The sequence below is a fragment of the Malus domestica genome, chromosome 10 (genome assembly GCF_042453785.1).
Source record: "Malus domestica chromosome 10, GDT2T_hap1".
Lineage (NCBI taxonomy): Eukaryota > Viridiplantae > Streptophyta > Magnoliopsida > Rosales > Rosaceae > Malus > Malus domestica.
The window spans coordinates 18137133-18209040 of NC_091670.1; the positions used below are offsets into that span (position 1 = coordinate 18137133).

The 71908-nt window shown below is 39.3% G+C and overlaps 3 protein-coding genes, 1 long non-coding RNA gene and 1 pseudogene across 16 annotated transcripts; 3 read left to right on the forward strand and 2 right to left on the reverse strand.

The window, feature by feature from the left end:
• Positions 1-6408: 6408 nt before the first annotated feature.
• Positions 6409-7842, reverse strand: LOC103401309 (uncharacterized). Of its 3 annotated transcripts, none has more exons than XR_011572239.1 (3): positions 7531-7817; positions 6927-6985; positions 6409-6584 (listed from the first exon to the last, which is right to left on the reverse strand). It is a non-coding gene; the product is annotated as an uncharacterized lncRNA (long non-coding RNA). The 3 variants fall into 3 exon arrangements; XR_011572238.1 differs by having other exon boundaries at positions 6834-6985; positions 7531-7811; XR_011572237.1 differs by lacking the exon at positions 6927-6985 and having other exon boundaries at positions 7531-7842.
• A 5640-nt stretch (positions 7843-13482) lies between these two features.
• Positions 13483-14303, forward strand: LOC108169463 (uncharacterized). The gene is made up of 2 exons (XM_017322885.1): positions 13483-13563; positions 13695-14303. Exons 1-2 carry the CDS (start codon positions 13483-13485, stop codon positions 14301-14303), a joined length of 690 nt encoding a protein of 229 aa, XP_017178374.1.
• A 9391-nt stretch (positions 14304-23694) lies between these two features.
• LOC103401310 (alpha-L-fucosidase 2) lies at positions 23695-37915 on the forward strand. The gene is made up of 10 exons (XM_008340019.4): positions 23695-24246; positions 25246-25391; positions 25770-26659; positions 26873-27005; positions 27099-27257; positions 27381-27605; positions 27691-27792; positions 27919-28054; positions 36915-37110; positions 37277-37915. The coding sequence occupies exons 1-10, from the start codon at positions 24027-24029 to the stop codon at positions 37578-37580; spliced, it is 2511 nt and encodes an 836-aa protein (XP_008338241.1). The 5' UTR covers positions 23695-24026; the 3' UTR covers positions 37581-37915.
• A 2319-nt stretch (positions 37916-40234) lies between these two features.
• LOC103401311 (protein NONRESPONDING TO OXYLIPINS 2, mitochondrial) lies at positions 40235-51134 on the forward strand. Of its 11 annotated transcripts, none has more exons than XM_070806775.1 (5): positions 40235-40542; positions 44262-44422; positions 44662-44732; positions 46164-46418; positions 50992-51134. In XM_070806775.1, exons 1-2 carry the CDS (start codon positions 40403-40405, stop codon positions 44410-44412), a joined length of 291 nt encoding a protein of 96 aa, XP_070662876.1. In that variant the 5' UTR covers positions 40235-40402; the 3' UTR covers positions 44413-44422; positions 44662-44732; positions 46164-46418; positions 50992-51134. The 11 variants fall into 11 exon arrangements, with proteins under 11 accessions (XP_070662876.1, XP_070662875.1, XP_070662880.1 ...); XM_070806780.1 differs by having other exon boundaries at positions 40325-40542; positions 44262-44380; XM_070806774.1 differs by having other exon boundaries at positions 46164-51134.
• A 7566-nt stretch (positions 51135-58700) lies between these two features.
• Positions 58701-58925, reverse strand: LOC114819379 (small nucleolar RNA U3; annotated as a pseudogene).
• Between the last annotated feature and the right edge of the window lie 12983 nt (positions 58926-71908).

A 71908-nucleotide genomic window follows, 5' to 3' on the forward strand; every position in this document is an offset into this window, starting at 1 on the left:
AAGTCTATAGCTGATTAGGAAATAAGCTGTGTATCAATTTGTGCATTCACTTGAGTTAAAATACCAAGTGTGCATCTCTATTGTTGTAAGACAAATAATGACAGTTGTAATTATCTTAGCAACTACCTAGCTATAAGGCTGAGATTGTTTTGTAAGTAGAGAGAATCCACCTTGGATTCTAACGATTATGTAAGCATCGAGTGTGTGAGTTGTAGAGAGGGAGATGAAATGAAAATGCTCAACTAGATTTTGCAGAGAGTGAAAACCCTTCGAAGATTCTTCCATTGTTATCCCTCTTATTTTGTTCTTCAATTGTTCATATCATAACCAGACTTTAAAACCCAAATCACAACACAACCAAGCTACTAGTTTTGGGTGACAAAAGGCACAGGGAGCATAGGCCCAGCACGGGGCTAGCCTGGTATAGGTGCGAGGGAAGCCCAACCAAAGGCTGGCTTCGTTTAGGCCGATTATAGGCGAGCCCAGCCATTTAGGCTGACTTTGGTAATCACGGGCCAAGACAGATGGCAAGCCCAACAAGTAAAGCTTGCTGCAAGAAGGCGAGGTCCATGAGGGCAAAGCCTAGCAAGCTTAAGCTTGCTGCAGGCGTGGTGGGCCGAGGCAGGGTAAAGCCCATCAAAACTTTGAGGGCCTGCTGGTAGAGTTATGGCTTCAAGCCCATTTGGAGACCAACCCAGGTCGATGCCTGGTGCTGTGCAAGGCATCGAAATCTAGGGTTAATAACCCTACTTTCTTCTAAATTAATTTTGATACTTTGACTCACAAATTCCACATAGCATAATTGCGTATTGCAGAAACAAATATGTTGACAAAATATATGAAATATATATAATTAAAAGGGACATATAAATACAAAGGGTTCATGCATCATGGGAAATGTTTTCATGCTTCACGGTCGTTTCAAATATCTTAATTTATTTTAAAAGAACTTGATTGGCAGAAAACAACTGAGCCTTTGAATTTATAGAAGATCCTTCTCGGAAAGTTTTGCATCTCCAATATGTTGTATCACATCCAACAAAGAAAAATTAAATTGAATCAATAGCATGTACATCAATTCAATAAAATAATAAATTAATCATAAAAAGAATGATTAAACATAATACTCCCTTGATTGAAGAACAAACTCTATGTAGCGCAGTATCAAGAGCGTGCTGATAATATGTTGTAAGCCTAATTTACTGAATTATATAAAGGATAGAGAGGGGGTGGGGCAGAGTAGAGAGAAATAGAGCGATGTGGAATTGTGAAGTTTATGTTATATCACCTCATTGTGCCTTTATTTATAGTACTAGGGAAGGTTAATTCATTACCCTAATAGGATTACAACTCTAATAGGATAATATCTAACCCTAGAGAATCTTCTAAAGATATCCCAAATATACTAGGATTACACAATCACATTCCTAATCTAATAGAACTACAAGAGTTAAAATTATATATGGAATCCAAATTTTAATAATTTTCCCAAATTTTCCCTGCGTTTCCCCTATTCCTTCATTAAAAGATAAACAAAAAAATATTTGTTAGGACTCTTGCTATGAAGGTGGGGGAGCACCAATTGTTGTTTATTATCAAAAGGCATCTCAATAGTTGATTTGGTTTTGACTGGTTTGACAATCTGCTTTATAGTGTTGGCAATTCAAATCTAATTATCATGGGCACAAATATTGTTTGCCGATGGGGCTTTCTTGCAGAGACGGCTATGCCAACAACTAATAAGTCCCCCATCCAACCAATTCTGAAAGCAAAGACTTTTTCTTTTGTGGTTTCACACCAATTGAAGATGTTCATCTTAGCCAAAACATATCTAAAAATTAGCAAGAAGTTATACCAAGAACGGCTGAAGATGTTTCAAAATAATCTTCTTGGTCGTTTGCTCCTCAAAAAAGGTTCTACCTCTACGCTAATGAAGACCAGTACTTTAAAATCTTGTTTAGAAGATGCATGTCGGCCTACAGCACCATGGAACCTTGTTCCTATAGGTTAAAGTTTTTTTTATATTCAGTTCAATATGGAAGATGATATGCAACGGGCATGGAGTGGTGGTATGTGTAATATTGCTACCAGTTTATTCAGGCTATTGAAATGAACGCCATATTTTCCACCACGTGATGTTCTCCCTCAAACTCATGCTCAGGTATAGATTTAAATATTCAATTTGAGTCAAGAATATTGGCATCCTAGACACTTGATGGAAATTGCGAGGGGTTGGCACTCCCTTACAACTAGATAAAGCTACAAGGGAAAGACAATATGGTTATTATGCACGTATATTAGTTGATGTTAATCTTGCAGATGATTTACCTACATCTCTTATGGTTGAAAAAGAAAGTCATGGCTTCCCAGTTCAAGTGGTTTATGAAAACTTACCATGTAAATGTTGTCACTGTGATTTGATTGGGCATTTGGTTAATAGTTGTAGACAACATAAACAGGTATCCAAAGGTCATTCTTGTAGCCGGACTCGAACGAGGTATGGTGGTAACATGGGGGACAATAAAATAAGAAATCATTCTCGGTGTTAACTGGAATATCATTCTAAAAAGGATATGGCAATACCAGTTAATGTTTTGAGTGGGTCACATGTTTCTGAACCTCTTCAACATGTTGATTAATTGTTACTGTTAGAATTCCTTTATCCCACATCGGTCAGAAGGCTTGAGAACAAGCCATTTATATATAATTACCCCACTCTAACTGACACCGAGGCCTTTTGTATTAAAACCCCACACCTAACGGATTAAGCAGGTGGCCAAGTAGGGACAGTGTCAGTGTCATTGGAGTGGGCCCATGGCCCGTCTACCTGAAATTTAACATGGTATCAGAGCCAAATGACGGGTCCGTACATCCACGGGAACGGGTGGGTCCCTTTTGGCCCCGCGCAAATGGGTGAGCCCCGACTTGGCTCCACATAGGCCAAGAGATGCCACGTGCATTGGCTCCATGTGGTTGTCGATGTGTGGAACTCCACGTGTGACCCATAAATAGGGTCTCACGTGAGGGGGAGTGTTAGAATTCCTTTGTCCCACATCGACTAGAAGGCTTGAGAACAAGCCATTTATATAGAATTACCCCACTCTAACTAACACCGAGGCCTTTTGTATTAAAACCCCACACCTGACGGATTGAGCAGGTGGCCAAGTGGGGACAGTATCGGTGTCGTTGGAGTGGGCCCATGGCCCGTCTACCTGAAATTTAAGATGGTATCAGAGCCAGGGGATAGGCTCATACATCCACGTGAACGAGTGGGTCCCCTTTAGCCCCGCGCAAATGGGTGAGCCCCGACTTGGCTCCACGTAGGTCAAGAGATGCCACGTGCATTGGCCCAGCGCGAAAGGGTAAGCCCTGACTTGGCTCCACATGGTTGTCAATGTGTGGAACTCTGCGTGTGACCCATAAAATGGGGTCTCACATGCGGGGGAGTGTTAGAATTCCTTTGTCTCACATCGGCCAGAAGGCTTAAGAACAAGCCATTTATATAGAATTACCCCACTCTAACTAACACCGAGGCCTTTTGTATTAAAAACCCACACCTGAAGGATTGAGCAAGTGGCCAAGTGAAGACAGTATCGGTGTCGTTGGAGTGGGCCCATGGCCCGTCTACCTGAAATTTAAGATGGTATCAGAGCCAGGGGACGGGTCCGTACATACATGTGAACGGGTGGGTCCCCTTTGGCCCCGCGTAAATGGGTGAGCCCCGACTAGGCTCCACGTAGGCCAAGAGATCACGTGCATTGGCTCAGTGCGAATGGGTAAGCCCCGACTTAACTCCACGTGGTTGCTGATATGTGGAACTCCAAGTGTGAGCCATAAAATAGGGTCTCACGGGCGGGGGAGTGTTAGAATTCCTTTGTCCCACATCAGCCAGAAGGCTTGAGAACAAGCCATTTATATATAATTACCCCACTTTAACTGACGCCGAGGCCTTTTGTATTAAAACCCCACACCTAACAGATTGAGAAGGTTGTCAAGTGGGGACAGTATTGGTGTCGTTGGAGTGGGCCCATGGCCCATCTACCTGAAATTTAAGAGTTACTGCCTTCAATACTAACGATGATGGGGCAATGGTTGATGATAATGATGAGCCTATTCTTCAGTCTCTGCTTGGTGGCGCCAATTGTCTCTAGTAAGGATAATAATGTCATTTTAGCTCATGATAAGGCTAATACTCTCATAAATCAAGTTCTTGAACAGGTGGTTGATGAGGCTTTAGGGAACATTGTTCAAGCTGTAATTAATTTTGAAAACGAAAAACATGGTGTCCAATCCCATGGGATATCTCATGTTAGCAATTCTATGACTGGATCATTGTTCTCAGATGGATTATATTCTCAAAATGGTAAGCATTTGGGCAACACTGATGTCCTAAATAATATTGGTCCAAGGGATCTTCATGACGACTCTAGTAGTCCTTATGGGTTTTGACATGTTGCGACATTGGCTAAGGATGTCATTGATATTGTTAATCATATAGACGGCTGTGATAAGGATGGTTTTACTCTTTTGTTGTCTAAGTCTTGATAAAAAAAAAAAACAAAAGCAGGTTGTCAAGCTCAATCAGCGTTCTAATAAACCCCATTCGAGTAGGGTCTATGAAATATCAGCTCGTTGTAAATGGAGATTCTTTTCCGAAATATATATGGCATTGGTAATGATGACTCTCAAACTGAACCATCTAACATATGTTGGTTGCATCACCCGGATTTGATTTGCATTGCAAATCCCATGGTGGCTTTTAATTCTATTTTAGCTGCTTTTGGGATACATTAAATTTATCTGCTTTTACTTTTAATTCTAGATGAACTCTTTCTCCTAATCTTTGGTTGCTAACATCTTCGACTTGTGCAAATTTTTTAGTTATTTCTATATCTGATCAATAGGTTACTGTTCGCTATACTTTTGATCATATCCTAAGTCAGTTCACCTTTGTTTATGCAAACATTTCATCTATTAAAAGAAGAGATTTATGGGCTGATCTTATTACTCTACGCTCACAGAAACAACTTCCATGGATGGCTATTGGTGATTTCAATGCTATATTTGGTGCCCACGAGCAGATGGGAGAAGGTAGACCGTCGCAGACTTCCTGCGCTGAGTTTAGTACCATGTCTGATTCTTGTAATTTTACTCACTTGAATACTTCTAGGGCAACTTTTACATGGCCTAATGGTTGGAAGTTTCATGGTCGCACAGAAAGAAGGCTAGATCGTTCTTTGTGTGATATAAGTTGGTTTGATTCTTGGCCTCACTCTAAATGCTTAGTGTTGCCAAATGTAGTCTCAGATCATAATCCTCTTTTTTTTTTTTTTCTGCTTCAAGAGTTTTGAGTAGTGGTTAATAGGGATTTTTACCACCTGCAAAAGTAGAGATAAAAATATTTAAAAATACTTGCAAGAGAACAAGGTAGTTGTAGCATAAACGGCTCAAGCAAGGTCATTTCCGCAGGGATTGAATGAATAATATGTATTTATACTAATTCTTAGCTAATTATTTGAAAACCAAGATTGGAAAAGGTTGATTTTGAATTTAAATGTAATAAAAATGTATTTAATAAAAGTAATTTAGGAAAAACAATTAGTAACCAATTAAGAATAAATCAAATAAAAAAGAAAAGGTTTTGAGAAATACATATGGAAAAGCACTAGGATTCTGCTATCCCCTTAACAATCTTATGTAGTTTTACCAATTACTTATGAATTATACATGCAACTTTGAATGTTAGGTTTTCCTAATGCATATTCTACTTGTGGTATTCAAGCTAGAACATATTTCAAACATGCAATCTGTTCATGGTAACTAGATCAAATATAAACATGCATGACTCATTATGCTTTGTGAAAACCCTTTGAAAAACCATGTAACCCCTAAGATGTGGTATTCGCCCTAGGTGAAATAACTACTATCAACCACAAGAAGCAATACTCAATCCACCGGTGGTATTCTGACCGAATTGCATCTGATTACTTGTCTAAACATCCGAATGGTACCTAAGCATTAAGGTATCGTTTGGTACGCAGACGGGACGGGACAGAATAGAGGTTCCATGTTATGTTTGGTACGCGCAAGATGGAATGGGACGAGTGTTCCGTTCTGCGTTTGGTACGCACTGGACAGAACGAAACCAAAAGATTGAATGACTAACTTACCCCTATTCCATTTGTTGTTTGGTACATTGTTTATGCGTGGGACGGGACGAGACAAACTTTTTTTTTTTTTAACTTGTTCATATTTGAACACATACATGCTTATCTATGATATATTTTTTACAGTAGCACATGGCTAAAGATATGTTATGCCATGATATATTTTATGCCATTTCTTGACTGAAGACATGGCAAAAGAAGCAAAACGAAAAACAATGGCAGAGAATTTAGAGAGAGAAAGTGAATGACTAAAGATTGTATTCCTTGAACAATGAATGAATTACATAGAGGTGTTTGTTATTTGTACAAGTTTCTCCAGAGCTCTTCACAGAAGAGACTTCTTCTTGCACAACCACTTGCGCTCCATCTACAGTTCGATTCTCCAACTCCCCAACTAGCACATCACAATGTGTTCATCTACAACACACAATTACAATTTTACAGAGTCATCAAAAACCCACCTCGAATCCTCTTCAAAGTTGCATGAAACAGAAGATGAAAGCCTTAAATAGTTAGCCAACAACGAAATCCTTAAAGACTGTTGCTGCACAACTATAACTCCAACTAATACAGCAAAGCCTTTCAAATTCAGGAAGCAAATTCTTTCCACCAAATCTAAAGCATTTAAGCAAAAAAATAAAGACTTGGCTTATCGCATTCTCTCACCTTTGCTTCAAATCCACTTCAAAAAACATCTAACCCAAAATATTATCACACTATATAAGAATCAAAACAAAATGGATCTGCAAACTCGCTCACTCTAAAGACTCGACGATTTGCAGCTCTAGTAGCATCACATCCAACTCAATCAATTGCTTCTGAAATAGTGAAAAAACCATGACAATGTGCAATCACTAAATACCCAATTCTCGAAATCACAAAAGAAGAACAACCCAATTGATAAATTGATGAAATTTTGCAGAATAACCAGTTTCAGAAGCCAAAATTGCATGAATGTAACAGTTCTTGCATCATAAAATAAAGGGAAAAAAAACCAAAATATCTAACACAAAAGCTCCAATTTAAGAGCAACCCAGAAACTCAAACTCAAAAAATTATCAAAAATTTTGAAGTACTAAAATTCAACCTAGAAAGAATAAAAGGAGGAAGACCCAGATTAAAGAACCAGCTTTTTCCATCATACAAAGCCAAGCTCGCAACCGAACCCACTAAATCGCACAGCTCGGAACCAGATCCAATTCTTTACAAACCAGAATCGTAATAAACCTTAAAAATCAGACTTTGTTCGTTTTCCCAAGCACAAGTTAAACTAGAGAAACCAAGAAAACTAACTTATTTTCTCATAATCATCCTATTTTGCCAGAACATTGAAATTTTCCATGGAAAAATCAAGAAAACGAACCTGGAGAAGCAGCGGCTATGAGAGAAGATCAAGATCGAACCTGGAGATGCAGCTGCTACGGGAGAGGATGAGGAGGAAGGCTACGGGAAAATGCAGCAGCACGCATAGAAGATGGAACGAAGAAGATAGAATTTTATTAACACGAATATGAACTTAAATTAAATTTGAATGATTTTGCTTTATAATATTTAATTTAATTGTTCCTTTTTCATGCTCAACTGGGGTTTCTTAATCCCCAAATTACTCAACTAAATGCGGCTTGCAATCTGGATCAGGTCGCTGAAGGAGCAAGAGCCAGAGGAGAATCTAAAATTATTGGTGTTGACATTAACCCTGATAAATTCATCAAAGGTTCTAGTTTATATTTAATCCAACAGAACCCAATCCAACAGAGGAAAATCCAAAACATAATCCAATCTAACAGAACTCAAAGACATCAGATTTGTAGATTTCAGCACATAAAAATCGAAACTTGAACACTGAAAAAAATGAATCCAGATAGAGAGATACCTCTAAATGTAGATCAAACCTGGAATGGAGATGCAGAGCTGAAGTTCATGGAGAGGCACACAAAGAGGATGAAGAGGAAGGTTGCGAAGGGGAGATGCAAGGATGAAGAACTTCAGCGGCAGAGAAGAGGAAGAGGAAGGATAGGGTTTGTTGTATGATTTAGAAGGTGTAAATATTGGAAAAGCTAAGGGGTATTTTTGTCTTAAAATTTATCATTTATGTGTTCCACAGGATGGAAAAACCCATTCCAGGGGGGAGGGAGAACCAAAATTTAATCCATTTCGGTTCCGTGGGACACACGTTCCACATAATTTTAGTGCACCAAACGTGGGATGGAATGCGTTCGTCCCACTCTGTTTCGTCCCATCCCACGTACCAAACGCACCATAAGATATATAGACAATTTAAAGTACAGTGATTAATAATTCAAAGCATGCATGCATAATATCATAAGCAATTAAATAAAAATTACATATTCATGCTAAGTCTCAAGGCATCGCCCTAGCAAAAGAAAATTAGTTACAAACAACCATGAAACAAAAGGAATTTTATTGAAATAGAAAAATGATAGAAAACACCTTGAAAATAAACTTCAAAAACTCTCTAAAGTAGTGTGTGCGTTCCCCCCTAGGGCTAGCCAAAAAAGGCTTATTTTTACTACTCTAAATAAAATCCTCCTAATAAAAGGTCTTAGAATAAAACTAGGAAACTTAATAAATTGAAATAAAATAGGAAACATGATCCTAAATTAACTTGGTAAATTCGCCCAAAAATCTGCACAGCTACGTTTTGAACCCAAATCAGCTCCAAAACTGGCCCAAAATAGCTGGATTTAAAGCTTGGACTATTCTAAACACTTCTCCATAAGGCCACAAACCTATATGAGGTCATCTTGGGCTCCAAAAACGCAGTTTAAGCCCAGAAATGTCACTTTCCAGCAACACGCACTACTCCTTTATTAAATCGCCAGAAAATAACCACTTTGTAGAAAAATTCCAAATTGTGATACAAACAAGCCAAGAGACACACGGACGTCCTCCAATTTGAATAACTCAAAAATTCATCCATTTGATTACGTTTTGCTCCAGAGGAAGTCGAATGTCTTATATTAAAAATATAAAGCAAAGCATCAAAATTCTACCAAAATAATTACCAAATTATACTAAAAATAGGGTAAAATATATAATATAATATTGACTCATTAGTGGCCCTCGTCCTTTTCGTTTTCAATCAATGTGGGTTCAACATTCATCTTTTCGAGAAAATGTAACTCAGTGGTGGATGAGTACAGTTGCCTATGGTTGTCCTATGCTCGTAGTAAATCCTCTAGCTCTCATATCAATTGTGTTCATAATGGAAATAATCTTCTTATTGATCCGCAGGCAATTGAGAACCATATTGTTAATTTTTATCTGATTTTGTTAGATTCTTCTTTCACTCTTTCAGGTGTTGATGAGGTTTGTGAGGTTATTCAGCTAATGGTTACTGATTTTAAAAATAATCTTTTACATGCATTACCTATTGATGAGGAAATTAAGGAGGCAGTTTTCTCTTTAAGTGCTTTTAATGCGCCCAAGCCAGATGGTTTTCCAGGTTTTTTCTATCACTACTGTTAGGATATTGTTGGCTTTGATGTTATTCAATTTGTGTAGCAATTCTTTCAATTAAATTGGTTCTACCCTCATGCTAATAGTAATTTCTTGGTTCTGGTATTGAAGGTAGAAGATGTTATTTCCATTACTCAATTTAGACCTATTGCCTTAGTAAATTTTCTTTTCAAGATGATTCCCAAAATTTTGGCAGCTAGTCTTTCTCATATTGTTCAACGCATTATTTCTCCACAACAAGCTGCTTTTATACCTGGGCGACGTATCATAGACTGTATTGGCCTTTGTTTTCATAATGTTTCAATGTGCTTGACAAAAAATCTCGTGGTGGTAACATGGGAGTTAAAGTTGATATAGCTAAGGCTTTTGATACTTTAGATTGGTCCTTTCTATTGCGGGTGCTTACTAACTTTGGGTTTTCCACTTGTTTTATGGACTGGGTTTCTACTATCTTAAGATCTGCTAAGTTATCCAGCTTAATCAATGCTACCCGCGTCGTTTTTTCTCTTGTTGTTGAGGAGTCCTCCCTCTCTGTTGCTTTTCTATCTAGCTGAGGAGGCTTTATCAAAGGATCTGAGTCGATTTCAACTTGATGAGCTTACTAAGCCAATTTTTACTCCAAGAGGTTGTATTTATCCTTCTCATGTTCTTTATGCAGATGACTTATTCATTTTCTATAGAAGTGATGGTGTCACACTATGTAATTTGCAAGGTTTCTTCAATAGATATAGTAGGGTCTCTGGTCAATTCATCAATAAGGATAAAAGTACTTTCTAGTTGGGCTTACTTCAAGGCATCGCAAAGTTGTGGTCGAGAGCTACTTGGGATTCAAAGAAGGTAAAGTACCGTTTGTCTATTTAGGAGTTCCAATTTTTTGTGGCAAGCCTAAGAGGTGTCATCTCCAACCCTTGGCAGATAAAGCTAAAGCTAAGTTAATAGGTTGGAAGGGAAGACTTTTATCTACGGCTAAAAGAGTTCAACTCATTCAATTAATTTTTCAAAGTATTCTTTTGCATAGTTTTTCTGTTTATCAGTGGCCTTCTTCCTTGCTAAGGTCTCTTTCACGATGTGCTTGCAATTTTATATGGTCTGGCGAGGTGACCTCAAAGAAGATTTGTTACCATTTATAGGTCTCAGATATGTGCACTGAAAAATGAGGATGGGTTAGGATTGCGTGATCTTTGCTCTCTAAATATTATAGCTCTCTTAAACCTTGGAGGGTTATTATTACTTCTGATTCTCCCTGGAGTGTTTATTTTCAATAACGATTTTAGCTACATGGTCGTTTATATTCTTCTTGTTACAAGCGATCTTCTATATGGCATGGTATTAAATCCATCCTTCATATCTTGTTTTAGAATTGTCATTGGGTGATTGTGAATGGTTCTAGTACTTCTCTTTGGGTTGATAAATGGTTGGATATTGTAGACACTGTTGGTGCTACTGAGCTTGCTCCTTCTCTATCTCATACTAAGGTCTCAAATATTATTCGTATGGCAAAATGGGTTATTCTTTTTATTTTTTTCTTCTACTTTTCCAGACTTGGCTAAAGAGAGTTTAGAGATGCCTCTTCCAATTGATGAGGACAAGGACGTGTTAATTTAGGAAGCTTCTACATTTGGAGTCTTTTCGTTTTATGATGGCTATGAAATTGTTCGGCATCAATTTCCGGTAAAAGTTGGGCTTCTATTATTTAGCGTCATTTCACGCCACCTTACTACTCTATTTTAGCTTGGAAGATTCTTTTCAAAAAGCTCCCAATAGAGGATCAACTTCAACGACAAGGCATTCCGCTAGTTCCAATATGCCAACTATGTTACAAGAATTTTGAATCTATTAAGCACTTATTTTTTTAGCTGTGAATTTGTACAACGTGCTTGGTGTTGGCTAGCAACCCAATTTGGGACTATTCATCCATTTACGGGTTCCTTCTCAGACTTATGGCTTGCTTTTGTGTCAAAGTGGTCTTCTCTACAACTTCACCATGTCTAGCTAGCTTCAAGGTTTTTCTTGCTAATGGCTATTTGGCAAATGCATAATAAAATGAAGTTTGAAAGTAAGCCCTCTTCCTTTTCATTGGACATTTTGGATAAGTAACTTTTATTCTCTCTTGGAATCTTAGTTGAGTCTTGTAAAGCTCCTTCTATAGTCCCTGTTCTTTGGCATCCCCCTCTATTTTCTTGGGTCAAAGTGAATATTGATGGTCTTTCTAAACGTAGCCCGGGTCATGTAGCTTGTGGTGGGGTTTCTGAGATTTTACAGGTTAGTTTCTTGGTATTTTCTCCTTAAGCTTGTGGCATCGTACTTCTTTTTATGTTGAGCTTCATATTGTCATCCTTGTTGTGGAGTTGGCTCACGCGCGAGGTTGGCAAAATTTATGTCTTGGAAGTGACTCTTCTAGCGTGATATGTTGTTTTGCTTCTGGATCTTTCTCTCCTCCTTGGTTGCTCCAGACATGTTAGAAAATTTGTATTTTCCAATTGCAAGGCAGGGTATTCCATTTCACACATTTCGAGAAGGGAATGCAATTGCTGACAAATTAGCCAATTTAGGGCTTCTTTCGCTCCACTTGTTTGGCATGCCCCTCCTCCTATAGAGATTTTTCCTTTTTTGCACTCAGATTTCTTGACCTGCCAGCCTACAGGTTTGCCTCCCCTTCTTAACGTGTGATTTTTTTTACCTAATCTTTTTGGATTTTCCTTTTCGTTTTGCAACTTGTCTTGCAGGTTCTTACCTTTCAGGTTTATAAAGGGGTCTGAGCCTATGTCCACCCAATCTTTTTCAAGAGAGGTAAGGTCTATGCCCCCCTCTTTTTCTTGTATTTTCTTTTTCAAAAAGAGTAAGGTGTATCTCCTTCGCTCTTTTCTTGTATTTTGTTTTTCTTGCTCTATGAGAGGCAAGATTTATGTCCCCCCTGACTAGGTTTAACACTTTTTTCATATCAATAAAATTCTCAAGTTTTCAAAACAAAAAAAATTAAAAAAAAAAAAAGGAAAAACACCCTTGCAATACAAAGTAGTGATTGCCAAAACTCTCTAGCCGAATTTTCCAATTCAAAACTTCCAACTCCTAGGGTTACAAAGCTCAACTAAAATATGCTAAGTTAAGCATTAAAATCCTACCTAAAATAGGATTCCCAAAATCTGGAAATACAATTAAATAAAGGGAACTTTAATGAAAAGGGTTTGGACAAAGTTTATTTTAACAAAAAACCATGCTATAAACTTTATTTAATGAAAAAGAATTAAATTTTAATGAAAAACACTTAAATTTTAATAAAAAAAGGACAAAAAAAACTTAATTTTTAATGAAAATGACACAATTTAAAAAAAAAAAACAAAAAACTTGACGCGCGCATAGTACATGTACACTGTTTATGAAACTAAACACTGTTTATAAAACTGAACACTATTTATGAAACTGCACTATTTATGAAACTGAACGGTACTATACTATTTATTAGTTCAATTTCATAAATAGTGTCTAGTTTTGTGTCCACTTTCATAAAATGATGTCTAGTTCTTGATCATGTTTCATAAATAATGTCTAGTTATTGGGTCCAGTTTCATAAATAATGTAGAGTAATTGGTACAATTTCATTAATAGTGTCTCTTTCTTGGTCCGGTTTCATAAATAATTCATAAATATTGTCTAATTCTTACTCCAGTTTCATAAATAAGTGTTTAATTCTTAGTTCAGTTTCATAAGGTTTGAAACTTAGACCCTTATTGGTGAAGTTTTATAAATAGTGTTTAATTCTCAATAATTATATTTAAAAAGCTGTTTGTGGATTGCTTATGATTTGTGGGCGATACTTTGGGATTTTGAGTTAGTAATGGAGCGGTCAAGCATGCAGACCATGGAAGGCCTTACATTGAAGTTTGGTATGGGTTTATCCTTATCTGAGAAGGAAAAGGTGGGGTTAAGATTGGCAAGAAGGAAGTTAAGGGTGTTTTGCTGGGTTTCCAATACAGTGTGGTTGCACAAGTGTTTACAAGGAATGAGGTTAATGACAATGGTTTCATTGACCAGTTTACTAATCTATAGAGAGGACGGGAGGGGGTGTCAATTAGGGCTTTGGGTGGGGCGCAGTTCATGGCTAGATTTGTTAGTCGGTGGGACATGTGCCGTGTATTGGAGGCAGAGAAGCCGTGGCTGTTTCGGGAGGATCTGGTGCTAGTTGTCGATGGGGCTCGTCATAATCAGAGGGCAGAACCCTTACACTTGGTATCTATATGGGTGCAACTGCATAACGTTCCTCCTTTCAATATGACAGAGGCGGTTGCTTTGACTATTGGAGGATTGGTTGGTAAGGTGCTAAGGGTGGATAAGGATGATGGAAGAGATTGTATTGGACGATTTTTGCAGGTGAAGATTTCCTTTGATGTCTGTGAACCACTCATAAGGGGTGCTAATGTAGAATTCCCTGATGATGGGAGTATGTGGGTGGACTTCCGCTATGAGGGTTTGCTTAGCTATTGCCTTATCTGTGGCAAGATGGGGTATGTTACGCGACGGTGTGGGGATGGCAATATTGGTGGTGAAGGGGTTTTAGATGACGCTTTGGAAACTTTATGTGCATTTAAAAGATTAGATGCGGAGTTTGACTTGAGGGGGAATCCTTTTGTGAAGCGTGGTGATCTGCAAAGAGGATAGAGGGGGACAACGAGTGCGTCTTCTTCGTCAAACTGGCGGAGACAAGGGGGCTCTACAGAAGGTATGGAACAAGAGAGGCAGCGGAGGACAAGAGAGCAAGCTTTCGATATAGGTCTTATTGGTCCGGGAGGTGTCATTGCTGAGGGTGCTGGGATGGTAGTGTTAAATAATCCGCCAGATTAGGATGTCGGGCAAGTAGTGAGGTGGTGCAACCAGGGCATGATTTTGATCTTAATATTCCTATTGCGGTTAGCCAATGAGGTAATCAGGACGAGGGTCCTGTAAGGGTTGTGATGGATGGCGAGATGGTATGTGATTTATTGTCTCAAGATTCAGACCCTTTCAACCTTCTTCCAATAATTGAAGTTGTGTCCCGTGGTGGGGTTAAACGAGGCCATGAAGGTGATAGTGAAGGGCTGGAACCATTTGACATGTCCTACCGTGTGACAAAACATCATAGGTCTAAGTTGGACCAAGCGGAGACTACCTGCGAAGAGTCTCCGCGATCACAATGAAAATTATATGCTGGAACTGTCAGGGTATTAGGGGGACATGGCAGTTGACGATCTGTTGGAGCAGAATGGGCTCCACTCCCCTGAGGTGGTAGTGTTATTAGAGACAAAAAATCATAGTTGAAGGTACCGTTATTTAAAGCGAAGGCTTGGAATGGCATGTATGCATGCAATCGAGCCTAGGGGAATTGCAGGAGGAATGTGTGTATTTTGGAAGGATGCCAAGGATGTGGTATTGGTTAAGTATGGTGACTTCTTTGTAGAAGTGTTAGTTGAGGATAGGATGAGGCAATGTCGATGGAGGCTTGTTGTTGTGTATGCAAGCACTGATGACCGTAAAAGAGCGCACCAATTTGATGTGTTAATGAACTAAATCAATGGGTATTCGAAACCATGTCTCATGATGGGAGACTTTAATGATTTATTGTGTGAGTTGGAGAAAGAGGGAGGCAATATTTGAACAGTTGCTAGTATGAGAAACTTCAGGAATTTTGTTACACAAACACGGTTGTTAGACTTGGGCTTCGAAGGGTACCTGTATACCTAGAGGAATAGGCGTACTGAGGGGTTCATTCAAGAACGGATTGATCGTGCTCTTGCTACAAGTGAATGGGTGCAAAGTTATTAGCAGGCGATTGTAAAGCATGTGGTACTTGAAGGATCGGATCATGCAATGCTTGTGTTGTTCACGGAGGTGGACCAACCCAAGAGGAAAAAGAGATTTATGTATGGCCCTCGATGGAATTAGGAGGATCAATGTGCTAAGGTGGTCGGAACATGTTGGGGCAATGGGCAAGGGGATGTATCGAGCCATAATTTGTTGGCAAAATTACACCAAGTGCGACATGGTTTAGTAGGGTGGTGGAAGAAAACAGGTCGTAATGAGCAAAAAGAAATTTGTCGATTGAAGAAGATCATTCGGGAGGAGTATCAGAAGACAGTGTTTAATGAACAACGAATTCGACAGTTAGAGGTTGAGCTTACATGGGCGGTGAGAATGGAAGAGCTCTATTGGAGGACAAAATCAAGAATGCAATGGTTACAGAAGGGTGATAAAAATACAAAATTTTTCCATGCACAAACATTAAAGCGGAGACGGAGGAATGTTATTCGTAGGCTGGAGGGGGAAGATGGCACGTGGTGTACTGATGTGCAGCAGCTAAGGGAGATTGCCGTGGGGTATTTTCAAGTCTTATTTACTACGGATCAACCTGCAAATGTACTTGAGATAATGTCTTGTGTGCCTTGTAAGATTGGTTCTGTGGAAAATAGGGGTTTGACAGAGCGAGTTATGGATATGGAAATTGAACAAGCTATTTACCAAATGCATCCAACGAAGTCACCGGGGCCTGATGGATTTAATGCTAGGTTCTTTCATCATCATTGGGAAACGGTGGGAGGAGTGGTCATGGGTATGGTTAAATCATTCTTTCAATCGGGACGGATGTTGAAAGAGGTGAATCATACTAATATTGTGCTGATTCCGAAGGTGGATAATCCTAGAAAAATGTCCCAATTTAGATCGATTTCTCTCTGTAACGTGGTGTATAAGATTATCTTGTAGGTGCTAACAAATCGGCTAAAGCAGATTCTTCCCAAGTTGATTAGCCCAAATCAATCGGCATTTATGGCGGGAAGGCAAATTTCTGATAATATTTTGGTGGTTTATGAGCTTTTACACTCCATGCAACAAGGCAACGACGAGGGTATGAATTTTATGGCCCTTAAATTGGATATGGCTAAGGCCTATGATAGAGTCAAATGGCCGTTTCTGAACGCAATGTTGTATAAGTTGGGCTTTGAGGATGTTTTTTGTAAGTGGGTGATGGAGTGTGTGCAAACAGTGTCCTATAGTATGTACTTAATGGGGAAGCTACGGGTTATGTTACACCGACTAGAGGATTGCGACAATGTGACCCTTTGTCTCATTTTTTTGTTCCTTATTTGTGCTGAGGGCTTTTCGTCTTTAATTCATAAAGAGGAACGGGTTGATCGTATAAGGGGTATCACTATCAATCACCTTGCTAAGCCTATCTCCCATGTATTTTTTACGGATGATTCGGTGTTATGTTGTCGGGCTACAGAGACTGAGGCTCAAAATGTTAGGGGGTTATTGCACATTTATGCTGAAGGTTCAGGTCAGTTTGTTAACCTGGAGAAGAGCTTCGTGTACTTCAGTGCGGGTTGCTCTCAAACCTTGAAGGATCGAATATCATTGGAGTTGGGTATTCGACAACAAGACGGATTTGGGAGTTATTTAGGTATCCAAGCGGACTTTGGGGCTTCAAAAAAGAAAGTGTTCGAAGAGGTGCGGAATAGATTGGATGAGAGGATTAATGGGTGGGCGAAGCAGTTTCTGTCGGTAGCTGGGATGGATATATTAATTAAAAGTGTAGCTTCTGCTTTACCTATTTATACAATGTCATGCTTTCAACTCTCGATACAGTTGGCAAAGGAAGTTGAGTAGGTTATTGCTAGGTTTTTGTGGCGAGATCAGAAGAACAAAAAGGGGGTTCATTGGATGGCCTGGAGAAAGGTTGCGAAGAAAAAGTCAGATGGAGGTCTCGGTTTTAAAGAAATAATTGCTTTTAATTTAGCCATGCTCGCTAAAATTGGGTGGCGAGTGATATGTAATCCGGAGTCTATGTTGAACAAGGTCTTGCAAGCAAAATATTTTCCATCTTCATCATTTCTTGAAGCTCCGGTGGGTCGAGGAACATTGTGGGGATGGAAGGGATTATTACAGGGAAGGAAAGTATTGAACGTGGGTAGTCGATGGAGGGTGGGGGATGGTACACATGTTCGTATTCTAGCCGATCCTTGGTTGCCTACACCACGAACTTTCAAGCCGTTATCCAGGTATATTGACAAGCCTAACAGGGTGTCTGATCTTACAACTATTGATGTGAGATGGGATAGGCCTCTTGTTGAATGATGCTTTCGTCCGGAAGAAGCTAGTGTTATTCTTTGTATGCCTCTTAGTCAACATGGGTGTCCAGATCGCCTTATATGGCATTATACTCGTAATGGGCTATACTCAGTTAAATCTGGGTATTTAGTTGCTCAACAAATGGAGACAAATGGAGAACTTAGGCGCAAGAGTGGAGGGCAGTCTAGTACGGAAGACGAAAAGGATTCAACATCGGCGGATTTATGGCGGTTAGGGGTTCCCCCCAAGCTTTGTCATTTTATTTGGAGGGGATGTAGAAATATCCTTGCCGTACGTAATAATTTGAGAAGACGGGGTATTCAGATAGACATCGGATGTCCATTATGTAATGAAGAGGTGGAAACACAGGGACATTTATTTTTTCGATGTCCGTTTGCGAGGGTATTTTGGTTTAGTTCCCCGCTTCAGTTAGATGTTGTGACAGTGGAGGGTGGAGATTTTTTGGAGTGTTGGAAAAGCTTGTGTAACAAATTTGAGACCTCCAAGACGTAGGACATTTTATTAGGTGGGTTAGTTGTGGTTTGTGGAAGATCTGGAAGTGTAGAAATAGTGATGTGTTTAAGGGGATCTTAATACCCCCGTGTGCTGCTTTGGAGCTTCTTAGTCAACAGGTGCGGAAGGTTGTTGATAGTGGTGGGAAGACGGTACAGCAGCCTAGGGCTAAGCAGCGACCTACCAGGGAGATTCAAGGTTTTTGGTTGAAACCACCTTTTCGTACTATGAAGGTAAATTGTGATGGGGCTTGGTGTAACCAAACAAGTGTGGGAGGTTGTGGGTGGGTTGTTAGGGACTTCGTGGGGATATTCCAAGCTGGTGGTGGTATAGGAAATTTATTATGTGGATCTAGTTTGATGGCGGAAGCGGAAGAAGTGAGAATGGCTATGTTGGCTTGTGTGGAGTTGGGTGTTGAGATCGTTCAGGTAGAGACGGACTCGAAGGTTTTGGTGGATATGATTAAGGTGGATTTACTTACGGACGTGGCTTTGGAAGGTATTCTTTGGGATGTTAAAGCTTTACGCCAACAAATGCGGGTAGTAGAGTTTCTATTTACTCCTCGTGCCTGTAATAGGGTCGCGCATCAAGTGGCTTCTTATGTCATGCGTGTGGAGGGTTCACATATGTAGGTTGGGTTTGAACCGGAGTGGCTGTTTAACACTCTAGCGTCTGATGTAAACATTACAATTCAACTTTAATATTATTTATTTTTCGAGGAAAAAAAAATTAGCAAATTAAAATTTCTTCACTTTTTTCATATACCTACAATAATAAATGTAGCTCTCCATCCAATTTCTTGAGCTTGGGTGTCATCTTCGAGAAATTTTTCCTTGTGCCCGTAACACAAATACCACATGTTATTATATAAGTGTGGTGGAAAATTTTATTTTTTATGTTATTAATTTTTTAACACAAGATTCTCACAACTTGTATGGAGTGTACCATCTCGTGTTCTGGGCACATTAAAAAATTTCTCATCATCATGACTACTATTAGAAAACAACACCACAAAAATAAAACAGGAGAATGTAATTCAATTCAAATTTTTTTTTATTCTATGCAAAAAATAAATAAAAAAAAACCTATTAATGTAGCTGAAAGATGGGACAAAAGGTAGGAGAAAAAAAATGGACTTGGGGGGGGGGGTGTACGTGCCCAGCACTAGTGGGTTTGTTATGTTTTTTTTTTTTCCTTATTATTAAAATAAAGTTAGTGGGTGGTTTTTTTATTAAAATGTAAAGATTTGAAGCCTTTATTATTAGTTTTCCTTTAAATAAAATATCTTAAAGGCAAATCCTAAACTGATAGGAAATCAAATCTGTGAAGATTCCTCCCATTGCCTGACCAAATCAGCCTAGAAAATGCCTAAGAGATATCACTAGAAAGATTAAGACGTGGAAAGATAAAGACGTTCTCTTCAATATTGTACAAGGAAATTTCTCCAAAATACGACATCTTCAATAACTTATGGCTCAAGCATGACCAAAAGGTTAATTTGTCCTATAAAATTCAGTCGTTGGATTTCACTATTTAAATTTCGTATGTTATTGTTGTTACAACGCATTTTTATTTTTGGTATAGAATATTTTTTTTTAATTTGCAAAAGGACAAAAATGCCTCTGCTGGGCTACGCGGGTTCTACACAGACATTTAATATCCCTTCATGTTTTGCCTCTTTTAATAGCATATTTGAGTATCGACACACATAAGCACAAGCAAAAGGAAATTTATAGCTAGAACGAAGATTTTACAAACCGCAAATGCCGAGGGTATTTTGTTAGTTTTACCTTTATTTAGAGCATATGTGGCTTGACTTTTCTGGCCTTATTTAGTGTGCCACACAAAACCCACTCCCATTTTCTAGATCCCTCCTCCCTATTTTTCCCGTGGTCTCTCTCCTCTCAACTCATTTCTCTCTCTCACTCCTCTCGACTCTTTCTTCTTGCCCGTGAATACAATCACCTACACCTCCAAAATTTCTGGCGAGTTTGATCTCTAAACACCACCGTGACCATATCTGCACCATGAGTCCAACCTTAGTCACTATTTTTTGAAGTACAAACCTTAAGCTCAAGTTCGGTCCAGTTTCATGCAATCTCCAGCCACTTCTTAGACTCCAACTAGGTACATATAAACATGTCCTCTTCTTCTCTAGCTTCATTTTAACATAAGAATCGTCAAATTTGGTTAAGAAATGAATAAGTTATGGCTCTTCGAAGTTTTCTCAGTTTTCCACCAATTTTTTGTAATTTTTGGCAAGTTCGATGGCGGCAAAGTGCGCCAGCTTCGACTACTGGATGAAGGAGGAGGAGGAATATTGCTTTGTTAAGTTTAACAGAATATTTCGTCATGGTGGTGAAATATTCCAATTGACTCTAGCAGGCGTGTGAGGGCACGTAGTGAGCATGTGGCGTCGGCCCATGACCAACAACCTAAAATGTCTTTCTAGGGTAGTTACAGTGCCCCGAATTCATTTTTGGCTTTAGTTTAGCATATTCATTATTTTAGCTTAGTTTCGTAGTTGGTTGCCACTTAAGCTTGATATTGGAGGAAATCGAACTGTCTGATCATCATGAATTTTCAGAATGTTGTTGTAGAAGCTTAATTAGAGCCTTAGGAAGTTATGGAACGGAAATTCGGTGTGCAGATTGTTTGGATTGAATGACAGAGGATTGTTGACCCTACCTTTTGACATTTGACCGAAGGTTGACTTTTGATCACCGTGTCCCAAATCCATCTAGAATGTTGTAGAAGAAGTGTACAAGCTAGAAATATGTGTTTTATCACTTGAATTCTGAGAAGGGGCTTGTGCTTTGTTTTAGGTGGTGATGGTATATGAGCGCCTTAATCGTTGTGCTGGGGTGCCATAGGGCGGACTCCAGTTGAGTAACCTTTACTATATGTGATATTGGTTATTACCTGAAAATTCTCATTCTAGTATACTTAGTGGATATGGCACAGAGTTATAAAATGTTTTTCATATAAAATTGTTGCTTTTAAATTCACTCATTGATCTATTTTATGAAATGTGGTTTGACATTTATTTGAAATGTTTGTGAAACATGAAGACTAATAGAGGACTGTTAACCTATTGTCATAAGGAGTTGTAGCGTCGACTTGTGTTATGTCTCATTTATTGAGCCACTCTAAGGTAAGTTTCCAGAATTCGACTTGGTTCCGTAGAATGGTTTGGAACCTTGCCTCATGTGGGATTCCGTTGAGTGGTCCAGAATCTCTCTTTCTATGTGGTTCTGTTAAGTGGTCCATAATCGGGTTTGCTTGGGTTCTATTAGGTGGTCGAAACCCTGCTTCTCCTGGATTCCGTTAAGTGGTTTGCAATCCCTCTTCCTATGTTGTTTTGTTGAGTTGTCCGAAATCGTGTTCCGTTTCAATTTTTTTTTAGCGATCTGGGATCCCATTTTCTTCCAGTTCTGTTGGGTGCATCAAAACCCTTTCTTTGTTGGATTCCAGTGAATGTTTCTGAATTTCTCTTCCTATTCGGTTTCATTGAGTGGTTCGAAATCTCATCCCTGTCTCCATTGGTCATTTAGAGTTAGTCTAGAATGTGGAAGCTTAGGAGTTGTAGGCTTCGGCCAAACTGTGCCGTTCTAACCTTAGTTTTCAGCATATTTATAAACGATAGGTTTAAGAACCTTTGTGGTTTGATTTGGAAAAGTTGAGGGACGTCTATGTGATTTTATCGGAATTTCTAATGAACCATTTATGATTTTATAAAGGGTGATTTTATGAATACTATTTATAAATTGAGATCGATGGACTTATTTTTATTATTCTCACATACGTTGAATTATTGGCACTCACACAAGCTTCATAGCTTATCTGGGTTGTTGCTTTGTCCGATGCACCATTCCCACTGTGTAAGGGGCGATTGTCCAGGAGACATGTATGTGTACATACAAGGAGCTTTTGGTGTAGGAGCCATAGGTCAGACAGCTTAGAGTGGAGAAAGTGTAGGGATTTCTCTGTGTTTATGATACGTATTCTCTCTACACGTTGCCTATATTTATTGTAGTAAAGATGAGAGAATTACTCATCGTCCAAGTAAATACAATTGTAGTAGAGAAAAAATAATAACTTATAACCAAATCTATCTAGAATTTACACAATCACATTTCAATATAATATCTATAACATTCAGTTGTTTAACGTCAAATTTTGTCATAAGCATTAAATTAAGTAATTAAGATGCTTTTGATTAGAATTTAAGTTTTTTTTTTGTTAGTACATTGATATTTTTACACTAGGAAGAGGAGGAGTTCGGCTAAGCCACACAATTGGCAACCTAATTTGGTATTAAATTTGCCATCTACGAGATTCAAACCTAATGTCTTTCACTTCCAAATGAAAAGAAATATCGTCAGGTTGAAATACTAAGGGACAAAATTTAAGTTTTTGTTTAGATACAAAGTTTTCATTCTTTTTTTATTTTTTTAATTTTTTTTTTTAAATATCATAATCACTAATCAATTTTAGATGTGGGCCGGACCTTACATAAACCATTAACATATTCACCGCTCGCCGGATATCGGGAAGAAAAGATAAAACAGAACCCAGACAAATCTTTGTCGGTTGGCTCGTGATTATCGTCAACATTACTTACTAACCGCCGCATGAGAGCCACCTACAACAGTAACTAATGTTTTTATTTTTTAATTATTAAAAATGAGGATTCAAATTACAAGATTGTTCAAAAAACTATAAGCGATTCTTAGGTAAGAGAATTGATGTTCTACATGAATCAATATTAAAGAAAGGATAATCCTAGGGTGATCAAATATTTTAAACTAAATTGTAAACTAAATGATGTGTCATCAATAAGAAACAAACACGTTATCGAGACTTAATTAATAATTCAATCATGTACAACTACAACATTTAGTTTGCAACTTTGGTTTAAAAATTTAGTCTCCCTAATATTACCATAAAAAAGAGAGTATTTAACCTGTAATACAATAAATTAACTTAAAAATTTTCTAACCACTAACATAATTCAACACTTGCCACAAGTTTCTCAGAGTTAAACTACTTATATATAATCTCCATGAGTTGTATTTCTTTATCACTATGTATCAGTGTGATTTTAGTAAACATAAACCTGCTATTTTATAATTTAAAATAACTTAGAATTCGTATTAAAATCAAAATTTTACTTCAAACTTTTATTAGAATCAAACTATCATTGATATTAAACACTACTGTAATATATACATGTACTATGACAATCAACATATGCGATGTTAAACAAATAATCACAAATACATATCACAACAACCCATGTATGGCAGAGAGAGAATTTTCTACATCAAAAATAAATATGGCATTTCTGTGACCCTAATAGGTGTTTGATATATATTAAATATATAAAAAAAATAAAAATAAATTAAGATAATAAATACGTGTTAATCATTTATTAAGGCTACAAAAATACCATGCTCGTATAGAAGATTTCATCTCACGTGTGTCTAGACTCAAAGCTAGTAGTAGAAAAGTAAAGAGGCTTTCCAAATCTAAAACAGGAGAGTAGAAAACAAACAAACAATGCCGTGATGCGTGGGACCCTCATTACATTACTACGCGCCCTGACATTAAAAGCCTCAACAAACCAAAACGTTTTAAGCACCTCTGACCCACTCACTCTGTTGATTTCACCCACTGCACTGCAGAAACCGACAGTTCCAAACGAAAAATCACAACAAAGTCACAGGCTCTTCTTCTTCTTCTTCTTCTTCTTCTTCTTCTTCTGCAATGAAGGATGATGGCGAGTGGGTTCTGGTACGGAGCCCTGCAGAGAAGGACCTGTGGACCCCATCTTTAGTGGAGGAGGAGGAGGGGGAGAGTTCTAGGCCTCTGAAGGTCACATTTTCCGGGCCTGCAAAGCACTGGACTGATGCTATACCAATTGGGAATGGCAGGCTTGGAGCCATGGTTTGGGGTGGTGTGGCATCAGAAACTCTCCAACTCAATGGTAATAAGTTGGAAGGCTTTTGATGGCATTGTGTTGATTGTGACTTCTGTTTTGTTGGGTTTTTTGTGTTTTGTGTTTCGTTTGCTTCAATTGAAATGCTTGGTGTTTTGAGTTTATTGTTTTTTCAGGATCTTAGAAATCTTGGAATGATTTGGCATGATTAGAGTTAGCTTGTGAGAAGACATAGCCTGTTTGTGGTCTAGGATTGGATTGGACTGGCTCGGATCGGATAACTCTTTGGATTGAAATGGATAACTCTCTGGATTGAATGGATGTCAAACATCCAAGATGTTGGTTTAAGTAGAGGGTAGAAGATTTGGCATGATTAGAGTTAGCTTGTGAGAAGACATAGCCTGTTTGTGGTCTAGGATTGGATTGGACTGGCTCGGATCGGATAACTCTTTGGATTGAAATGGATAACTCTCTGGATTGAATGGATGTCAAACATCCAAGATGTTGGTTTAAGTAGAGGGTAGAAGATGGATTATTGATGAAGAAAACTTTTCCCTCCCAACCCTACAATTTTTATGGGGATTGGAATATATAAGTTTCCTTCGTGACTAATCCATCTTCTACCCCCTTAACTTAGACAGCATTTGAAAGTTTTGAGTCCATTTTTTCATTCAACTTGCAATGAGTCTAGTGAGCTATCGGATCCAATCCTAGACATCAAACGGCATGTAGGTATTAAACATGATTTAGAAAGCTTTGTTCATTTGAATTTTCATGAGTTTGTTGTAATCAGACCGCATTTTGATTGCAAATCTGCATTTTGATTGTAATCGGACCGCATATTACTCATATGAATTCTCGAACAACTTCATCTTTGGTGGATGAGAAATATGAGAGGGCAACCAGAATTAAAATTAATGCTTAGGACTGTTCTAGAATATGTTTTTTTTCCTAATCATGAAACATTTATTCTCTGTCTCCCTCTCTCAGACACGGAGAGAGTAAGATTATAGTGAAACTCATTGCATGAAGTTTAAATTTCTGTAGAGGACACACTATGGACTGGAATTCCTGGCAACTATACCAACCCAAAGGCTCCACAGGTACTAACAGAGGTTAGAAAACTTGTTGACGATGGTAAATATGTCGAAGCTACTGCAGCAGCGGTCAAGTTGGCTGGAGATCCTTCTGATGTAAGTAACTTCATCAGCTTCAGTTCTTCATTTTTTTACTCGTTACAATGAATTGTGATGACTACTTAAGCTCGATGTAATACTGTAAAATGCGGTATATGCAATTCAATCGAACTACTAATTTTTGCTGATAATTGTTCATAATGGGATCTTAATTTAATAAGGTACATAGAGTAAAAATATGTATCTTATAGACATCTGTTTTTGAATGTCATTAGTGCCTTGTACGGTAAATGTAGTTTTAGTTAAAGCAGTTAACGGCTTCTTTTAAATTGTTATGCAAATCCAAGCATTGTCTCACTGATGGCACTGGATATTGGATGAGTTGCGTGTCTGTGAGGGTGCTTATATCTGACATTAATTTCTTGCTTGATGAAGGTTTATCAACCACTTGGTGACATCAACCTAGAATTCGGTGACTCACATCTCAAATATGATGAAGAAACTTACAGCAGAGAGCTAGATCTGGATACTGCAACAGCAAAGATAAATTACTCAGTGAGCGGTGTAGAATATACAAGGGAGCACTTTTCATCTTATCCTAATCAAGTGATTGTGACAAAGATCTCCGCTAGCAAACCAGGGTCCCTATCATTTACAGTTTCTCTAGACAGCAAGTTACATCATAATTCACATGTAAATGGTAATAACCAAATTATACTACAAGGAAGTTGTCCTGGCAAAAGGATACCACCAAAATCTAATGACAATCCAAAGGGGATTCAGTTTTCGGCAGTTCTTGATTTGCAGATTAGCGATGGCAGTGGTGCAATACATGTTTTGGATGACAAGAAATTAAGGGTTGAAGATTCAGATTGGGCTGTTTTGCTTCTGGCGGCCTCATCATCATTTGATGGACCATTTACTAAGCCCTCTGATTCTAAGAGGGATCCGACTTCAGAGTCTCTCACTGCATTGAATTCAATAAGAAATTCATCGTATTCAGATCTTTATGCTCACCATTTGGAGGACTATCAGAATCTTTTCCATCGTGTCTCATTGCAGCTTTCTAAGAGCTCCAAGAGCAATTTAGGAGATAAAACTTTGGAGGCAAAGAAAAGTATGACCAATTTGAATATAAAGGGAAGTGATGATGCCTTAGTTTCAACAGCAGACCGGGTGAAATCCTTCAAAACTGATGAAGATCCTTCCTTTGTGGAACTTTTATTCCAGTATGGCCGGTATCTGCTTATTTCTTGTTCACGGGTTGGAACTCAAGTGGCAAACCTGCAGGGTATATGGAGCAAGGATATTGAGCCTCCATGGGAGTATGTATCTCTCTCTCTCTCTCTCTCTCTCTCTCTCTCTCTCTTCAAGGCTCCAAGGGTATCATCCTGTTAGCATGTCATACACGACTAGGCTCACCCTTCCGAACATATTGCATAAACATAGTACATTGACTAATTAATTTGGCCCCCTTCTATTTGTCAGAGGTTTTGGCAATAATTTGAGGTGGTTTTTACTAAACTTTATTCTTGCAGTGGCGCTCAGCATCTGAACATAAATCTTCAAATGAACTATTGGCCATCCCTTCCCTGTAACCTAAGAGAATGCCAGGAGCCCTTATTTGATTATACATCTTCGTTATCTATCAACGGGAGTAAAACGGCTAAGGTGGGAACTCTACCATTCTAGTTTACATTCACAGCCTCAACTTTCGGTGCTCTGTGGATTACTTTTCTTATTAATTCACATAGCACATTTCAGGTGAACTACGAAGCCAGTGGTTGGGTTGTACATCAAGTGTCTGACATATGGGTGAAAACATCACCTGATCGAGGTCAAGCTGTGTGGGCTTTATGGCCAATGGGAGGAGCCTGGCTTTGTACTCATCTATGGGAACATTTTACTTATACGATGGACAAGGTGAGCTCCCTTGCCTTGTACCCTATTGCTGTTAACTCCAACTTACTGTTTATATATGTTGCTTATCTTATTCAACTACGGTTTCTAGTAGGTAAATGATCGCTAATTTTTCTACATCTTTAGGATTTTCTTAAAAATAAGACATATCCTTTGTTGGAAGGATGTACATCATTTCTGCTGGATTGGTTGATTGAAGGCCGTGGAGGGTATCTTGAAACCAACCCGTCAACTTCTCCGGAGCACATGTTTATTGCTCCTGATGGCAAGCAGGCAAGCGTGAGCTACTCGTCAACTATGGACATATCGATCATCAAAGAAGTTTTCTCTGCAATAGTTTCTGCTGCTGAGGTTTTGCTCCAATTTTATGCTAGCAAGGATTCCTACTTTAGCTATATGGACTATTGATGTCTAACAGATATTCTTTATAAAACAGATTTTAGGAAAAACACAGGATGCTCTTGTTGGAAAAGTTCGTGAGGCTCAGTCACGGTTGCCACCCACAAAAATTGCTAGAGATGGTTCTATCATGGAATGGGTAAGTTGGAGATTGCACATTCCATTTTTCAGGAATCCGTTTCCAGGTCTTATAATGTCTTATGACGCTCTTGTATAGAATCGCTAAATTAACTGTAAACTAATATTTATCTTTGTAATGTCGCAGGCACAAGATTTTGAGGACCCAGAAGTGCACCATCGACATGTATCACACCTGTTTGGCTTGTATCCAGGACACATAATAAGCGTTGAGAAAACTCCAGATCTCTGTAAAGCGGTCGGTTATACGCTCTTTAAAAGAGGTTTGTACATTATGATTGATAACTGAATTTAGATGCAAATTGGGATGACATGAAATGTAGTCGTAATTTGTGTATCACATGGAAACCAAACAACTTACTATTACATGAATCTGGATAACGATAACGTTGGATGTATCGATCACGCAGATGCGTTACAAATGAAACTGTAAAGAAAGGTGATAATATCAAACTGAAAGTAGGACTTTTGACATTCAACATTACCCCTTGAGGTTTGGTTTTATATGATTGATGGGAACACACTTAAATACTACGGCTACAAGAATTTTGTTCAGGACTTTTGTGATGGTCCAATTTAATGGTGTTAGAAACTAATGTATCCTACCTGGAAGATCACCCTACCCAAGAGTTCATCCAACGATGACTAGCTACATAAGACTCTTGTTTACTTCAGGAAACCCGGCATGGTTCTAGCAAATGTAGAACAATAAATGAAAGTTGACATGGTTCAACAACAACAACAACAACAACAAAGCCTTTTCCCACTAAGTGGGGTCGGCTATATGAATCCTAGAACGCCATTGCGCTCGGTTTTGTGTCATGTCCTCCGTTAGATCCAAGTACTCTAAGTCTTTTCTTAGAGTCTCTTCCAAAGTTTTCCTAGGTCTTCCTCTACCCCTTCGGCCCTGAACCTCTGTCCCGTAGTCACATCTTCGAACCGGAGCGTCAGTCGGCCTTCTTTGCACATGTCCAAATCACCAGAGCCGATTTTCTCTCATCTTTCCTACAATTTCGGCTACTCCTACTGTACCTCGGATATCCTCATTCCCAATCTTATCCTTTCTCGTGTGCCCACACATCCAACGAAGCATCCTCATCTCCGCTACACCCATTTTGTGTACGTGTTGATGCTTCACCACCCAACATTCTCTGCCATACAACATCGTTGGCCTTATTGCCGTCCTATAAAATTTTCCCTTGAGCTTCAGTGGCCTACGACGGTCACACAACACGCCGGATGCACTCTTTCCATCCAGCTCGTATTCTATGGTTGAGATCTCCATCTAATTCTCCGTTCTCTTGCAAGATAGATCATAGGTAACGAAAACGGTCGCTTTTTGTGATCTTCGCTAGATTGCTCCGGTCATTAGTGTGGATAAGTATATAAATGGATAGAGATAGGAAAGCAAACACAAGATGTACGTGGTTCACCCAGATTGGCTACGTCCACGGAATAGAAGAGTTCTCATTAATTGTGAAGGGTTTACACAAGTACATAGGTTCAAGCTCTCCTTTAGTGAGTACGAGTGAATGATTTAGTACAAATGACATTAGGAAATATTGTGGGAGAATGATCTCGTAATCACGAAACTTCTAAGTATCGGAGTGTGGTGTCGTCTTGACTTGCCTTATCTGTCTCATAGGTAGATGTGGCATCTTCTCTGGAAGTACTCTTCCTCCATCCAGGGGTGGTATCTTTAACTGGTGGAGATGCACAAGGTAATGTATCAATTTCACTTGAAGCTTACTTGTAGTTTCAGGCTTGGTCAAGCGCGATACAAACCATGTAGTAGGAGTCCCCCAAGTCGCCGAGCTAGGGGGTCTGCTGAAAGAGGTGACAGACAAGGTAAGCAATCAGAGCTCCGACTGATTGTTCACCTTCTCCCCATCTTGCAGCAGCATGAAGGATAAAGAGAAGAAAAATGAGAAGAGATGATATGAGATACTTTTGCTTTTGAAGAAGTAACTTTCCACAGGCTTATTCTTGAACTGAGCTGGAGGGTTTTCTGGTTTCCTCCAGAGTATAAGGCCGACTGAAGAATTTGAGGGTCAAAACAAGTCCATCAAATCTAGAGTACGTTCCACCCTGCTGATATGGGATACTTTTGCTTTTGACAGAGTAATGGATGTATCGGCACGTGTGCTGTTACGCTTGTCTCCACATGCTTCCTTGTATCCTTCGCACTTGCCCTATCTGTTCCTCAAGCAGATGCGGAATCTTCCCTGGAAACATAAGATGTTGAAGATGAGTACTCGAGAGCAATGCCAGGTAAGTAATCAGGTAAGGGGTTCCAGGCAGTCAGTTCCTGGCTGGAAGCTTGATTCCAAGTGCTGACTGATTGCTCTCTTTCTCCTTGTCTTGCAGGTAAAAACAAGGTCAAAAGAAAAAACAGGGAAAAAGCATGATATGGGATACTCTTGCTTTTAACCCTGATGATATGAGATATTCTTGCTCTAGTATAGCTTGTTTGCAGAGGTATTATCGGGGGGAAAGAAAGCTGAATATTTCGAAAGGCTTTGTTGGGAGTGCCCTCTCAGATATGATGAAGGGTTGAGCATTTTTGCAGGTCTGCCTGTCCGTTGGGGATGGAGGTCGACATATATAGGAGTCTCCCTAACAACAAGTAGTAATGCTATTCCTTTACCCTGCTTGGTCATAGCACGGTAGTGGGAGCTGCCAGTTTCACATGTTTTAACTCTGTCAAAGCACTTTGAAAAAGTGGTCTGTGGTATCTGGCTCTCGAGATTCGGAGAACGATGCCTCTTCGATTTTTGAGAAAGCAATCATGTTGGGGGTCTGACTCTCGAGATTCGGAGAGCAGTGTCTCTTCGATTTTTGAGGAAGTAATCATGTTGGGAGTCTGGCTCTCGAGATTCGGAGGGCGGTGCCTCTTCGATTTTGGAGCAAGCAATCTTGTTGGGAGTGTTGTCTCGAATGTGAGTAAAGGTTGGACATGTTTGCTAGTCTACCTTGCCACGAAGCACAAAGGTTGACACATAGGGACTTTCCAATTATCCAGCAATGGTACTGTTCCTTTACCCTCTCTTCGATTTTGAGAAAGTAGTCATGTTGGGAGTCTGGCTCTCGAGATTCGGAGGACGGTGCCTCTTCGATTTTGGAGCAAGCAATCTTGTTGGGACTGTTTTCTCGAATGTGAGTAAAGGTTGGGCATGTTTGCTAGTCTACCTTGCCACGAAGCACAGAGGTTGACACACAGGGACTTTCCAATTATCCAGCAGTGGTACTGTTCCTTTACCCTTGTGGGTAATAATATGGTAGCTAGACCTTCAAAATTTATGTGTCTAAACTTTGTTAGTGCTGTTTCTTTGCTATTCTTTTACCTTTCTTGGTCAGAGCGATGTAGTGGGAGCTGCAAGCTTCACGTGCTCAACTTTGGCAGAGAACTTTGGCAAAGTGATCTGTGGTACCCATGAGTTATTGTTGCGTGTGGGAAGTGGGTGATTGAACAGTAAGATTCATGTGCTTTCTACTTCACCAGAAGTCTTCGACAGAATGCCCATAATTTCTGCAAAGCTGAGTGTGCATGTGACAGGTGCTGACAAGGCTAGAAAAGTAGGTGCCTCTTTGATTTCTGAGATCGGCCCTCGTGGTCTCTGAGCAGCCCAGCTTTTGAGAAAGCGAGCGCCTCTTCGATTGATTCGGAGAACGGTGCCTCACCGATTTTTGAGAAAGCAATCATGCTGGGGGTCTGGCTCTCGAGATTCAGGGAGCAGTGTCTCTTCGATTTTTGAGAAAGTAATCATGTTGGGAGAGTGGCTCTCGAGATTCGGAGGGCGGTGCCTCTTCGATTTTGGAGCAAGCAATCTTGTTGGGAGTGTTTTCTCGAATGTGAGTAAAGGTTGGGCATGTTTGCTAGTCTACCTTGCCACGAAGCACAGAGGTTGACACACAGGGACTTTCCAATTATCCAGCAATGGTACTGTTCCTTTACCCTCTCTTCGATTTTTAAGAAAGTAGTCATGTTGGGAGTCTGGCTCTTTAGATTCGGAGGACGGTGCCTCTTCGATTTTGGAGCAAGCAATCTTATTGGGAGTGTTTTCTCGAATGTGAGTAAAGGTTGGGCATGTTTGCTAGTCTACCTTGCCACGAAGCACAGAGGTTGACATACATGGACTTTCCAATTATCCAGCAGTGGTACTGTTCCTTTACCCTTGTGGGTAATAATATGGTAGCTAGACCTTCAAAATTTATGGGTCTGAACTTTGTTAGTGCTGTTTCTTTGCTATTCTTTTACCCTTCTTGGTCAGAGCGATGTAGTGGGAGCTGCAAGCTTCACGTGCTCAACTTTGGCAGAGAACTTTGGCAAAGTTATCTGTGGTACCCATGAGCTATTGTTGCGTGTGGGAAGTGGGTGATTGAACAGTAAGATTCATGTGTTTTCTACTTCCCCAGAAGTCTTTGACAGAATGCCCATAATTTCCGCAAAGCTGAGTGTGCGTGTGACAGGTGCTGACAAGGCTGGAAAAGTAGGTGCCTCTTCGATTTCTGAGATCGGCCCTCGTGGTCTCTAGGGAGCCCAGCTTTTGAGAAAGCGAGCGCCTCTTCGATTTCTGAGATCGGCCTTCGTGGTCTTTGAGCAGCCCAACTTTTGAGAAAGCAAACGGCTCTTCGATTTCTGAGATCAACCCTCGTGATCTCTAAGCAGCCCAGCTTTTGAGAAAGCAAACGCCTCTTCGATTTCTGAGCAGGCGCCTCTTTGATTTCTGAAGCTCCGTCGAGTGCAGATTTTTATAGGGGCTGGCATTAAGTTCCAAAGCACACTTGAATCTCCACCAGTAGAAGCTTCATTCTTGCACTTCTAAGATCTTGATTTGTCCGACCTCTTCTCTCTTCAACACCTTTGAAAATGTCTGGCCCCTCCGACCGTCGTTTTGACTTGAACCTTGTTGAAGAGGCAGCCCCGCCTTCTCCAGACAACATATGGCGCCCATCCTTCGTCTCCCCAACTGGTCCTCTTACCGTTAGGGATTCCGTGATGAAGAATGATATGACCGCTGCGGTGGTGGCCAGGAACCTTCTCACTCCCAAAGATAACAGACTACTTTCCAAACGGTCTGATGAGTTAGCTGTTAAGGATTCGCTGGCTCTCAGTGTTCAGTGTGCAGGTTCTGTGTCTAATATGGCACAACGCCTATTTGCTCGAACCCGCCAAGTTGAATCATTGGCGGCTGAAGTGATGAGTCTCAAACAGGAGATTAGAGGGCTCAAGCATGAGAATAAACAGTTGCACCGGCTCGCACATGACTATGCTACAAACATGAAAAGGAAGCTTGACCAGATGAAGGAAACTGATGGTCAGGTTTTACTTGATCATCAGAGATTTGTGGGTTTGTTCCAAAGGCATTTATTGCCTTCGTCTTCTGGGGCTGTACCGCGTAATGAAGCTCCAAATGATCAACCTCTGATGCCTCCTCCTTCTAGGGTTCTGTCCAGTACTGAGGCTCCAAATGATCCCCCTCCGGTGCCTTCTCTTTCTGGGGCTCTACCGACTGCTGAGACTTCTCCTAAGCAACCTTTGTGAAGGCTCCCTCTTGTGTGTTTATTTTGACTCATGTATATGTACATATTTGTAGCTTATCGGGGATATCAATAAATAAGCTTTCCTTCATTTCAACGTATTGTGTTAAATACACCAAAGCCTTCTTCGCTAAGTTCTTTGAATTTTCTTTTGTTGAAGCTTGTATGTTGAAGCTTTCTGAGTGGAGCATGTAGGTTGGGGTAGTGTTCCCTTAATTTCCCGAGTGGGGAAAACTTCTTGGTTGGAGACTTGGAAAATCCAAGTCACTGAGTGGGATCGGCTATATGAATCTTAGAACGCCATTGTGCTCGATCCTGTGTCATGTCCTTCGTTAGATCCAAGTACTCTAAGTCTTTTCTTAGAGTCTCTTCCAAAGTTTTCCTAGGTCTTCCTCTACCCCTTCGGCCCTGAACCTCTGTCCCATAGTCGCATCTTCTAATCGGAGCGTCAGTAGGCCTTCTTTGCACATGTCCAAACCACCGTAACCGATTTTCTCTCATCTTTCCTTCAATTTCGGCTACTCCTACTTTACCCCGGATATCCTCATTCCTAATCTTATCCTTTCTCGTGTGCCCACACATCCAACGAAGCATCCTCATCTCCGCTACACCCATTTTGTGTACGTGTTGATGTTTCACCGCCCAACATTCTGTGCCATACAGCATTGCCGGCCTTATTGCCGTCCTATAAAATTTTCCCTTGAGCTTCAGTGGCATACGGCGGTCACACAACACGCCGGATGCACTCTTCCACTTCATCCATCCAGCTTGTATTCTATGGTTGAGATCTCCATCTAATTCTCCGTTCTTTTGCAAGATAGATCCTAGGTAACGAAAACGGTCGCTCTTTGGTATTTCTTGATCTCCGATCCTCACCCCTAACTCGTTTTGGCCTCCATTTGCACTGAACTTGCACTCCATATATTCTGTCTTTGATCGGCTGAGGCGAAGACCTTTAGATTCCAACACTTCTCTCCAAAGGTTAAGCTTTGCATTTACCCCTTCCTGAGTTTCATCTATCAACACTATATCGTCTGCGAAAAGCATACACCAAGGAATATCATCTTGAATATGTCCTGTTAACTCATCCATTACCAACGCAAAAAGGTAAGGACTTAAGGATGAGCCTTGATGTAATCCTACAGTTATGGGAAAGCTTTCGGTTTGTCCTTCATGAGTTCTTACGGCGGTCTTTGCTCCTTCATACATATCCTTTATAGCTTGGATATATGCTACTCGTACTCCTTTCTTCTCTAAAATCCTCCAAAGAATGTCTCTTGGGACCCTATCATACGCTTTTTCCAAATCTATAAAGACCATGTGTAAATCCTTTTTCCCATCTCTATATCTTTCCATCAATCTTCGTAAGAGATAGATTGCCTCCATGGTTGAGCGCCCTGGCATGAACCCGAATTGGTTGTCCGAAACCCGTGTCTCTTGCCTCAATCTATGCTCAATGACTCTCTCCCAGAGCTTCATTGTATGACTCATTAGCTTAATACCCCTATAGTTCATGCAATTTTGTACGTCGCCCTTATTCTTGTAGATAGGCACCAAAGTGCTCGTTCGCCACTCATTTGGCATCTTCTTCGTTTTCAAAATCCTATTGAAAAGGTCAGTGAGCCATGTTATACCTGTCTCTCCCAAAACTTTCCACACTTCGATTGGTATATCGTCTGGGCCTATTGCTTTTCTATGCTTCATCTTCTTCAAAGCTACAACCACTTCTTCCTTCCGGATTCGACGATAAAAGGAGTAGTTTCTACACTCTTCTGAGTTACTCAACTCCCCTAAAGAAGCACTCCTTTCATGTCCTTCATTGAAAAGATTATGAAAATAACCTCTCCATCTGTCTTTAACCGCGTTCTCTGTAGCAAGAACCTTTCCATCCTCATCCTTGATGCACCTCACTTGGTTTAGGTCCCTTGTCTTCTTTTCCCTTGCTCTAGCTAGTTTATAGATATCCAACTCTCCTTCTTTGGTATCTAGTCGTTTATACATATCGTCGTAAGCCGCTAACTTAGCTTCTCTGACAGCTTTCTTCGCCTCTTGCTTCGCTTTTCTATACCTTTCACCATTTTCATCGGTCCTCTCCTTGTATAAGGCTTTACAACATTCCTTCTTAGCCTTCACCTTTGTTTGTACCTCCTCATTCCACCACCAAGATTCCTTTTGGTGTGGGGCAAAGCCCTTGGACTCTCCTAATACCTCTTTTGCTACTTTTCGGATACAACTAGCCATGGAATCCCACATTTGGCTAGCTTCCCCCTCTCTATCCCACACACATTGGGTGATTACCTTCTCTTTGAAAATGGCTTGTTTTTCTTCTTTTAGATTCCACCATCTAGTTCTTGGGCACTTCCAAGTCTTGTTCTTTTGTCTTACTCTTTTGATATGTACATCCATCACCAACAAGCGATGTTGATTAGCCACGCTCTCTCCTGGTATAACTTTGCAATCCTTACAAGTTATACGATCCCCTTTCCTCATTAGAAGAAAATCTATTTGTGTTTTTGACGACCCACTCTTGTAGGTGATCACATGTTCTTCTCTCTTCTTAAAGAAGGTGTTGGCTAAGAAGAGATCATATGCCATTGCAAAATCCAAGATAGCTTCCCCATCCTCGTTTCTCTCCCCAAAACCATGGCCACCATGAAAACCTCCATAGTTGCCTGTCTCTCTGCCCACGTGTCCATTTAAATCTCCTCCTATAAATAACTTCTCCGTCTGAGCAATTCCTTGCACCAAGTCTCCAAGATCTTCCCAAAATTTCTCCTTCGAACTCGTATCCAACCCTACTTGAGGTGCGTACGCACTAATCACATTGATAAGTTCTTGTCCTATTACAATCTTGATTGCCATGATTCTATCTCCTACCCTCTTGACATCTACAACATCTTGTACCAAGGTCTTGTCCACGATGATGCCAACACCGTTTCTCGTTCTATTTGTGCCCGAATACCAAAGTTTAAACCCTGAGTTTTCTAGATCCTTTGCCTTACTACCAACCCACTTAGTTTCTTGTAGGCACATAATATTTATCCTTCTCCTCACCATAACTTCCACTACTTCCATAGATTTTCCCGTTAAGGTTCCTATATTCCACGTTCCTAAACGCATTTTGCTCTCTTGAACTCTACCCTTCTGTCCTAGCTTCTTCACCCTCCCCCGTCTAATAGGATCAAAGTACTTCTTTTGTGTGTCCCGGGTAAAGTTGATAGGAGCATATGCTCCCAAACAACTTTGAGTGGAGTCGTTCGAAAAGAAGTTTCTATGGCCCCCTTGCTCATTTAACACTGCATCCGGGTGCCGATGGAGATACAGCGACCCTTGCTCACTTATCACTGTGCTCGGGCCACACAGCGCGCCACTTACGGGTGACGCCCTAGCTTTAGCGCAATTTTGTTCTGGATTCATTTTCATAAGGATTCGACGTGATCATGGAGTGCCGGCTGTCGACTACCTGACGCCCTCCCCCTCCTCCTTTATCCGGGCTTGGGACCGGCCATGTAAGACATAGGCGGAGTTAAAGTTGACATGGTTAGTAACTAAATACTGTCATATTTGTATACTTTAAAACAGGAGAGGAGGGTCCAGGATGGTCGACTACATGGAAAACTGCGTTGTGGGCACGTCTTCACAATAGTGAGCATGCATATCGAATGGTCAAGCATTTGATTGACTTGGTGGATCTGGATCACGAAAGTGATTTTGAAGGAGGACTATACAGTAACTTGTTCACTGCACATCCCCCTTTCCAGATTGACGCCAACTTTGGGTAAGCTGTATATGTTAATTTTTTGTTGAATCAGTATCGTGATAAGTTTTCTACTTCATATGTCCCAATTCCAACTGTTCATATGCGCCAATAGACCTAACACTTCCGTGAGTGATGAAGATCGGTAGCTTGACTGCGATGGTAATTCTCTATCTTTTGGTGCCAGTTTTTCAGCAGCAGTTGCAGAAATGCTTGTCCAAAGCACTGTCAAGGACCTATATTTGCTTCCCGCTCTTCCGCGGGATAAATGGGCAAACGGTTGTGTGAATGGACTGAAGGCTCGTGGTGGGGTGACAGTCAACATATGTTGGAAGGAAGGAGACCTTCACGAAGTTGGTCTTTGGTCCAAGGACCATAACACCACTAAAATATTACATTATAGTGGAAGTACAGTTACAGCAAACATATCATCTGGCAGGATCTATACGTTCAACAGACAGTTAAAATGTTTGAGGACAGCATATCTCTGAGAGCAGCATATTATCGTCGAGTTTTGAGGTTAAATTCATCCTATTGATTTATTCCGAATGAAAGTGGAAACGAAGTCCTTAGTTTCTTCTTTGGTGTCAGTGATTCAGTGTCATGTTCCATTTATTGTGGGCACTTTTTGAAGCTGAATTTAGTTTAGCAAATGAGAGAATAATCCAAGGTGTTTTACTTGTATTTTCATTACTAACACTTCAAAGAATTCTCTAAGGGTGGTTTTTTTTTTTTTTTTCCTTCCATTCTTTTCTTGAGTTGTCATTGAATTCTTAGCTCTTTCTGTTTCTGGGAAATAAGAAAATTGAAATTTTAAGCACCATAATTACCGTCTTCATTATTAATAGGATTTTTACTATATGCAAAATCAGGGATAAATCACATACTACTTCCAAGAGAACATGATTATTGTAGTATGAACGGCTCAAGTGAGGTTGATCTCCACATGAATTGATATGAATAATTTATGCTTAAATACAATTCTTAGATAACTATTTGTTATTTAATACAAGTTTAAGAAAGTTGGAATTTTGAATTGAAATAAAAAGTGCAAAAAAGTTAAACGTATTAAAAGCAAGGGCAATAACAATAAAAAGAGCAATCGGATTAAAAGAAAGAAGCACTAGGGTGTAGCCATCACCTATAATAATTCTATGTCTATCAATTACTTATGAGTTAACACAAGCAAACTTCAAGGATTAGATTTTCCTTATGCATATTCTACTTGTGACATTTAAGCTAAAACATATATTTAACATGCAATCTATATGCAAGGTTCTAAAAGACGCTAGGCGTTAGTCGGACGGCGGGCTGGGTCTAGCGCTTAGGCGGACTAGGTGGATTTAAGTAAAACTATCATATTTCGTGTAAATAAGTGTCTGCTTATACTTAAAATATATATAATTTCATCATAAACTACAAAATAAAATGCATATATATTATGAAATATTGGAACACAATGAAAACATGTGAAATAAGGATATAATGTGTGTTCATTTAAGTATGCAACAAGTCTCATTTAGATGTGCTTTTAAAATGACTGAAAGCGCTTTTAGAGAAAATGTTTTTGGTTCCAAAAGCACTTAAAGTGCTTTCTGCAAGAAGCACCAATTATGTGCTTCTTCTAGGAAGTAAGTGTTTTTTTTTTTTTTTTTTCAGGATTTACTTGCATTTTTATTAAGGATTGATTTTTAAAATATTTTTACCAAAAACGTTTTTAGTCATTTTAAAAGCACATCCAAACGAGCTCATAATTCAATAAGATATCTTAAAGGTAAACCTAAATTGATAGAAAATCAAATATGTGAAGATTCTTTCTATTGACTAACCAAATCAGCATAGAAAAAGCCCAAAGAGATCATTAGAAAGATTAAGAAGTCCTCTTCAATGTTGTAGAAGGAATTTTCTCCAAAATACGACATCTTCAATAACTTATGGCCCAAACAAGCCCAAAGGGTTAATCTGTCTAGCCCTGTTCACGTTCAGAATTATCATCACTCAATCCAGAGATTGAAGGATGCCGCCACGTGTAGGGTAAAACCCCAACACAATGGCCGGCCCTCTCCTCATATATATACCTCCATCTCTACTAAATTTCAGTAAGCTTTTGCTACCCCTATGAGCCCTAAACAAATACTCTTTTCAAAGAAGAACAAGATGACCAACAAGAGGGGAAACAGAGTTACGGGTGTTAGCTTATATAATAGAACTTACGGACCACCACTGTAGTGGTTAAATGCATGGTATGTGACATGCAAGTCCGCTTGTTTTATTATATGAATTAACAGGTCTGACAATTGAAGTTAAGTTGCATTCATGGAATATAATTTATGTTTGGTAGCATGATATAATTGATTTATGTGAGCATGACACTTGGTTTAGCCTTGACAATTATCCTTGATAAGACTTATATCCCTACTAAGCAGTGGTTTTGCTCACCTTTTACATTTTAGACTTTTCAGGTTTGTTAGAAGACTAAAGAAGGGTTGACAAGTTGAGGTTGTGTTAAATGAGTGATTTAAGAATTTTTATTTATTTGTGTACACCCTGTAAACATTTTGAAGTTATTTTTGTATGAGAAGTTTGTTTTTTTGTTTTATTTTTCCTTATACTCGCATGCTAGGCGCGGAGTTATTTTTTGCCGACATTGGATCCAGGGCGTGACACTAATGTTAATGCCATTGAGTAATGATCATATGACTGATCTACAACTTACAGAAACAACATAAAAGTAACAAACCCTGCAATTGTACCAGCAAAATAGGGCATTGACATACAATAGCCGGTCTTGGCCAGGAAACCAGTCAAACGAACGAAAACCAGCTATAGGGTAGAGCCTAACCATCTGTCATTAATTTTAGCTAAAGCTATGTATATCAATAAGTATGAATTCCTAAAATAATTTCATGTGACTCCAATATATATTCGATTAATTGGTGTCCCTAAATTTTTTATTTGGTTTTGACCCTCAATCTTTTATAACCTGCCATGTAGGCCTTTGACCGTTAAATATATCTATCAAATTTAAAGTATGAAAAACTGACAGCGTTGATTAATTTAAAGATTGAATTAAATTGACACATTTTAAAAAATTATGAGACTCGTAAGGTTAAAAAACTTCACAACAATTAACTCTTGGGACTAAAATTTTTATTTAAAACAATCTAACGGTACACGATTAATCGCTAAGAATCCAACGGTAAAAGTGGTTGACACACATCAGCTGTCGTGCACCAGCGCCATACCATTTCTCACAAAGCAAAACCCTCACAAAGCCCTCCCCCTCCACTGTGGGCAAACAGTAACTCGGAAAATGGCTTGGCGCTCAGCTGGTTCGCTTTCTCGGTCATTGGTGTCCACCGCTAGGGTTTCGTCGCTTCGCTTGGCGCCCCCTCTCCGTCGCCTCCGCCCGCCGTCTCTCTCTACTCCTCGTCGCCTCTTCGCTTCTCCCAGGTTCCCCTTTCAATTTCTCGTCTTTGTATATTTCTTGAAAAAAAAAAATATTCACCTTTGCGTTAAGTGCTGATTGGTTTCTGGAAATTGGAGAAAATTGGATTTGAATCAGTGAATTGTTATTTTCTTATGGTATCTGCTGATTTGTTGATTTGTAATTCACAAATTTATGGGGTGTAGTCAAATTGGGATTTGATAGAATTTCAATAGACTTTAAGATCAGAGTGTAGTCAATTATATATATATTTTTTTAGTACAACGATATATTTTACACTAAGGAAAGGGGGGTTCGGCTAAACCACATAATGAACAACCTAATTTGGTATTGAATTCGTCATCTACGAAATTCGAACCTAAGACCTTAGCGAAGAAGAATTTTACTAAACCTTAGTACTGTGTGGCTAGTCAATTAGTTTTTTAAAAGAAAGTTTAAAAGACTTTGAAATCATGGTTAGTCAAATTAAGATTTAAGAGGATTTTAAAGAATATATCCAAATCCATGGATAGTCAATTGAGATTTTAATGGATGATTTTAGAGTGATTATAAATCTATGTTTGTTAAAAAATTCAAGGATTTGACAGTATTTTATTAAATTGTGGATTTTGTGGGATTTGAGAGCAAGAAGTATTAGGAGAGAGTTTGGCTAATCAACATCACTTGTTGGTGATGGATGTACATATCAAAAGAGAGAGTAAAAAGAACAAGACTTGGAAGTGCCCAAGGAATAGATGGTGGAATCTAAAGGGAGAAAAACTTTTTCAAAGAGAAAGTAATCACCCAATGCATGTGGGATAAAGAAGGGGAAGCTAGCCAGAGGTGGGATTCCATGGCTAGTTGTATCCGAACAGTAGCAAAAGAGGTATTAGGAGAGTTCAAGGGCTTTGCTCCACACCAAAAGGAATCTTGGTGGTGGAATGAGGAGGTACAAACAAAGGTGAAGGCTAAGAAGGAATGTTGTAAAGCATTATGTAAGGATATGACCGATGAAAATGGTGAAAGGTATAAAATAACGAACCAAGAGGCGAAGAAAGCTGTGAGAGAAGCTAAGCTAGCGGCTTATGACGATATGTATAAGTGATTAGATACCAACGAAGGAGAGTTGGATATCTATAAACTAGCTAGAGCAAGAGAAAGAAGACAAGGGACCTAAACCAAGTGAGGTGCATCAAGGATGAGATTGGAAAGGTTCTTGCTATAGTGAATGCAGTCAAAGACAGATGGAAAAGTTATTTTCATAATCTTTTCAATGAAGGACATGAAAGGAGTACTTCTTTGGGGAGTTGAGTAACTCAGAAGAGTGTATAAACTATTCATTTTACCGCCGAATCAGGAAGGAAGAAGTGGTTGTAGCTTTGAAAAAGATGAAGCATAGAAAAGCAGTGGGCCCAGATGATATACCGATCGAAGTGTGGAAAGTCTTGGGAGAGACGGGTATAGCATGGCTCATAGACCTTTTCAATAGGATTTTGAAAACGAAGAAGATGCCAAATGAGTGGTGAAAGAGCACTCTGGTGCCTATCTACAAGAATAAGGGTGACATACAAAATTGCATGAACTATAGGGATATTAAGCTTATGAGTCATACAATGAAGCTCTGGGAGAGAGTCATTGAGCATAGATTGAGGCAAGAGACACGGGTTTCGGACAACCAATTCAGGTTCATGTCAGGGCGCTCAACCATGGAGGCAATCTATCTCTTACGAAGATTGATGGAAAGATATAGAGATTAAAAAAAAGTATTTACACATGTTCTTTATAGATTTGCAAAAAGCGTATGATAGGGTCCCAAGAGATATTCTTTGGAGGATTTTAGAGAAGAAAGAGGTACGAGTAGCATACATCCAAGCTATAAAGGATATGTATGATGGAGCAAAGACTGCCGTAAGAACTCATGAAGGACAAATTGAAAGCTTCCCCATAACTGTAGGGTTACATCAAGGCTCATCCTTAAGTCCTTACCTTTTTGCATTGGTAATGGATGAGTTAACGGGACATATTCAAGATGATATTCTTTGGTGTATGGCTTTCACAAACGATATAGTGTTGATAGATGAAACTCAGGAAGGGATAAATGCGAAGCTTAACCTTTGGAGAGAAGTGTTGGAATCTAAAGGTCTTCGCCTAAGCTGATCGAAGACAGAATATATGGAGTGCAAGTTCAGTGCAAATGGAGTCCCAAATGAGTTAGGGGTGAGGATCGGAGATCAGGAAGTATCAAAGAGCGACGACTTTCGCTACCTAGGATCTATCTTGCAAAAGAACGGAGAATTAGATGGAGACCTCAACCATGGAATACAAGCTAGATGGATGAAGTAGAAGAGTGTATCCAGCGTATTGTGTGACCACTGTATGCCACTGAAGTTCAAGGGAAAATTTTATAGGACGGCAAAAGGCCGGTGATGCTGTAGGGCACGAAATGTTGGGCGGTGAAGCATCAACACGTACATAAAATGGGTGTAGCGGAGATGAGGATGTTTCGTTAGATGTGTGGGTACACGAGAAATGATAAGATTAGGAATGAGGATATCCGAGGTAAAGTAGGAGTAGCTGAAATTGAAGGAAAGATGAGAGAAAATCGGTTACGGCGGTTTGGACATGTGCAAAGAAGGCCTACTAATGCACCGGTTAGAAGATGCGACTACGGGACAGAGGTCCAGGGCTGAAGGGGTAGAGGAAGATCTAGGAAAACTTTGGAAGAGACTCTAAGAAAAGACTTAGAGTACTTGGATCTAACGGAGGACATGACATGGAACCGAGCACAATGGCGTTCTAAGATTCATATAGCCAACCCCACTTAGTGGGAAAAGGCTTTGTTGTTGTTGTTGTTGTTGTGAAAGCAAGAAGTATATAACCGAGACCAAAAAGAATCCCACCTCACCCTGTAGGATTTTAAATCCGGCTTATGTTCTAACCTTGTCTCCTCATTCTTATAGCTTCTCAGCCATCATTGTCTTTAATCCCATCTTCCTCGAATCCAATTCTGCCATGCTCAACCACCATGTTAACTTACTGCCCGTTTTCTCCAACCCAGTATGAAAAATCAAAGTCACACGTCAAATACCCAACACAAATCTTTTGCAGAAGATCAATAGGTAGAAGAATGGTTGAAGATGAGGAGTAAGGTGGTGACAAATATACAGCGGCAGAAGATTTCTGTTAGGCAGAAGAATGGTTCAAGTATTTTGTACTGCCTTGTTGACGATTTCTTTTAGCTATTACTGGTGATGCTGTTCCAGCTACCTGTGCACCCTTATTTTGTGAATGGCACAAGTTTTTGGTGGAAGGAAGAAGGGTAGAGGTTTAGGGAGATGTTGGGTGATGACTGTGTTTTGGGTAATTTGGTTGGAGGACATTGGAGGATGTTACTGACAATTGTACTGATTTAGTTTTGGTAGTGATTTTAGCGCTTTTTGATCTACATTATGGCAAAAACAAGTGCATTTTTGGTTCAAAATTAGTAAAAGAAATGAAATTTAAAGTCAAAATCTTGTCTTTTGATTCGTCACTTTTAACAATCACCTGGATCATGAATTCTGTGGTTACATTTACTTTCTCCAATATCAAGTAGTGGTTTCTTAGGTTCCGGAGAAGAAAATAGCAGTTTCTTAGATTTTTCAGAGCAAAAATGTGTCGTAGGTCCTTTCATACTTATTTATGGTATAGGTATAACAAATAATCTTCTGATTTTAGTGGCTTTTTTTTTTTTTTTTTTTTTTAGGAACATGGGAGAGCTGGGATGCATACAATCGCTTCTGCCAATGCACAACGTGACGGCTGCAACCTGCCTCACATCTCACCTGGCTGCCAATGCGCGGGGGTGTTGCGAGTTGTCACACGGTACCTTCTGCCGCACTTGTCAGGATCGCTAGTAGTCGCTTTGTGAGTCTTGCTGTTTCTAGGACACATGACTAATTGAAAGAAATGTTATTTATTTTTTGCATTTTCTTTTGAATCCTTCAGCTGAGTCTCCAGGAGAGCCTGAGAGTAGAATAAATATTTTTGCCTCATTTACATCTAGACAGAGTGCGGTTGAATGATAGAATGATTCATAAACTAGGTAGGATTTGTAAGTATGTTAAGATTGATTAATGAGAACAAATTGCGATTGGGATTGATAGGGAGGAATGGAAAAGATGGGTGATGCGCAAGGACTTCAAATCATCTAAAGGCAGGAGAATGATCAATTGTTGTAGGTCCTCTTTCATTCCCTTTTTTGGACATTATAGATATTTAACTTTTCAATCGTGAATTTGAGTAAAACGAATGCCGTTTGGTCAAAATAATGCACTTCGGTAGCACGTTTTATATTCCTTTTTCTTTTTCTTTTTCCTTTTCAGGCTATTCTAAATAACTGCTTTGACCAATTGTTTCCATATTAAGTAGGAAACACTAGAGTTGCCAATTTTGCAAATGTTCCTGTACATAATTTGATTGCTAGTCTGAAGCGAGGAGTGGGAATGCCTTGTTGATTGGAGCATGTATTTGCCTTTTCTTCTCTTGATTATCAGTTGGGACACCAGCTCCTACTTTTTTATTTTTTATGTTTCACGGTATATATTTCTGATGCATTCTTAGAGAAGACATGCTTATTGTGACCGTTGGATTTTATAGTTCACACCTTCAACCTTGGTTGCTGGTTTCACTTATTTATTTATTACCAAATACTTGACTAGCAATGGTGTATGATTTCTTCGTCATTCTTACGAACTCAATAATTAAGCAAGAATGTTTTACGTTGAAATAAAGAAAATGTAAGAGTTTATATGAGCTTGTATGCTTTTATTTTCAGTCTGTTGCATGCAACTTTTTAATCTTATACTGAGACATAAATGCTTTACTGCACAAATGATTTTGACATTTTGTTCTCTGTTTTTTTGTTGAAGTTTTATTTTGGAAGAATATCATTCTCACATGGTGAACGTCCAGTGGATGAATATAAATTTTTTAAGAATGTTATTCTTTTTAAATTTTCAGCATGAAGTGTTGGGTTTTTTTCCAGCCCATGATAAGTTGTCCTACGTCTATAAGGAATTATAGTCTTAAAGGATTAAATTGTTTTCCCAATTGGAGTTGTTTTCCCAATTGGAGTTAGTTTCTCAATAGGAGAAGGATTCATAACTAAATTCCAATTAGGATTAATAATCCTTATTGAAGAAGACCTTTATTATGTATATATAGAGGGACTATTGTACTAGTTTTGAATTGGAGGGAGCAAAACAATATTTTGTATACCACTCAAGGGATTGGAGTGAGAAAATGTTGTAAGGGCAAAGTGTGTGCGAGAGAAAAGAAAAGAGATAGTGTATTTCTTGTCCTTGTTATTTCAGGTTTTTCGTCAAGTCCTAGTTCTAGAGATTTGGCAAGATTATTGGTTGTACTCATTATTGATATAGTGAAAGATTATTGTTGCTGTCTTGTGGACGTAGTCACATATTGCCGAACCACGTAAATTCTTGATGTTATTTATCTTGGTTATTTGTTTTTCGATTTCCGGAGTTTGTTCTTGTTTTTCTCATTCTTAAACGCGATATTCTCAACATGAAGTTGGGGAATAACCAAATAAGTGTTTGCATATGTTTGAATTCTTACACAGTTGTGCACCTCTGCTATTCCATTGCAGGAACTTGAAAGGACTTTTAGATCAGCATAGTTTGAGTGCATCTCAACATTGTGGGTGATCGTAGAGTTTGGATGTAACCCGTAGGAACAAGTGCTTTTGGATTAGGAAAGCTTAGTAGGAGTATGTCTTTTTATACTTCATAAAAAGAAACTTGGTAGTTCAGCTGATTTTTGGATGAGCATGACGGTTCATAGGTGTCTGGACTTCATTGCTTGTACGTGGTAAATTTCTTTGTCTCGTAAGCTGTGACTGAATGTTTTAATGTTCATTTGACAGAGGTTCAGGGCCGAAGGGGCAGAGGAAACCTAGGAAAACTTTGGAAGAGACCCTAAGAAAAGACTTAGAGTACTTGGATCTAACGGAGGACATGACACAGGACATAACACAATGGCGTTCTAAGATTCATATAGCCGATCCTACTCAGTGACTTGGATTTTCCAAGTCTCCAACCGAGAAGTTTTCCTCACTCGGGAAATTAAGGGAACACTACCTCAACCTATATGCTCCACTCACAAAGCTTCAACATACAAGCTTCAACAAAAGAAAATTCAAAGAACTTAGCGAAGAAGGCTTTGGTGTATTTAACACAATACGTTGAAATGAAGGAAAGCTTATTTATTGATATCCCCGATAAGTTACAAATATGTACATATACTTGAGTCAAAATAAACAAACAAGAGGGAGCCTTCACAAATGTTGCTTATGAGAAGTCTCAGCAGTCGGTAGAGCCCCAGAAAGAGAAGGCACCGGAGGGGGATCATTCGGAGCCTCAGTACTGGACAAAACCCTAGAAGGAGGAGGCATCAGAGATTGATCATTTGGAGCTTCATTACGCGGTACAGCCCCAGAAGACGAAGGCAATAAATGCCTTTGGAACAAACCCACAAATCTCTGATGATCAAGTAAAACCTGACCATCAGATTCCTTCATCTGGTCAAGCTTCCTCTTCATGTTTGTAGCATAGTCATGTGCGAGCCGGTGCAACTGTTTATTCTCATGCTTGAGCCCTCTAATCTCCTGTTTGAGACTCATCACTTCAGCCGCCAATGATTCAACTTGGCGGGTTCGAGTAAATAGGCGTTGGGCCATATTAGACACAGAACCTGCACACTGAACACTGAGAGCCAGAGAATCCTTAACAGACAACTCATCAGACCGTTTGGAAAGTAGTCTGTTATCTTTGGGAATGAGAAGGTTCCTGGCCACTACCGCAGCGGTCATATCATTCTTCATCATGGAATCCCCAACGGTAAGAGGACCAGTAGGGGAGACGAAGGATGGGCGCCATATGTTGTCTGGAGAAGGCGGGGCTGCCTCTTCAACAAGGTTCAAGTCAAAACGACGGTCGGAGGGGCCAGACATTTTCAAAGGTGTTGAAGAGAGAAGAGGTCGGACAAATCAAGATCTTAGAAGTGCAAGAATGGAGCTTCTACTGGTGGATATTCAAGTGTGCTTTGGAACTTAATGTCAGCCCCTATAAAAATCTGCACTCGACGAAGCTTCAGAAATCGAAGAGGCACCTGCTCAGAAATCGAAGAGGCGTTTGCTTTCTCAAAAGCTGGGCTGCTCAGAGACCACGAGGGTCGATCTCAGAAATCGAAGAGGTGTTTGCTTTCTCAAAAGCTGGGCTGCTCAAAGACCACAAAGGCCGATCTCAGAAATCGAAGAGGCTTGCTTTCTCAAAAGCTGGGCTGCTCAGAGACCACGAGGGCCGATTTCAGAAATCGAAGAGGCACCTACTTTTCCAGCCTTGTCAGCACCTGTCACACGCACACTCAGTTTTGCGGAAATTATGGGCATTCTGTCGAAGATTTCTGGCGAAGTAGAAAGCACATGAATCGTACTGTTCAATCACCCACTTCCCACGCGCAACAGTAGCTCATGGGTACCACAGATAACTTTGCCAAAGTTCTCTGACAAAGTTGAGACACGTGAAGCTTGCAGCTCCCACTACATCGCTCTGACCAAGAAGGGTAAAAGAATTGCAAAGAAACAACACTAACAAAGTTTAGACACATAAATTTTGAAGGTCTAGCTACCATATTATTACCCACAAGGGTAAAGGAACAGTACCACTGCTGGATAATTGGAAAGTCCCGGTGTGTCAACCTCTGTGCTTCGTGGCAAGGTAGACTAGCAAACATGCCCAACCTTTACTCACATTCGAGAAAACACTCCTAACAAGATTGCTTGCTCCAAAATCGAAGAGGCACCGCCCTCCGAATCTCGAGAGCCAGACTCCCAACATGGTTACTTTCTCAAAAATCGAAGAGAGGGTAAAGGAACAGTACCACTGCTGGATAATTGGAAAGTCCCTGTGTGTTAACCTTTGTGCTTCGTGGCAAGGTAGACTAGCAAACATGCCCAACCTTTACTCACATTCAAGAAAACACTCCCAACAAGATTGCTTGCTCCAAAATCGAAGAGGCATCGCCCTCCGAATCTCGAGAGCCAGACTCCCAACATGATTACTTTCTCAAAATCGAAGAGAGGGTAAAGGAACAGTACCACTGCTGGATAATTGGAAAGTCCCTGTGTGTCAACCTCTGTGCTTCGTGGCAAGGTAGACTAGCAAACATGCCCAACCTTTACTCACATTCGAGAAAACACTCCCAACAAGATTGCTTGCTCCAAAATCGAAGAGGCACGGCCCTCCGAATCTCGAGAGCCAGACTCCCAACATGATTACTTTCTCAAAAATCGAAGAGACACCGCTCTCCGAATCTCGAGAGCCAGACCCCCAGCAGGATTGCTTTCTCAAAAATCGAAGAGGCATCGTTCTCCGAATCTCGAGAGCCAGACCCCCGACAGGTCTGTAATCTTCACACGCAACATCAGCTTTCCAGATACCACAAACCACTTTTTCAAAGTGCTCTGACAGAGTTAAAACATGTGAAGCTGGCAGCTCCCACTACCGTGCTATAACCAAGCAGGGTAAAGGAATAACATTATTACTTGATGTTAGGGAGACTCCTATATATGTCGACTTCCATCCCTAACGGACAGGCAGACCTGCAAAAATGCTCAACCCTTTCTCTTATCTGAGAGGGCACTCCCAACAAAGCCTTTCGAAATATTCAGCTTTCTTTCCCCCCGATAATACCTCTGTAAACAAGCTATACTAGAGCAAGAATATCTCAGATCATCAGGGTTAAAAGCAAGAGTATCCCATATCATGCTTTTTCCCTGTCTTTTCCTTTGGCCTTGTTCTTACCTGCAAGACAAGGAGAAAGAGAGCAATCAGTCAACACTTGGAATCAAGCTTCCAGCCGGGAACTGACTGCCTGGAACCCCTTACCTGATTACTTACCTGGCATTGCTCTCGAGTACTCATCTTCAACATCTTATGCTTCCAGGGAAGATACCGCATCTGCCTGAGGAACAGATAGGGCAAGTGAGAAGGATACAAGGAAGCATGTGGAGACAAGCGTAACAGCACACGTGCCGATACATCCACTACTCTATCAAAAGCAAAAGTATCCCATATCAGCAGGGTCGAACGTACTCTAGATTTGATGGACTTGTTTTGACCCTCAAATTCTTCAGTCAGCCTTATACTCTGGAGGAAACCAGAAAACCCTCCAGCCCAGTTCAAGAATAAGCCTGTGGAAAGTTACTTCTTCAAAAGCAAAAGTATCCCATATCATCTCTCCTCATTTTTCTTCTCTTTATCCTTCATGCTGCCTGCAAGATAGGGAGAATGTGAACAATCAGCCGGAGCTCTGATTGCTTACCTTGTCTGTCACCTCTTTCAGCAGATCCCCCAGCTCGGCGACTTGGGGGACTCCTACTACATGGTTTGTATCTCGCTTGACCAAGCATGAAACTACAAGTAAGCTTCAAGTGAAATTGATACATTACCTTGTGCATCTCCACCAGTTACAGATACCACCCCTGGATGGAGGAAGAGTACTTCCAGAGAAGATGCCACATCTACCTATGAGACAGATAAGGCAAGTCAAGACGATACCACACTCCGGTACTTAGAAGTTTCGTGGCTACGAGATCATTCTCCCACAATATTTCCTAATGTCATTTGTACTAAATCATTCACTTGTACTCACTAAAGGAGAGCTTGAACCTATGTACTTGTGTAAACCCTTCACAATTAATGAGAACTCCTCTATTCCGTGGACGTAGCCAATCTGGGTGAACCACGTACATCTTGTGTTTGCTTTCCTATCTCTATCCATTTATATACTTATCCACACTAATGACCGGAGCAATCTAGCGAAGATCACAAAAAGTGACCGTTTTCGCTACCTAGGATCTATCTTGCAAGAGAACGGAGAATTAGATGGAGATCTCAACCATAGAATACAAGCTGGATGGATGAAGTGTAAGAGTGCATCCGGCGTGTTGTGTGACCGTCGTAGGCCACTGAGGCTCAAGGGAAAATTTTATAGGACGGCAATAAGGCCAGCGATGTTGTATGGCACAGAATGTTGGGCGGTGAAGCATCAACGTACACAAAATGGGTGTAGCGGAGATGAGGATGCTTCGTGGGATGTATGGGCACACGAGAAATGATAAGATTGGGAATTAGGATATCCGAGGTAAAGTAGGAGTAGCCAAAATTGAAGGAAATATGAGAGAAAATCGGTTCCGGTGGTTTGGACATGTGCAAAGAAGGCCTACTGATGCTCCGGTTCGAAAATGTGACTACGGGACAGAGGTTCGGGGCCGAAGGAGTAGAGGAAGACCTAGGAAAACTTTGGAAGAGACCCTAAGAAAAGACTTGAGTACTTGGATCTAACGGAGGACATGACACAAATGAGCGCAATGGCGTTCTAGGATTCATATAGCCGACCCCACTTAGTGGGAAAAGGCTTTGTTGTTGTTGTTGTTGTTGATTATTATCAACCTATGTTAGTGTTTGCTCTTTTGAACAATAATGTCAGTTCTGATAACACTGTAGCATTTGCTATTACTTATTCGATGATAAATTTTCTGACGATGCTTCACGGTAAAGTTCTTGCGAATAAACGGTGTTTCAGAGGAACATTTCGTGACCATTTATAGCAACTCCATCCTAAACTGTTTGTTAGATTGAAGATTGTTATGAAAATATCTTGCGTAGGTCATACACATCTGGGACTCGTGATTCTGTTTGCATATCGAAATTATGCCGGGGTGTGAATGTCATAATAGAGACTAGAAAGCACATGGGATGCTTAAGTTGTGAGGGAAGAATACAAGTGGTGCTGTGAGTTTGTGCAGGCCTATGGCCCCCATTGCATTGACTTGTTTGTGGGAGCTGGAGAGGCTCCAACCTGGAGAAGCTGGTCCGTGAATCATGTGCTGAAATTAGTTGGTCTTTATTTTGATTTTACTGCCAAATTTGGTTTAATCTTCTTGTGCCTGAGCACTACCTGAAACAATCCATTTTCCCCACATTTAAAAGATCTTGTAGCTTGCTTGAGCTGTAAATGAATGAAGTCAACGGCCCTCCCACCTGGTTTGGTCGAACAGCTACCCTGTGTTGGTCCTGAGGGACGGAGGAGGCTAGGTTAGCCGAAAGATGGTTATCGGTTCAAGGATGTTGGGTGCCCCTGATTTTCAAGAAGCTTCTTCCAAAGCATACGGCTTTTTGGATTTTGATGATGATATCTATAAAGATGGATCTTATATATGTTGTATAATTCTTATATATATATATATCATATAATGAAGTTTTTGTTTGTTGGAAACACAGCTGAGCTACAACTCTCTTGCAAGTGTGTGCTTGTTTTAGGGTTTTCAGACAAGTACTTAATCGGTTAGAATTAGTGACGATGTGAAAATCTTGAGTAGAATTTGAGATCAGATGTAATTATGGGTAACTAGATTGACGCTTTGATATGGTGTACAAACATTCCAAATTCTCAAATAAGCGAATGGGCCAATTAAATGTTATATGAATATGAATCTATACACTTTCTTTTTTTTTAATTTGTCATATGAATTAAAATTTTAACCAATATGTCATATCAACTTTCCGAAAATCATTGATTTGTCATTTTACCCTAACTCTGTTAAGTTTTCCATCCAAAATAAGTCATGAATTTACGTTCAAGGTTATTTTGGGCATTTCAGCACCTTATTATTCCGTTAAGTTCATGGTCAATTTGTCATATCACTCTAACTTTGTTAAGTTCTCCCTATAAACCGTAGAATTTGAAGCAAATCAGTGGAAAATGTTGTGAACTAAGTAATATTTTCTCATCACTTGGTGCTTTTGAATTTGAACATGACCAGGCAATAGACTCATATTTTTTATATGGTAGCAATGAAATGAAAGAGATTGAGATTGCCATGATTGACCACGTTTTTTCAATGGACATGATTGATCATGTTGAATTCTTAAAACTTACAATTAGCCACAACACGATGTTAGTGAGTCTAATGTACTTTTTTGGTAGTTCACCATAAGTTTTTCAAAATGAATACGAAATGTTTTCTAACTAGCCAAACTTTTAAGGGTTTGTACTAAAGGGAAGTAAAGAACTTATGAAAAAGAGGTTAAAAGTCTGAAATAACCCTGAGCCATGTGTGAGGCCCATGACTTATTTTCGCACGGCTTATTTTGGATGGAAAACTTAACGGTGTTATGAGATGACAAATTAATGATTTTGGAAAGTCGTTATAATAAATTGCTTAAACTTCTAGTTCATATGACAAATTGAAAAAGATGTATAAGTTCATATAACATTTCAAAAATTCCCTAACACTTTGTCTAGATGAGGAAATTTAAGATTACTAAAGAATTTTAAAATGACAGAATTTTATTTTCTAGAATTTGTGAATTTTCTTGTTTAGTTAACCTAAAAGAACAATATAATTTGAATACGAAATTTGTTATTTTTAAACTCACTCATGAAATTGGGAAATGACACCTATATAGATGAAATTTAAACTTGGGACCCAAATTCCAAGTTTATTTTCCTCTCAGAAATTATAAATATTTATGTTTATGAATCAAACAAAATAAGAGAATTGGTGCATGTTAGTTTATAATTATGATTTTTATCAAAATTCTAAGTTTATTTCTCTTATTCAAACGTAATGTAAACAAAATTATTCTAATTTAATCAAAATTCTGAAAATTTTGCAAACTTGATCAGCTTAAATATTTTTTCATGTGCTCATGATTCTTATCGTCCTGTAATTTAGCTCAAAGTTTGGATTCTGATTACAAAATGATGAAGTCACTTTGCCGCAACGACGTACAATATTAGTCTTGTTCAGAACAGAAGTACAATTAAACTAAAACGTCTCGTTTGGAATAGAAATACAACTAAAGTAAGAGCTAGTTAATAACGCCACGTCTTTTGTACGTTTGTGCATGATCAACTAATGGAAAACATCATCTTTGTTATTCTTGTTTGCACTCATACCAAATGTTGATTAAACAAAAAAAGTGAAGGGCCAGAGTCTATGTCAGCGGAGGATGCAATTCTGTTAGCAAATGGGGCCATATCAAAGTTGCTACCTGCAGCTCTCTCGTACATATTCGAAGAGAATCCAAACAGGATATAAAGTCCAATTGAACACCAACAAGTTCTTCCCATTCCCACTTTCTCCATGTTAGATGTGGTCCATGTGGAGCCAAAAATAATCACAAGGCGACACGTGAATTTTTTGGTAAAGATGACAAATTTACCCTCGAGGCATACCGGGTCTCCTACACGCGAGCAGTGGAGAATCATCCATCAACCAAATCAGGAGTACCCAAAATAGGTAACAAGTTCAAATTTGTCTCATCCATCCTCATTCCATAACCACCAAAAAGCTCCCAAAACATTTCTTTTATTATGATAATTAGCCAATTAATATATTTATACCTAATTAATATATTAATTACTAATTAAATCATCAAATTAACCACAAAATATATCTCATTCAATCCCAAATTAAATTTATACCTAATTTATATATTTATACCTAATTTATACCTAGGCAATGGCCGGCCATCTCCCATGCTCCTTACCTTTCTTATTTTCCCCACTTTATTGCCCAAATTAAATTAGATAATTAACTCTATAACCCCCCATTTATTTCTTTCATATTTAATTAGCCAATAAATTGGCTAATTAAACCAAAAATTTAACCCAAAAAACCTAGTGTTGGCCGGCCACTTCCTCTCTAAAGTGGACCAACCTAACCCTATAAATAGGCTCCTATTTTCACTAAATACTCATTCCAATCCTCTTGCAGAAAATCATAAATACTTTAAACATTCTTTCTCTCTAAAATTCTAACTTTGGCATCGGAGGTTCTTCGGCCAAAGCCCCCCCATTCATCGTGGGTGCGTGAGGCTTTTGGCCTTAACCTAATGTGCTAGTTGTTTTGTAGGTGCAAAATTGTCCAAGATCGAGGAGGAGAAAATTTGCATCCACAAATTGGTGCTTTCATTGAGAGTTGAAATCCACACTCGTAGAAGACTCTCGCATAAAAAGGTTTTTCTCTATTTTCTAGTCCATTTGAATATTTTTCATACGTTCTTATTATTAGAATATTTTATTTGCAAAGGTTCTTTGATAAAACATATAAGAAAAATATAATGGCTAGAAATTTAGAAAATTCCAATACTCAAGAAATGGGATCGCAGAGATACATGAGGTAAAATGCGGTCATAAGCAGAGTTGCACCACCACTACAAGGTTCCACCATGGCCTAAGCCATGCCATCCAATCTTGCACGGGCCCGAGCCCAAGCCTCGCATCCGCATGCACCACGCATTGAGCAGCCTGTTCCAGCGACCCAGCTTGCTCTCGTAGCCCAGCCTGCTCCAGCGACCCAGCCTGCTCCCGCGACCCAGCCTGCTCCCGTGACCCAGCTTGCTCCGACAGCCCTACCTGCTCACGCAACCCTGCCTACTCCCGTAACCCTGCCTCCCATGGTTTCCCAAACGGCTCAAGTTGTCCCAAGAATATCTCAACTATCCAGAGCAACCATCGAGCCGGGGACATTTTCACCATATTTCTCCGCGGATTTGACATTTCCCAATTCAAATCTTGCACCCGGAGTTTACCACATTTCCACTGCTCAAGGAGGCACATTCCTTCTAAGCTCTTCCAATCCAAATGGCGAACAACACTTATCTTGACAAGTCATAGAGTTAACGAGCGCCCTTGCACAATAGACAACCTTGGTGAATCAACTCTTGCAACGCACCGAGATCCAATGTGCTCCGGACGAGGTGTCCCGAAGTAGGACAAGGGCAGACGAACCTCTCCACCAGCGTCCTGGTAAATAGCCCATTAACCAGCCACGTTCCAAGCGTTCTGGCAATTTACGCTCCCGCCTGGGTCTTTGGGATAGCGTATACTCTCATCTTAGCGCGCGGAGGAGCATGCATTCCCAATCAAGCCCACGGACAAGCATACGTTCACAGTTGAGGTCACACTCCGATTATCAACATGGACAACCTTCTAGGCAAAATGTTCATTCAAAACTAGGCTCGCAATGAGCATTCTCCACCTCACATTGGAGTAGGCAGCACGACAGATGGAGAAAAGCAGTCACTTAATCCGACTCAAGTTCAACCGGCAGCCTACGAATGGCCCGTTCGCCTGCCAGGTATATGACACATGAACTGCAGCTGAGACATGGACGAGTCGAGCATAGGGAAGAGCAGCCTAGACCCATAGGTCAAGATTGGAGGCAGCCGAAAGTTCCGCTACCCCAGCAAAGACAAATTCAAGAAAAAGTTGAAAGACTCATAACCGAACGATTGCACAATTTCCAACATAAGGAGGCTACTGATGATGCGCTTCGACGAGACATGACTAACATAAGCATGTCACCATTCACAAATGAGATCGAGCGGACAGATCCACCTCGCGGGTTCACTATGCCTCACTTTATTCCGTGCAAGGGAGATGAAGACCCAGATCGACATCTCAAGCACTACCGCAGTACCATGATCCTCTACAGGAACAACGATGTGCTTATGTGCAAAAATTTTACCACAACTCTACAAGGAGTATTCATCTAACCGCTCAATAAAAAGGACATCCGACCATTTCTTCAGCATCGTAAAAGACCTTTGGGAGACAATTCGCGACTATGTCAAAAGATTCAAAGCGGAGAAGGCCAAGATTGTTGATTGCAACGAAGACATAGCAATGGCAGCATTCAAAAATGGACTTCCCACCGAGCATCCTTTATTCGAAAAACTGATCATGGGAGAAGAATTGACCCTAGCAGCTTCGTATGCTTTGGCAGAAAACATGCACTATGGGACAAGGCCAAGCAGTCTAACAAAAACGAGTCAAAAAAGAAGCACATGGAACGTTCCCCAACCAGAGAAGACTTAGCGCCTAAAACATTCACCGAATTCACAGTTCCAATCGGCCAAATTCTCTGCAAGCTCAAGAACGAACCTTGGTTCGAACTACCGCCACCCATGAAAGGCGATCTTACCAGGCTGGATCATACAAAGTATTGCGCATTCCATCAAGGACCAGGCCACACTACCAACGGCTACCTGAAATGGAAGCAGTGTCTTGAGAAGCTGACAAATGAGGGCCGATGCTACGAGTATCTTGACAAGTCAACGAAACGGCCTATATAAGTAAGGGAAGTCTCCATCACCCCCTAAACCTCGTTTGGGTTTTTTCCAAGTAAGTTTAAAGTCTCAAGCAGCTCGACGAACAAGGCTTCACAAGCCGAAGATTATCTAGTTTGTTATGCAGTTTCTGCCTTCCAGCACATTTGATTTATTTCTTTATTCTCAATGAAGATTCAAGAAGTTATTCACAAGCATAGCTCAGCTGCTGTCAACAACGACTGCTAAAAACCCATACGGATTCGCTCTCCAGTGCGAGAGGATAAACTAATTGTTCTCCAGTGTGAGAGGGTAAGCCAATTCCCCGACACCCAAAAGGGTCTACTTTCCAGTGCTAGAGGAAAAACTAATTGCTTTTCAGTGCGAGAGGATAAACTAATTGCTCTCCAGTGCGAGAGGGTAAACTAATTGCTCTTCAGCGTGAGAAGGTAAACTAATTGCTCTCCAGTGCGAGAGGGTAAACTAATTCCCCGACACCCATCTGGGTAAGCTCTCAAGTGCGAGAAGGCCACATAGCTTAAAAGATCGAATGCTTGAAGATCAACTAGGCAGCAAATGGTCAGGGGCAGCAGCCACTTTTTCACTTAACAGTTCATTCATCCGACACTTCATCTTCAGCAGCTCCGATCTTTGTAGCTTTATCCTTAACTGCTCCATCTATAGCAGCTGAGAAAAATAAACTCAAGTAGTTTCCTCATTTTTGGCAAGCAACCCAGAAATGGTAACCTAAACGGTTGCCTATGCCACGCCACTTCCTCAGCCCATGCCAAGTTAATCATTGGCTTCAATCAAGCCGAGCAGCATAAGAAATGGCCCCTGCCACACCACCTCATTGGCTCATGACAAGCCGACTCCTGGCCCCTGCCAACCGACATACTGCACCACCCCGACGGCTACCCCGTGGCAACACCTCCCAAGAAGAAGACAAGGAGAATTAAGTTTTCCTTACATCGGTGTGGCATGGAGAAGACGAAGAAAGCTACGAAAGACGGTACTTTGCACGGGCAAGATGTAGAAGATTGCTAGAGGAGGAGGAACAAATATCCTCTAAGCTCTCTCTCTCTTGTAGGGTAAAATAAATCACTCTCCAAAGTTGATTTAATAACTCACTTAAGGTGGACTTAAATAGGCTTTGAGAGAAATTTATTTTACCTTACAAGAGAGAGAGAGCTTAGAGGATATATGTTCCCTCTCCTCTAGCAATCTTCTACATCTTGCCCATGCAAATTACCATTTTTCGTAGCTTTCTTCACCTTCTCCGTGCCACACCGATGTAAGGAAAACTTAATTTTCCTTGTCTTCTTCTTGGGAGGTGCTGCCACGGGGTAGCTGTCGGGTGGTGCGGTATGTCGACTGGCAGGGGCCAGGAGTCGGCTTGTCATGAGCCAATGAGGTGCTGTGGCAGGGGCCATTTCTTATGTTGCTCGGCTTGATTGAAGCCAATGATTAACTTGGCATGGGCTGAGAAAGTGGCGTGGCATAGGTAACGGTTTAGGCCACCATGTCTAGGCTGCTTGCCAAAAATGAGGAAACTGCTTGAGTTTGATTTCTCAGCTGCTATAGATGGAGCAGTTAAGGATAAAGCTACCAAGATTGAAGCTGCCGAAGATGAAGTGTCGGATGAATGAACTGTTAAGTGCAAAAATGGATGTTGCCCCTGACCATTTGCTACCTAGTTGATCTTCAAGCATTCGATCTTTTAAGCTATGTGGCATTCTTGCACTTGAGAGCTTACCTAGATGGGTGTTAAGGAATTAGTTTACCCTCTCGCACTAGAGAGCAATTAGTTTACCCTCTCACGCTGGAGAGCAATTAGTTTACCCTTTCGCACTGTAGAGCAATTAGTTTATCATCTCGCATTGGAGAGCAATTAGTTTATCCTTTCGCACTGGAGAGCAGACCCTTTTGGGTGTCGGGGAATTGGTTTACCCTTTCACACTGGAGAGCAATTAGTTTATCCTCTCACACTGAAGAGCAGACCCTTTTGGGTGTCGGGGAATTGATTTACCCTTTCGCACTGAAGAGCAATTAGTTTATCCTTTGTTGAGAACGATCATCTACTGCCTGAATGATTCGAGGGTCACAAGGCTGTTAATCACACTCTGATCACACGATCATGGTTCATCCACCAGACTGAGGTTCTTGTCTCCTTAGAAATCAAGGATACAGAGGTACAACCTATAGAACAGATCATGTTCAAGTAAGGTCGTACCTCTGTATCCTTGATTTCTAAGGAGACAGGAACCTCAATCTGGCGGATGAACCATGATCGTGTGATCAGAGCATGATTAATAGCCTTATGACCCTCGAATCATTCAGGCAATTGATGAGAAAAATTTATTTCCCTTTCCTAGAAGGATCTAATTTCATATTAAAGAAGGAATCTACATCAAAATATGAAGCAGTCCTAAAGCAAGAAGATCTCTACACCTGCTACCCTTTCCTATGAGCAGCCCAGCAGGTGTGGGGGCATTTGTGGAGCCAAAAATAATCATAAGGCGACACGTGGATTTTTTGGTGAAGATGACAAATTTACCCTCGAGGCATACTAGGTCTCCTACACGCGAGCAGTGGAGAATCATCCATCAACCAAATCAGGAGTACCCAGAATAGGTAACAAGTTCAAATTTGTCTCATCCATCCTCATTCCATAACCTCCGAAAACCTCCCAAAACATTTCTTTTATTATGATAATTAGCCAATTAATATATTTATACTTAATTAATATATTAATTGCTAATTAAATCATCCAATTTACCACAAAATATATCACATTCAATCCCAAAGCTAGGCAATGGTTGGCCATCTCCCATGCTCCTTACCTTTCTTATTTTCCCCACTTTATTGCCCAAATTAAATTAGATAATTAACTCTATAACCCCCCATTTATTTCTTTCATATTTAATTAGCCAATAAATTGGCTAATTAAACCAAAAATTTAACCCAAAAAACCTAGTGTTGGCCGGCCACTTCCTCTCTAAAGTGGACCAACCACCAGGTTTCCAAAAAAAAAAAAAAAAAAAAAGTGGACCAACCTAGCCCTATAAATAGGCTCCTATTTTCACCAAATACTCATTCCAATCCTCTTGCAAAAAATCATAAATACTCTAAACATTCTTTCTCTCTAAAATTCTAACTTTGGCATCGGAGGTTCTTCGGCCAAAGCCCCCCCATTCATCGTGGGTGCGTGAGGCTTTTGGCCTTAACCTAAGGTGCTAGTTGTTTTGTAGGTGCAGAATCGTCCAAGGTCGAGAAGGAGAAAATTTGCATCCATAGTCCATTCCATTGTTCACAAGGACCTCTTCACCTGCCCCATCAGCTTTAGCAGCAACTACGTGTTTGTATAGCTGCTTTTAACTCCAGTGACATCGAGGCTATGTTTGATGAGAGATCTCAAAGTATTAAGAGATTGAGATTAAGTTAGGGTGAAATGAACTACATAATGTCATATAAAATGGATTAGAATGCATTTTGTAGTCCACTCCCTGATTACCAAATTTTCAGTACAAACATTCTACGCTTAGAAATTTCATTTCTTAATCATCTTCTAAACACAAGTTTATATACCATCTATGCAAAAAATATATCAAATGTTTAGGTTCAGGTTCTAAAAGACGCTAGGTGCTAGTTGAGCGGCATACTAAGGCTTAGCGCGTAGGCGCCTAGATAGTGCCCAAGCGAGGGTCTAAGCAGGCTAGGCAGATTTAAGTAAATTTATCATAAACTATAAAATATAAGTATGTGTGTATTATTTTAAAGCTTTTTCTATTAATTTTGTAAAATATTCTAGGTTCATGTATTCTTCATGGGCCTTGTTTTCTATTAAAAAATAGGATAGTACCATCCACACACCTATTTTTACACCTCACAAATCCTTGTTAATTTTTTACTTTTGATTTTCTTTAATTCATTTAATTCGATGACGGGAAATTGGGAGGGGTGTGTGGAAAGTAAAATGGGTGTGTGGATAACAATACACTAAAAAATATTGAACCTTGCTTTCTTATAAAACAAAAATAAAAAAGTGATGGATGATGCAGAAACATCTAATCTCTTTCGCTTCCCTCTTCCACGCACAAACCATTGGAAGCAGAAATTTCGCCGAGGCCTGCCGAGAGTTGCAAATGGCTGATGCGAGATTCGAGAGTTGTATCGAGATTCAAGAGTCACAACGAGATTCAATCACCTAATGCAGGATTCAATTGGAGTTCATTGCCCTTACTATTCATAAATATGTAGTTCAATTTTCTAATGTTTTCTTCGTCTTATCCTCACATGTCATTATTGTCGTAGATTTTTTATAAGATTCTCAGCGATTCATGTAGGGCCACGTGTCATTAATAATTCAGTGCCACATGTCATTATCCATTATTAATATCCGCTTAGAGTTTTAGTAAGATTCTCGACCATTCATGTAGTGCCACATGTCAATGTCTAATCTTATGATTTCCTCATTTGTCTCCATAAAAACCCTTCAAACCACCAGGTCTACTCACACCAAGCCTCTTCCATCCTCCCAAGTCATCTTAATTCATAAATTTTACAAAACAAAGTTCTTTTAACAGTGGATAACCTGAGGAGGTTGCATGAGAAAGAAGCGCAAGAAGATGAACAACGAAGAAGGAGACGTGCCCAACACTGAAGGCGTAGAGAAGCATTAACCCTTCAAGTGGTGCAAGTGGTCGCAGCCAATGGCGGAGGGACCTAAGGACCATAATAGTCCTTGGCCCACCTGCTTTTCAAAAAAAAAAAAAAAGAAGAATAGTATCAACTTTTCATTCAACCCATTTTCTAGATTCTTCACATTGGCAATTTCTCAAGGACAAGGATTGTCTGCCCTCCCACTTCCGGTGCCGTTCCATGCCCTCCTGTTTTGTGTGGTCACGGTTAAGTCATGTCAACATTTTATATTGTTTTTTTTATAGAGATAATAAGACAAAAATGAATAGTAATATAAAATGTTTGCGTGGCTTAACCGTGACCACACAAAACAGGAGGGCATGAGAGGGCACTGAAAGTGGGAGGGCAGACGTGCCCAACACTGAAGGCATAGAGAAGCATTAACCCTTCAAGTGGTGCAAGTGGTCACAGCCAATGGCGGAGGGACTTAAGGACCACAATAGTCCTTGGCCCACCTGCCTTTCAAAAAAAAAAAAAAAAAGAATAGTATCAACTTTTCATTCAGCCCATTTTCCAGAGTTTGCACATTGGCAATTTCTCAAGGACAAGGATTGTCTGCCCTCCCACTTCTGATGCCCTCCCGTGCCCTTCTGTTTTGTATGGTCACGGTTAAGCCACGTCAACATTTTATATTATTTTTTTATAGAGATAATAAGACAAAAATGAATAGTAATATAAAATGTTGATGTGAATTAACCATGACCACACAAACAGGAGTGCACGGGAGGGCACCGGAAGTGAAAGAGCAGACAATCCTTGTCCATTTCTCAAATTCCAATTAGAGTCTCCAGCACTCTTTTACAATTTTATATGATTATTATACATGGACTTTTACCCAATCGAAAACTTCATTCCACTTCCCAATATTTAAATTAATATTTTATTTGAAACCAAAAGATCTCATTCCTATTCCTTCCCCTATCATATCACTTTGTTTTATTTGTATTTATTCACATCTCTTTGTTTTTTTTTGTTGCTCTTCACTGCGCAATTAGGAGTCTAGTATGAACTCCAAATACACAGGTTCTCATCTTTAATATTTTGCAATTTGTCAATTTTATAAAAGTTTTCATCTCCCAGTATAAATTAATATAACAAATCATATTTGTTTTGCAGATTGGAAGATTAATTCCATTATTCCAACAAAGAAAAACAACATTGGAGTTTAGTTAATTGACTTACAGTCCAAAGTATGCATTTTACTATCAATTCCTCTTGCAATTTTTGTTTCTAAATTATGATTATTTTGTTATTAAATTGATGTCTTGCAATTTCTTTTAATTAATTGCCTAATTTGTTTTAGTTTGTAAAATTTAGTATAGATGTTCATATTTATTATAATTTAAAGTTAGTCAATCTATATTTTTCAATTTTCAGTTATGGAAAGATACTTCAAAAGAAAAACACAGCTTGAGATATTAGAGTTGTCGTCTCCAAAGAGTCCAAGCAACAATGAAAAGTAGTTCAAAACAAACTTGGGTGGATTCTATGGAAGTTAACTTGGAAACTCTCTAATATGATCCTGGATTGCGTAGACCGATTTTGAGTTATCATCCTAATGTTCGAGATCAAGTTCGAAGAGCCTATTTCTAAAATAAACCTTGTCAATCACGAACCATACATTTCCTTACACAAATTTCGGAGCAAAGCCTAGAAGATTCAATCATGCTTTGTTTACTACGTTTCCTACTTGGTTGGAGTATATCATATCACAGGATGCTGCCTATTGTTTATGTTGTTATCTCTTTAAACCCGATTATGGAGATCAATCCGGTGGGGATACTTTTGTTGGAATTAGATTTAAGAATTGGAAGTGCAAGAAGAAACTAGAAATTCATGTTGGAGGACCAAATAGTTCTCATAATAATGCTTGGAAAAACTGTGAGGCCTTACGTAAATCCAAAGATGATAGAAAGCTCTGGGCGCCAGGGCCAAAAAGTCCATTGGACATGAGATGAGTTGGCATGGCTGAATGCAAATGCAAAGCTTAATGCCCAGCTCCAGGAACATTGTTTTCCACTATTTCCCTTGTCTATGATCTTGGCTAGTAATTGATCTTAGCAACATATTGAAACAATTATTTCAAAATAAACTTGTTGTACCATATATTGGGCCCTAGCATTTGGGCCTCACGACCTAGCCCATGAAGCATGTAGGAGGTGAAGGGAACCCTTATTCTATAAAAGGGATCCTTCACCTCACTTTAGGGAGGATAGCAAAGAGAGAAACCCTAGCCTCCATATTGTAACCCTCAATTTACATAGTGAAACCGAATCGACACCAATGTGGACGTAGCCTCAACTTGAGGTGAACCACGATATATTTTGTGTTCTTGTGCGTTTGTGTGATTTACGGTCAGATTTATGTTGGTCCAAGATTGACCCAATTTTGTGCATCAACAAAACTGAATAAGATCGAATTGATTATCAAACTCGATTAGGTGCATCATTTTGGGTTAGTAGGATTCTCTTACAACAAGGTCTTCTGTTTCATAGGCATGATGAATCTGAAAATTCACTCAACCATGGAAATTTTCTTGAAATTTTGCGGTGGCTACGTCACTATAATAAGGGTATAAAAGCTGTCACGCTAGAAAATGCTCCTAAAAATTTGAAATTGACATCTGAAGTGCTATTTCATATGAAATCATTAGTTCAATCACTAGTGATATTGATGATTCATTATTTGATATTCTTGTTGATGAATCACGAGGCATGTCTTCAAATGAACAAATGGCCATTGTACTACGCTATGTGGATAAGGGTCTTGTGATAGAGCGCTTTGTAGGTATTGAGCATGATGCAAATACTAAAACTTCCTCACTCAAGTTAACCATTGATGACTCATTTTCTAGACATGGATTAAGCATATCTGAATTACGTGGATAAGACTATGATGGGGCAAGTGAGCATGATGCAAATACTAAAGCTTCATCACTCAAGTTAACCATTGATGACTTCTTTTCTAGACATGGATTAAGCATATCTAAATTACGTGGATAAGACTATGATGGGGCAAGTAATATGCAAGGTGAGAATGGACTTATAGCTCTAATTCTAAATGAGAATAAGTCTGCCTTTTTATGTGCATTGTTTTGCTCATCAATTTCAATTAGGTTTAGTAGTAGTGGCAAAAAAGAATTCAGAAATTGAAGATCTCTTATTATGGTTTCTTTTGTGGTGAATGTTATGGTGGCATCTTTTAAGCATCGTGGTATTGTTAGAGAGAAACATGTTTTTGTAGTTTTGGAAGCACTATAAAATAACTAGCTTTAAAGTGGACAAGGTTTGAATTAAGAAGCTACTCTTAAGCCGGCCAATGATGCACGATGGAGCTCTCACTATAGTTGTTTAATTAGTTTGGCTTACATGTTCTCATCAGCGATAAAAGTGCTTGAGATTGTAAGGAAAGATGGAACAAGTTCAGAACAAAAATTTGAAGCAAAGGTTCTATTGACTTTTATTTAATCTTTAAACTTCAATTTTTGTCTACACGATGAAAAAAATTATGGGAATCATAGACGATTTGTCACAAGCATTACAAAAGAAGGATCAAGATATCATGAATGCAATGAACTTAGTCAATATATGCAAAGGAAGGTTGGAAAGGTTGAAAGAAAGTGGTTCAAAATCTTTATTTGATGAAGTTTCATCCCTTTGTGACAAGAATCATATTTAACTGCCTAGCATGTATGATATTTTTCGAGTGGAGATCGGCCAAACCAAAAAGCTCAGCCCATCACAAACTTGCATCATTATCGTGTTGATTTATTGACCGATGTCATAGATAAGCAACTCACTAAGTTAACGATCGATTTACTGAGAAGAATATTGAATTACTTCTTTGTTGGAATGTTTAAGTCCAAGTGATTCTTTCTCCGCTTTAACAAAGAAAAATTGATGTGTTTTATCCAATTTTATCCAAGTGATTTTTCAAAGCATTATCTTAAGTTACTCAAAGAACAACTTGAGAATTACGTTTGGGACATGACCTCTAATAGGAAGTTTACATATTTGAAAGGAATTAGCGATCTTGTACAAAAGATGGTTGAGGCAAAGAAAGATCACACTTACATGTTCGTGTACTTGTTTTTTACACTAGCACTCATTTTACCCGTTGCAACCGCAAGTGCAGAGTGAGTCTTTTCTGTTATGAACATTGTGAAGAACACCTTACTTTTCATGTATATATTATGATGTTTTGGTTGGTTGTGTTGTAAATACTATCCGTTCAATTTTTTTTTTAACATTTGTCAAATGTCCCTCCTAACCCAAATCCTAGCTCCGCCACTGATCCTAGCAAAATTCACCATAACGAAGAAGCAGGTGGCTCAAGCACAGTCATGTGCCCAACCTCAACCGATGCAAGGAAGCCGAGGTGAGGATCTGTTGCAAGATTACTTTATTCCAAATTGTTTATACCTAGCAAATTATTTTTGTAGAGATTTAGGATGCGACCACAGTTGTTCAACAAAATCATGATTTCTATTTACAACCATGATAATTAATTTGTTCAAAAGAAGGATGCTGAGCGTAATTTAGGTTTTCTTGGTTAATCACCTATTTTCAACAATGTGTTGATAAGAGTCGCATCAAATCACATATGAAATCAACAGTACAATGTACTTGTGAAATTGGTACTAGGTGGAATAACTTGCAATTTAAAATATATGTACGTGCTTGTCTGACTGGTCAGCAACACTCATCAACTAAGCTCAAATTGTTAGTTTACTCATGATAGAAGAAGTCAAATTAAATTTCAGTTTACTAAAAAGTTCCTAGTTAACTTAGGTCCAGTTTAGTGCACATTTTAATACTGACAAGCTTAGTTGCAAGGACTTATCTATTTGTGGAAATGATGAGCATATACCACAACCAAAAGGAAGATAAGTAAACTAGTATAGCGATAAATTGCACATGATGTTTTTGCCCGGAAAAACCCACCTCTGGGTTAAAAAAACCTAGGACTCTCCATTAAGTCCAATCCTTTAGTGAAAACAAGATTCTTACAAAGTAACCACACAAGCTCAATTCCTAGATCCTAATCTACAGAGTAGCTTGTACCTTTGTGCAACCTTGTTTTTCACAAAGTGGCAGCTCCTCCTGAGCTCTTCGCCTTGTGGCACCGAAATCCAATCAACTTATGCAAATGATATTATGATGAAGTTCATGCAAATTTAGATTCGATGTCTAGTCAGTTTCACCAGTTAAACACTTGAAGGATGAAACTAACGTGAATTCAAAAAGAGGTAAGTTCAAAGATTTGAAATTTCGGCAAAAAACTTGGCCTGAAACAAATATCATAATTACAAAAGCAATGCTACCCTAATATGCAATGATGTGGATGTTTAGTGCATGAATGTGATTTTATGGCTAGGGTCTTCAAGTAAGAACCAAAAGGAAGCTCCAAGCTGAAATGAACCTTTTTTTTTTTTCTTCAGAAATAAACTCTCATAGCCAAACTAAAATGAACCACTAGATTGTGCTTTTATAGCATGCTAATGTTTCAGACAAAGAGAGATGATGGAAAGCCACGTGTCATGTGCAAAAGCAATAAAAAAAGATCTAGTGTTGAAAAGCACTCTCTTGGAAAAACTGTCAAAAAACCCATGTGGGTTGTCTTAAAGTGTGTGCCCAGCTTGCGTGACAACAACGAGAATATTTCACAAGATAAAACCACTAGACATAATGAACTGGAAATAATGGCATGAAATGCATATGTATGCACAAACCTTTGATGAGAGAAATTGAGCTCTTGAAGTGATATTTCCAGTAGCATGATCCCAAATAAGCAATTAAAACCCTAAAACTAACTAGAGCATGTGTGGTACAGTTTATAACATTTGACAAGGAGGCTTTTCTTGACAAAACAACCTAAACCCTATAACTAAATTTTCCCAACCTCACTCAAGAGAACACAAAAGGACAAATCCTGCAAAGAAGTACTCTTGACAAAGAACAAGTGAAAAGTTATCATGGTTAAAGCAATTGCAAGGAAGTAAATTGTTTAGCATTGTACCTGATTGCAACACAACACAAATTTTTCATTTTCTCCCCCACTTTGTCATGGCAAAGAAAGGATGTAAAATGAATGATATGCCATTTTCATTAAACAAAATAAAAGGATATGTCAATTAAGCTCATCAAATAAATATCCAACGACCAACAAAGTAATAAGAACTAGTAACAAGGACATAAAGTCTAACAACTTAACAGCAAAAAAAATGAACTCCCCTGTAAGATGTGCTCTCCTAACAGCCTATATTCACAAACTACACTCTGCCATCAGCTCACACCCCCATAAGCTAGAACTCCTTGGATTGAGACGATGCATTTGAGCGATGTGGTGAACTAATAGCCTCAATTTTTTTAATAGGGTATTCCTCAATGTCTTTTTCAAGATCCTCTTCAACTTCATCCTTCTCATCATCCGAGTACGTGAACCTGATATGCTTGGCCATGGGGATAGGGTGAGAGGATAGGTTCAATTTTTCAGGAGAGGCAATACCTTTTCCTTTGGCAGCATATGCTGCAGCCATGTTTGTAGCAACATCCTGAGAATGAGCAGATGATGTGGTAGTGAAATAAGATGGGGATGATGGTACAAATTGAGGTTGAGGGACAACTGTGGGAGATAAGGGAATCACTGAGCATTTAGAAGTCAATTTTGAAGGACGTATAGCGAGCTCAAGCATAAATAAAGATGGATTTTAGGAAGATTGACTCAAAGACTATGCAGGAATGGTGTGACTGACATAAGGTAAGGATGTAGTTTGACCCATTGACGATTGAAACTCAACAAATTGTCTACGAACAAAGTTAATCCTAGACTTTAGATAAGCAATTTTTTCGCTCTTGAGAAACATTTGGTGGTGGAGGAGGACGGCGTCCACCATGAGTGACGGCACACATCACGTCACTTAGGTTTATAAGTCTTTTATCCAAATCATTTGTGGTTCGATGACACAACTCAATGATAAGACAAGGGTGAATAGTAAAGCCTTTTTGTTGTTTACCAGAACGCTTGCTTTTTGACATAATGGACCTAAATATCAAGTATCCAAAAGGAACATCCAATAGACTGAGCATATCATGCAATATTTTGGCTGAATCTAGAGTAGGATTACTATTGTTTGACGACCCTAGAATATTTCTACGAATAAAGTCAAACCAAATCCTGTAAAACAATTTAAGATGAGATTTCGACACTTGATTTTTAACCAAAGGAATGGAGGGGTTCAAATAAGCTTCTCAATGATAAGCTTTCATGTCATAGTGACATGTCAAAAGGTCAAAGTTGTACATAACATAAGCATAGGAATGTTCAAGACCTAAGACAAAGCTAATGACAAATGAATCGAAGGGGACATGGACTCTATGGACATGCACTTCACTACCAGTGTCAGGAAACTTAGACGAAACATTTGCATAAAATTCTTGAACCATTGAAAGATTGAAGGTTAAATGAGGTGAGTTTACCTGATGAAGTTTGTACCTTTCAACGAGATAGGTCATCCCAGACAATCCTTCTCTCAAGAACAACTTTTTTGGAAGCCATAATCGCAAAGAATTTCTTGGCACGAGATGTGGGAAACGTGGGATGCAGAGTGTTGGCTTCTTTTGCGGTTTAAGAACGGATTTTGCAATAAGGAGATGAAGTGTACAACCAATTTGATTGAAACACCCTTAGGTTATTTTCTGGAGTGATGAGATTAAGTTCAGCTTGAAGACATGATTGAAACACCCTTATGTTGACAGTTGCTCAAAGTTTGAAACGAGAAAGATGACTAAAGCAAATTGCATAAATGAGGATGAATGTAAAAACATAATGTGGTACGAGAGGGTAAGCTCCTAGGACATTGTGAGTTTAATCTGGACCGTAGAGATGATATCAACGGTTTAGATTAAAGGATTAAACTATAAAGTGCAATGACATAAATACCCTGAATGAACATCTCTTTTCTAACAAGTGCCAGCAACTGGACAGAAAAAGTAAACAACCAATTTGAAAATAGTTTTTTCCCAAACACAATAATCACAGGGAATACCACACTCAACACCAACAAATGACACAGAAGACTAGCACTATCTTAGCACCATTAGGCTATAGCCAATAAGACATTCCTCACAGATAATCACATATAAAAACAGCTCCAATATTTATGCTTCCAAACACAAGAGCTGAACTTAAACAAAGACTTGAAGGGAAATATGATATGTAGTGCTATCTACAAAGGTCTTCAAAGTCATACATAGATGGTAAACCATAAATTAACACAAGTTCATACATATATGATGTGTGAAGGTATAAGAATGGGATTGGAGATAGACATCTTTAAATCATAACTTCATTTGACTATGCTCAAGATTAATTTAAAGGCTAACCAAAATTTTAATAATCCATTAAGTTCAAGAAACAACACTTAAAATATAAATCAAGCAAATAAGCAAAACACAAAACTACGAACATTGGGAAGCCAAAGCCAAATGGAACTTGAGATGGCATATAGAAGCAAGAAACCCAAGTCATTTGATATAGTTGGTGCAAGATGTATTTGAAGCACCCTAAAACACTTTTGAACTTTTTATGACAAGTGGGAATGATGTGATCGAACATGACATTACATGAGAGAACATATTTGTAGGGATGAATGATTGAGATTCACTTTTTGACAAATTGAGTATGTTGACCATAAGTGGTGATGTTGATGCTCAAATCAATAATTTTTCTTTTGTGAAGCATTGAGCATGAAAGCAAGATAAAACAGGTGGTGTTTTGCACTGGAATTGATACTTAAAGCCACTACATCTTCTTCAGCATCTGATGACTCTTTAGAGTTGTCGGAAACTTCATCTTCACTATCACTCCATGTCGCCATCATGGCCTTATCACATTTCTGACTTGACACTTTGTTGTTTGCACACTTAGCCGCACAATAACTATTACCACCACATGCAAAGCAAGGTCAATGTACATTTGAGAAAGACTTGTCCCTTCTATCAGTAAACTTCTCTTGTTTTCTTCCAATGTTGAGCATTTCATGGGGTTGAGTCATGTGATTTGTTGATGATTCTATATTCCTTTTGACCTCCTTGCCCTTGGTTTTGAGTATCCTTTTGAACTATTTAACAAATAAGGCAAGATCATCTCAAAGGATTGATCACATGATTCATTTTCAACACAACTATTTCTCACACTTTGAAAAACAATTTCTTTATTTTTCTTGGAATCACCTTCTTCTATGTCAAGCTCAATTTCATAAGTTATGAGTTTACCCACCAATTTTCCAAGCTTAATCTCATTTAAGTCTTGAAATTCTTGAATAGTTGCCTTCTTTGGTTCAAATCTCTTGGGCAAAGTCCTCAAGATCTTTTGAACAACAATTGTCTCATCAATAGACTATCCCAACCCCAAGGCCTTATCTATTAACATTTCTACTTTTCCATAAATGGTCGAGAAAGTCTCTGACTCAAACATTCTTACATCCTCGAACTTAGACTAGATCATCTGAAGTTTAAGCTCTTCTACTTGTTTGTCTCCTTCATGCAAAATTATGTGTTTGTGTCGAGCTCCCAAAGATCACTCTATGTATATCTAGAGCAAAGCTCTGATACCAATTGAAATTAATACTAGGTGGAATAACTTGCAATTTAAAATCTATATATGTGCTTGTTTGACTAGTCAACAACACTCATCAACTAAGTTCAGATTGTTAGTTTACTCACAACGGAAGAAGTCAAATTAAATTTCAGGTTACTAAAAAGTTCCAAGTTAACTCAAGTCCAGTTTAGTGTACATTTTAATATTGACAAGCTTAGTTGCAAGGACTTATCTATTTGTGGAAAATGATGAGCATATACCACAACCAAAAGGAAGATAAGTAAACTAGTATAGCGATAAATTGCACTGGATGCTTTTGGCTGGAAAAACCCACATCTGGGTTAAAAAACCTAAGACTCTCCATTAAGTCCAATCCACTAGTGAAAAAAAGATTCTTACAAAGTAACCACATAAGCTCAATTCCTAAATCCTAATCTACAGAGTAGCTTGTACCTTTGTGCAACCTTGCCTTTCACGAGATAGACTCATTTGGTATTTACGAAGTGGCAGCTCCTCCTGAGCTCTTCACCTTGTAGCACTGAAATCCAATCAACTTATGCAAATGATATTATGATGAAGTTCATGTAAATCTAGATTCGATGTCTAGTCAGTTTCACTAGTCAAACACTTGAAAGAAATAACGCGAATCCAAAAAGAGGTCAATTCAAAGATTTGAAACTTAGGAAAAACTTGACTTGAAACAAAGATCATAATTACAAAAGCAATGCTACCCTAATATGCAATGATGTAGGTGTTTAGTGTATGAATGATTTTGTGGCTAGGGTTTTCAAGTAAGAACCAAAGGGTAGCTCCAAGCTGAAATCAACCTTTTTCAGAAAATAAACTCTCACAAAAAAATTGAAATGAAACCCTAGATTGTGCTTTTATAGTGGGCGGATGTTTCAAACAAAGA

Excerpts from the sequence above, each read along its gene's own strand:
- LOC103401310 (XM_008340019.4), top strand. The coding sequence starts at position 24,027 with ATGAAGGATGATGGCGAGTGGGTTCTGGTACGGAGCCCTGCAGAGAAG. Across the intron at positions 27,606-27,690 it reads CAATAGTTTCTGCTGCTGAG|ATTTTAGGAAAAACACAGGA; the intron begins GTTTTGCTCCAA and ends TTTATAAAACAG. Across the intron at positions 27,793-27,918 it reads ATGGTTCTATCATGGAATGG|GCACAAGATTTTGAGGACCC; the intron begins GTAAGTTGGAGA and ends GTAATGTCGCAG.
- LOC108169463 (XM_017322885.1), top strand. The coding sequence starts at position 13,483 with ATGGAGCGGTCAAGCATGCAGACCATGGAAGGCCTTACATTGAAGTTT. Across the intron at positions 13,564-13,694 it reads CCTTATCTGAGAAGGAAAAG|AGAGGACGGGAGGGGGTGTC; the intron begins GTGGGGTTAAGA and ends ACTAATCTATAG.
- LOC103401311 (XM_070806774.1), top strand. The coding sequence starts at position 40,403 with ATGGCTTGGCGCTCAGCTGGTTCGCTTTCTCGGTCATTGGTGTCCACC. Across the intron at positions 40,543-44,261 it reads CGCCTCTTCGCTTCTCCCAG|GAACATGGGAGAGCTGGGAT; the intron begins GTTCCCCTTTCA and ends TTTTTTTTTTAG.